At 40.8% G+C, this 72,089-nt stretch overlaps 2 protein-coding genes across 3 annotated transcripts; both read right to left on the minus strand.

Moving 5' to 3' along the window:
• Positions 1 to 22,798: 22,798 nt before the first annotated feature.
• On the minus strand, positions 22,799 to 25,866 carry LOC100768137 (zinc finger protein 844). Its single transcript, XM_035443224.1, has 3 exons — positions 25,789 to 25,866; positions 25,529 to 25,589; positions 22,799 to 24,383 (listed from the first exon to the last, which is right to left on the minus strand). Exons 2-3 carry the CDS (start codon positions 25,533 to 25,535, stop codon positions 22,930 to 22,932), a joined length of 1,461 nt encoding a protein of 486 aa, XP_035299115.1. The 5' UTR covers positions 25,536 to 25,589; positions 25,789 to 25,866; the 3' UTR covers positions 22,799 to 22,929.
• A 9,191-nt stretch (positions 25,867 to 35,057) lies between these two features.
• Znf26 (zinc finger protein 26) lies at positions 35,058 to 56,906 on the minus strand. Of its 2 annotated transcripts, XR_004769487.1 has the most exons (5): positions 56,666 to 56,906; positions 53,727 to 53,853; positions 53,390 to 53,485; positions 42,118 to 43,692; positions 35,058 to 40,561 (listed from the first exon to the last, which is right to left on the minus strand). XR_004769487.1 is itself a non-coding variant. In XM_027415843.2 (4 exons), exons 1-4 carry the CDS (start codon positions 56,696 to 56,698, stop codon positions 42,326 to 42,328), a joined length of 1,623 nt encoding a protein of 540 aa, XP_027271644.1. In that variant the 5' UTR covers positions 56,699 to 56,906; the 3' UTR covers positions 35,058 to 42,325. The 2 variants fall into 2 exon arrangements, 1 of the variants encoding a protein (XP_027271644.1); XM_027415843.2 differs by having other exon boundaries at positions 35,058 to 43,692.
• Between the last annotated feature and the right edge of the window lie 15,183 nt (positions 56,907 to 72,089).

The following is a 72,089-nucleotide window of genomic DNA, read 5'->3' on the forward strand; positions in this document are numbered from 1 at the left end:
CGGCTGGATCTGTTTTTGTTAGTTGGATGTATATGGTTTAAGGCTGACCACACTGGACTGGATAAACAATTAGGGAGCTCATCCTTGCCTGAGAGGTATTCTCTCAACTGAAGAATTCTACGTTTAATCAGCATCAGGTTTCTGACCCTGACTAGGCTGCCTTAGACAGTGTTGGGATCCAGCATAACCACAGGTACCTCCTGTTTTCCTGACCTCACCCCACTAGTATCAATATCCTGTTGTGAACCCTTCACCTGGGGTTTTTGTAAGTTTGTATATAAGGGTGCTCCTCAATAAAGGTGGGAGACATTCTCTCAGAAAGTGGACCGGGCGTCTTGTTGTTCATCCAAATCTCCAGGCTTTCCCCCAATACTCTGACTTAGTTGTGGTGCAAGCAGCCACAGGACAGGGAATATAATCAAGAACAGAAAACTTGGGTTGGAAAATACCTTCGCATTTAAGAGTACTGAGGATTCTTCCAGAGCACCCAGATTCTATTTCTGCTACACATAGAAGCTCACTACTATCTGTAACTCCAGTTACAGAAGTTCTGAAACCATCTTCTGGTCACCAGACATGAACGGATTACAAAGACATTCAGACAGTAAAAACACTCATACACTTAAAATAATGAGTGAAATTAGATTTCTAAAAAATAAATAAATAAATAAATAAAAATAAAACAACAACATGAGATCACTTACACCATAAAACTCCTTTTCAAACTGTATTTGGTAGTGCATTCTTTTAATATCAGCACTCTGGACACAAAAACAGAAAGATCAGTGTGAGTTTTAAAGCATGTGACACATAATCAATGCCAACACACACACACACACACACACACACACACAGGAAAAGAAGAACAAAACATTACAAGAAATGTAGCACTGTAATTTGGGGACAATACAATACCTCTTAAAGTCATTTCAGGTGTCACTTGTGCCTGTACAATGATTTCCAAAAATAAATCTTGTCATGCATAGTAGCACATGCATTAATCCCAGCTATAGAAAGGCAAAGGCAGACTGATATCTATGAATTTGAAGATATGCTCATTGACATAGTCACTTCCAAAGAAATGCCCATTTTGAAAAAAATAATAATTTTGATTTGTTTTCCTGGTTTGAGACAGGGTCTTATTTGGAACCCCAGTTGACCTTGGTTTAAAGTATACTACACTGGATAATACATATTATGTCCTTGATAAATACTAATATATATTTAATTCTTAAATGTGGTATCCCTCATAAGACCACACTTCCCCAAAGTCCTTTCTTTCTACTAATATTTATGTTAAATCCATGTTTTTAGCCAGGTGTGGTGGCAGTGGCACACACTTTTATTCCAAGAATTAGAGAGGCAGATGAATCTCTATAAATTCCAGGCCTAGTGTATCTACTTCATAGTGAGTTCTAGACCATACAGGGTTAGAAAGTAAGACTAGGGGGCTGGAGAGATGGCGGTTAAGAGAACTGACTGTACTTTCCAGAGGTCCTGAGTTCAATTCCCAGCAACCACATGGTGGCTCACAATCACCTTGAATGAGATCTGGTGCCCTCTGCTGGCATGCAAGCAGAAGACATAATAATAAATAAAATCTTTATTAAAAAAAAAAAAGTGAGACTATATCCCAAAACATACTCTATCTGGGTTAGCAGATAGAGTACTCACCTTGCAACTAAGAACCAGTTATTATCCCTTTACATTTGCATTATAAAGCCAATTGCAACTGTGTGTGCCTATAATTCAAGACTTTTAAGGCAAGATAGAAGACAGACAGAAGAAAGCCTGCAAGCATACGGGTATGTGATAGAAAACTAGAGACCCTGTATCAAACACAATGAAGGAAAAGGACCAAGATCCAAGGTTGTTCTCTGACTTTTACTCCCATACTGTAACACACATGAACACGTTTGCACACATAAATGAGCACACAATACAGTCATAAGTAAATAATGAAATTACAAGTTAGATGGGGTGTCATGTTCCTTTTAGTCTAATACTTGGGAAGCAGAAGTAGGCAGATTTCTGTGAGTTTGAGGCCAGCCTCATCTACATTGAGTTCCAGGATAGCCAAAGATATAGAGAGAGACTCTGTCTCGAAGAAAAATAAAATTCCAACTGTGATTTGTATTGACTCATGCTGATTATGCCTGACTGGGGAAAAGCATAATTGAGGAAACCTTCCTAGGAAAGGTAAGGAATCTCTTCTGATACTAAGAAACTGAGTTTTCTCTCAACAGTTTTGAGGAGGTGGTGGAGCACTGGCTGTGGATCTGGCCTACAGCAGAGCCCACATGATTTAGTGGAGACTGTGCCTGTGCAGGCCTTGGATGAGAGAGAGGACATGAGAGTAGAGACTAATGCTTTGCTCTTTTTCCATCTCAGCTCTTATACTATACTGAGGAAGAGTTTCTTCCCGATGACTGCATTATTCTTGCCCACTTCCCCCTGGAACAGATCCGACTTCCCAGATTGGAGGTGAGTCAGAGAGTAAATATTTTGAGGAAGTGACACCATGGGTCCCGAGACAGATAGTAACAAACCAGAGCTTTCTATAGCTCAGCAGCCAGAGAAGCAGGGTAGAAGTTTTAGTTGGTCTTTATTGTTGAACATCCCACTGAACTGACACCTCCTTCTGCATTGGCTCTAAGGTAGACAAGATATGGCCCTCTGTAGATGCACAAGAAACTGAGAGTCAGTGAGATCTAAGTTAGTCAGTTTATCATCCTATGGTCTTAGAATATTTTATCTTTTTTGTCTATCTTTTTATCCTGTGGATGGAGACTACACCAGTTTTGCCTTACTCACCTGTGGGTCCTGAGCACAGTGCTTGGGTGGTTTGTAATGTTTTCAATCAGAAGGTTACCTAGACCTCTCATATTGATCATGGTGGAGGTAGATAATAGCTGACTGATAACCATGTTTCTGTAGGTCAACTGAGGTGGATAGAGATTACAGAGTGATAGTTGCCATCTTCTCCTTGCCCTTTGCTACTTAAGCCCCTCTTAGCCTTGAAAAAGTCCTGAAAGCCCCCCTCAAGTGCCACAATCTTAAGGTTCCCCAATGACAGTCATGTCTGTCTTGCTGTATGCCTTGTGATTCTAGTGGTAGAATTGACTTACAGGTCTGACATATAACTTGGAATTGAGTAATTGTCTTGTTGTGTATAAGGTCTTTGGTTTTATCTTAGAACCAAAAAAGGGGGGTGGAGATGAAGAATCCAATTATATCTGGGGTGTAGCACATAAGCAACAAACTTTTCAGGCCTCTTGGCCTCTGGTCCTCAGACATTGCTGAACTTTCTCTACAGACTCTGTTGCCATGAGTTGAGTGTGAATTTCCAGTGAGACAAACGGTCATACTTTCTGTGAAGAGTCTATTTCTGAATAAAGCACAGATTTTGAACATAAATATGTAATATATCAAAATTTTGAGGGTCTGGAGAGATGACTCAGAAGTTTAGAGTTCTGTAACTGCAGTTCCAACGAATCCAACATCTTATTTGAGTACAGTGGGAAAGGTCTGTGGTGTGCAAGGCTGGAAACCTGAACTCAGTCACCATATTAAGAAGACCAAAAGTAGATACCACAAAGCTATCTTCTGGTATCCACATATCTACCATGGGCCTACAAACTCATAATCACATTACACACACCACACAAATAAATACAAAATAAATCTTAGTGCCATTACATTATCTGGCAGCTTTGGATAATTCCCTTAGAAGGCAGGACTTCAAGATGAAATGCCAAATGGTTAACTAATGGGGACAGGGCAAAGCATGGAACAAGTATGAGCTGCTTGATGATTATCCTACTTTATTACATCTTTACCAGATAAATGAAAATGATGCTTTCAATATACATATGAGGTATTTAATGCTTTTTTAATTATCTTCTATTCAGCCTGTTAACATTAACTTGGTTAAACTGCATTGACAAAACAGCACACATTGGGAGTGCATCATCTACCCTTGGACTTGTACTCAGGAGGCGGATACATGAAGATCATGAGTTCAAATGTAGCAATGAATCATTACTGGCATCCAAGACAGGCTGAATAACAATAAAATCTCAAGGGAATTTGTGAAAATATGAAAAACAAAACCATGAAACAACAACCCACCACCATTTCACAGCCACCCTTACTTGATACCTATCACTAAGTAAAAGTACAATAGAAGATGAACAAAAGTCATAGAAGGAATATGAGGGCCACAAAAATAAACTACACTAAATGGATTTGCCACACATGTAGCACATTTTAGTATGTATCTCAAATGTTTCAAAATAGAAATCAAAATGCAGTGATCCCCACCATCAGTCTTGAGTAAACATGGTAAGTAATTCACTTCCTTCAAGGCTACCATGTAAAAGAAATGGAACAAGTTTTTGGCTTTTTTTTTATTTGAAGCAGAAGACAACTGTGATGTCTAAAGTCTTTACCAAATCATTTACATTAATAGGGTTTTTCTCTTGTTTGTTCCTATTTCCTGACTTCAAAATTATCTAAATAGGCTTTAAAATATTTACAGCACTAGAAACATGGTTAGGTAGTTAAATGTCCATTTCCGGTAACAAGATCTGATTTTTGACAACTTCCTATAATTCCTGCCACAAGAAAATCCAAGAGTCTAATGTTCTCAGGAACCAGCATGCACATTCACATGCACACACAAACACACACTGACATTACATAATTACAAGTTTTTCTGTTGTAAGCATTCATTCCTGTGACACAGGTGTTGAGACATCTAAATGCTTACTTACATAGTTTTGCTTCACATAGGCTTCAAGTCACAGAACTCAATCCTTCTCAGTTGTTGGAATCATTTGGGAAGATACAGCAAATGCTGCCCAGCTGGAGGAAATATGTCACTGGGGGCATACTTTCAGAACTTACATCCTCACACCATTTCCAGTGTACCCCCTGCTTCATGCTGCAGGCTGAGGAAGTGAGATCTTAGTCTCCTGCATTAGCTGCTATTTCTAACACTTGTTGCCATGCAACTTGCATGGTGATCCTGTACCACTCTGGAACCAAGGGCCAAATAAAATCTTTTTGTAATTGATATAGACATTATGTTTTACCATAACAGAAAAGTCACTGATACACATACATAGTTGTATACCTGAATTAGTTATTTCATGTCATTGAAGAGAAGTATGAAATCTAAAAGAGTTACTTTATTAATTAAATTTTCAGGGATTTGTCCATATGAGTTTGCAAGGGCAAACAAAATAAGGATGGGCATTTTGAACAAATTTTGAATAAAATTGAACAAATTGTTAACATTGTCAGACTTTATTGTGGTGACATATTATTTATCCTTTATCAAAGCTTCAGGCTGAAGATCAAAAAAGCAAAGCAGCCGACCACTAGCTCTTTCCTCTAGCTCAGGCTGAAAGGTGATCCTGGTTCCACCAAACTCAGACTGAAAACCCAGACTGCTATCCTCTCAATATGGCTGGAGAATCCTGAGACTCAAATGTCTCCCTATCCTCAGTGTGGCTGGAGAATGAATGCCAGCTCTGAGACCCTGTTAAATAACTCTCATGAGTCCTGGGATCAAAGGCATGAGCTCTGTTTCTCTTTTAGACTGATTCAAACTTGTATAGCCCTGGGTGGCCCTGAAATCAGAGAGATTCATCTGCCTCTTAATCCTGAGTCCTGGGATTGAAAATGTGCAACACCACTGCCTAGGTTCTATAGCTAGTGTGGCTGGCTTTGCATCCTGAACCCTCAGGCGAGCTTTATTAAATCATAAATAGTATATCACCACCATTCCCCATTTTTATCTAATACAAAAAAGAAGACAACTAACATAAGAAAAACTATATACAAAAAGTACAATAAGTATATACAATATTTACAGGCAATAAGTACATTAATAATGTCTAGTCCATTTGCATTTGACAAATACAGAGAATACATAGTCCATTTGCATTTGACAAATTCGGAGAAAATATCTAGCCCATGTGCATTGTTAAACTCAGAAAAAATACTTCATTATCTATCCTATATTGGTGAGTCCAAAGTATTGTACATAATTTATTTTCTATTCAAATTTGTATTATCAAATTATCTTTTAATATCTCTCAGACTTTTATACTTTATACCTCTTTATTGAGTTTCTTTTCAAAGTCTGGCAAATGAGGAAAACTAAAACTATCATTATCTAGTCCCCAACTCCCTCAGAGACCCGAAAAAGAAATAATATTAACTGAGTAAACAGGAAATGCAAGCAAGCAACTTCCAAAACATGCAAGAAATGACAAAAACAGCTGGCTTCCTGGACAGTCACAGGTCCTCTGCAACACTGTGACATCCTTCTTCAGCCTACAGGCCTTGGATACCTGACAGACATTTTGTGAAGCAGGATTTTCTGAAGGGCTGTCCACCTTGTCTTGGCAATGTTTGCAGTCACTCACTTTTGTGTCCTGTTTGTTTTGGACAGCATACTATCAGCAGTCAAGGCAAGGACACTTTCTTGCCTGGTGGCTTGCTTCTACCTCAAACACTGTAAACTCCATGTGAGTTTCTTCGATGCCCATCATCTTCTCTGAAGTAGACATATCTCATTTATTATATCACATAGTTAATATCTTTCAAGGACTAGAAATTTGCATTACATTGTTAACTAAGGTACAATACCTTGAACAGTTAGAAATATATGTACACTATATTTTAACAAAATTAATCTCAAATTTGTATCTATATACATTTATATGCCATATACAGAAGTCTAATCCATGTAAAATGTTGGAACCCAGCCCCCACAAGGTCTCTGTGAGTTGTTTTCCAGCATAATCACAGGCACGTCCTGTTTTCCTGGCCTTGCCCCACTAGCATCACATCCTGTTGTGAACCCTTATACTAGGGATTTTTGTAGGTCTGTATATAAGGCTGCTCCCTGACTACAATAAAGGAGACACACATTCTCATAGCAAACAACCAGACATCTTGTTATTCATCTAAATCTCCAGGCTTTCTCCCGATACACTGGACTTGCTCAAGGCATGGACACCACAATTGGAGGTCCCACCAAGATTGGGAAAGAAAGGCAACCCTGAGAGATCACCCTCAGAAGGCTAGCCAGCAAGTAAGGATTTATGAGGGTGGGTTAGAAAGGTACTGGAAAATGGGTACCTCAACTCCTAAGAGAGTTGGATTGAAAACGTACTAGAAAATGAGTACCTCAACTCCTAAGAGAGCTGAATTGGACCAAGAAACTTCAGTAAGTTAAATTGTTAAAGAAACAAAGTACTGGTAAGATTTCATTTTAACTTTGGAAAAGACAAGTCCAAGGTTTCTATTACATGATAATACTAAGAAAATTATTAAAGAAATTCGGGGAATCCAATTCTGAAGAACCCCTCCCCCTAGAGCTGCACACCAACAGCCAGCTGACCCAGCAGACTGCACCCTTGTCTGTTCAAGCCACTCTAACCTGCAGAGGGCTGCAGTCAGCTGGCGACATGAGCAGTGGCAATGATACGGTGTGTACCGTCTGGCTAAGGAAATTGCCTCCCAAGAAAAAGTTGGGGCACTGTGCTTGGAAGAAATGCTGGTTTATCCTGCAGAGCACCAGATGAGTGGTGACCCAGATGTTCTGGAACACTACAAGAATGAACACTCCAATAAACCCCTGTGGATCACCAACCTAAACTTCTGTGAGCAGGTGGATGTAGGCCTGACCTTCAGCAAGAAAGAGCTCCAAAAGAGTTTTATGTTAGATATCAAGACCTGGTGGCTGAGACAGAGGCTAACATGAATAAGTGGGTCCAGAGCATCTGCCAGATCTATGGCTTCAATCATGTTGAGGAGAGCATGACTCCCTGAGAAACGTTTCTTCAGTCAATCATAGCTCTTCTCCAGCTGAGTTCAGCAGCTCCAGTCAGCACCTGTTCTGAGCAAGGAAGTCCTCAGCACCATCACACTCTAGTAGACATGTGAGCCCCTGTGTCAAGTCACATCCAGCCTGCCTTGTCCACCAGTGCACCTCAGGAGTATCAACACTTGCACCAGTATATAAGCCAAAGGACAGAAAATGCAAGGAGTGCCAGCTTCTCTCAGGGCACCCAAAAGGAGAGTGATACAAAAATTTACAAAAACTTGCCCCTGGCAATAATACATCAGCAGAGTCAGCAGTCAAGTCCAAGGATTCTATAGCCTTCCAAAGTCAAGCTGACACAATACAGAATTCAAAGACAGTTCTTTTGACCTCCCCCATAGCCAGGCTTCACACAGCCACACCGAGGGCATCCTCACAGGGTCTGAGACAGATATGAAGATGTGTGCACCTTCAAGGCACCCAGAAACACCCTGTGTTGGGAGTTTGGATACCTCCTAGTGGACTCAGCCATAACTCGCCCACCCCGGCCCCCCAAGCCAAGTCAGGCAAAGACACCTCAGTGGGACAGCCCTCAACAAAGACCTCAAGTCAGCAACTACAAGTACCTAACATGAGGTGGAGAAACTGCATGCTGGTTTGCCAAATCTCCAAAGAAGACTATGGTGGGTTGATCAGACAGTACCAGCTCTGATGATAACTATGTGCCCATAAACCCAGGTTCTTCTACCTCTAGAACGAGCATGGGACAATACCCAAAGTGTCTACATCCCCATGAGCACAGGGCCCCATCACTTTGACCCACTAGGCTACCCATCCACAGCCCTTCCTATTCATAGAGGCTCCAGCCAAGAAAGTGAGATTCAGCCACCCCTAGTCAATCACAACCTCAAGCCTGGCTGAAAAGTAAAGCCAGCACCCCTTGACCCGAGAAACAATGAGCTCCCTTTCAAGTCACCTGTCACCAAGTCTTGGTCCACAGTCAACCACACCTTTAACTTCAGCTCCTCCCAGTATTGCCATCCCATCCCCAGACAAAGCATCATCAACACAGACTCCAGAGACAGCGGGGAGAACTATGTCCCTATGCAAAACCCCTGTCCCCAGTGGCACCAACAGCCCAGCTCTGAAAAAGAGTAGTGGCAATGTGGATTACCTAGCCCTGGACTTCCAGACGGGCTCCCTGAGCCCTCACTGCAACCCATCCACATCATCTGCCATGTCGGATGAGGAAGTACATTATGTCCAAGTGGATAAAGAAAAGACCCAGGCCCTACAGAACACCATACAGGAATAGACAGATATGTGGCAGTCCTCAAGACCTCCCAGAGATGCCAAGCTATGATAAAGAGGGCCATTCCTACCCCCACCTCCTCTCCTCTGTGAGTTTTGTTCATATGGTTCATCCCATGGGCTGGCAGTGATTGTGTCCCTTTCTGTCATTAAGAAAGTAAGTTTATCTCAATACAGTTTCCTTAAGGTTTCATGATAAAATTAAAAAGAGATTTCAATTAAGAAAGTTTCATTTCAACAAACTAATCATGGCCTAGGGAAAAAAGGATGACAAAAGATGTATGTATGCTCTGTATGTATGTTGTGGCCATACATGTGTATGAAATGTGATTGTAAAAGCATGAATATTAACAAAAGGAAATACTTAAGTTGCTTTGGATATAGTTAAAAAGAGCATCAAATCAGTCCTGGTCTTAAAAAGAAAGGTTGGTGATTTAAGCCATCAGAGCCAGTTGAAAAAAAAAAGACAAAAAATAAAAAAATAGCAGAAGCCTACAACATGGCCTAAGAGCAAAGGGAATCTGTATGGATGATTCTATAGAGTTTAGCAGAGGAGAGGATACAGAGATCCTCCTAAATTTTTAGGGTTAAAAAAGAAAATCTACAAAATAAAAAAGTTGGTACAATGGCTACCCTGTTAAATCCCCACCTGGGAAGGAGGCAAAATAGATACAAATTAGGCCATGTCAGCTAAGATACAAATGAGCCATTGGCAGCTAATGAGAGCTTAACATGTTGGATTAAAAAAGACTATTCACAAACTTCAAGTAATTTTCAAGAGTTGTTTGGAACATATGTTATAGCTGAAAGAAATTAAGCCTCAGAAATTAGAGATTAGAAAGGATAGTTTGCAATCTTTGAATGATTTTCAAAAGTTATTGGAAAATATTGAATAGTTACGTCCTTTTTTAAGAGCATCTACTGGTGATTTAAAACCCTTAAATAAGACTCTAATTCAATTCACCTAGACAGTTAACTAAAGAGGGTAAACAAGTTCTTCTACAGTTAGACAGTATAATCCAGCATCAACAGATATGTTATATTAATGATATATAATACAGAAATGTCATAAGGAATCTAGAAGAAAATTGGGCAAAGAACCAAGTCTGATACATGTTCCTTATACCAAGCAACAAGTTGATTGGTTGTTTCAGAACAGTGATTCATGAGCAATTGCTTTTGCTCAAATTTCAGGGAAAATTAATAATCAGTTTATAATTTACACTAATGCATCCTTTTATATTCCCAAAAATTGTAAGGAACAGTCCTGTAAAAAACTGCTATGTTAGTTTTTTTCTGATGGTTCCTCTAATAAAAGAGCAGCTTATGTTATAGACGACAAACTGACAATCAACATATTTTTAAAGCTCTTCAAGTGGTAGAGATGATTCAATACATAGGATCTAATAATCATCAGGTTAGAACATTGTTTGAGCAAATTCAAAATGCAATTCATCTAAGAAATTGCCATATTTTTTGGGTATCATAAGAGCTCATTCAAACCTTTCCAGCCCAAAGGCTGAAAAGAACAAGTCAACAGATACATTAACAAAATTGGTCACTTTATCTCAGGTAAAGAGAGCTCTGCAGTCTCATAACTTTCATCATCAAAATACCAGAAGTCTAACAAAGCAATTTAGTTTAACTAGAAAGACTGTTTGTCAAAATTGTCAAAAAGTGAGATGTGCCCACAATATTTATCTGTAACTAATTTAGGAGTGAACCCTCATAAATGACTTCCTAGTCATTTATGCCAAATGGATGTTACTCATATTGCAATATTTGACAAGTTAAAATATGTACACATGCCATTTGATACATATTCCAGTTTCTTAATGGCCATGTGAGAACTAGAGAGGCCACTAAACATGTGATAAGCCATTGTTTGAAAAATGTTTTGCTTACATGGGAGTTCTAAAAATGATAAACAGACAGTGGATCTGGATATTTTAAAAAGGCATTTCAGCTATTTTGTACTCAATATAAAATTGATCACAAAACAGGTATGCCATATAATCCTCAAGACAAGGAAATATAAACTGTGCTCATAGCTCCTCAAAAATTCAACTCCAAAAAATTAAGAGAGGGGAATGAGGTCCCTAGTCTCCACATGATGCATTAAATTATGCACTCTTCATTTTTTTTTTTGGGTTTTTCAAGACAGGGTTTCTCTGTGTGGCTTTGGAGCCTATTCTGGCACTCACTCTGGAGACCTTGAACTCACAGAGATCCACCTGCCTCTGCCTCCAAAGTGCTGGGATTAAAGGCATGCACCACCAACGCCCAGCTATGCACTCTTCATTTTAAAATTTTTAAATGGTTAAAAATGGTAATGATCAGGGGCCAAGACCGGAAGGCCCACCCTGAGTCTGGACACACCTCACCCCTGTCTACAGTCTGCCCTCTGTCCTGCACCAGGTGTCCGAGCCTCAGGTAAGTCTCAGTGTTGCTCTGTCCCACCCAACTTCGCCAATCAACCCCTGCTCACTTCTGCCTGAGCCCACCCGGACAAGAGTGGACCTTCCAAAATGGGGAAAGCCCACCCTGAGTCCGGTCACACCCCACCCTTGTCCAGCCACCACCCTCTGCCATCCAGCTGCTATCAGAGGCTGAGCCCTCCACCTGCCACCAGAGAGAGGGAGAGACCCCACCTCCACTCACTGGAAGAAGGATTGGGAAGAAGACAGAGTAAGAACACACTCAACAACAGAAAACCAATATGACACCACCAGAATCTAGGGACTCCACACCAGCAAGATCTGAAAAGCCCAACACAGAGCATGAAGAAGAGATGGACCTCAAATATTAACTTAAGAAGATGATAGAGACCTTTACAGAGGAAACAAGAAAATCCCTTAAATAGAAGAAAAAGCAAGCAAAAAATTACATGAAATGGAGGAAAAGACAAACCAAAATTTCAAGAAGCAAACGAATATCTTAAAGAATCTAAAGAAAGCCAAGAAAAAACAACCAAACAAGTGAAGGAAGCACTTGAAACAGTGCAAGGCATGAAAGCTGAAATAGACACAATAAAGAAAACACAGAATGAGGGGATGCTGGAAATAGAAAGGCTGGATAAATGATCAGGAACTAAAGATGTGAGTATAACCAATAGAATTCAAGAGATGGAAGAGAGAATCTCAGTTGCTGAAGACTCATTAGAGGATATACAGTCATCAGCCAAAGAAAATCTCAAGTCCAACAAATCCCTAACACAAAGTATCCAAGAAATATGGGACACCGTGAAAAGTCCGAAACAAAGAATAATAGGTATAAAAGAAGGTGAAGAAATACAGCTCAAAGGTACAGAAAACATATTCAACAAAATCATAGAAGAAAACTTCCCCAACCTACAGAAGGATATGCCTATGAAAGTACAAGAAGCTTACAGAACACCAAACAGACTGGACCAAAAAAAGAAGTCCCCCCAACATATAATATTCAAAACACCAAATCTACAGAATAAAGAGAAAATATTAAGAGCAGCAAAGGAAAAAGGACAAGTAACATATAAAGGCAAACCAATCAGAATCACACCCGACTTCTCAATGGAAACTGAAAGCCAAAAGGTCTTGGATAAGATACCCTACAAGCACTAAGGGAACATGGATGTCAACCCAGACTACTGTACCCAGCAAAACTTTGAATAACTATAGATGGAGAAAACAAGATATTCCATGACAAAAACAGATTTAAACAATACATATACACAAATCCAGCACTACAGAAGGTTCTGGAACAAAAACTCCAACCCAATGAATATAAATACACTCACAAAAACACAGGCAATAGATAATCTAATTTTACCAAACACAAAAAAGAAACAGGAGGGCAAAATCCACACACAATGACACCACCAACAATAAATCCAAAACAAACAAGAACCAACAATCAATGCACATTAATATCTCTCAATGTCAATGGTCTTAACCTGCCCATAAAAAGATACAGGCTAACAGAATGGATACGAAGACAGAATCCATCCTTCTGTTATATACAAGAAACACACCTCAATTTCAAAGACAGGCGTTACCTCAGAGTAAAGGGTTGGTAAAAGATTTTCCAATCAAATGGGCCCAAGAAACAAGCTGGTGTAGCAATCCTAATATCTAACAAATTAGACTTCAAACTAAAATCAATCAAAAGAGATGAAGAAGGGCATTTCATACTCATCACAGGAAAACTCCATCAAGATGAAGTCTCAATCCTGAACATCTATGCCCCAAATACAAAGGCACCCACATTTGTAAAAGAAACATTGCTAAAGCTCATTCGACACATTAAACCACACACACTTATTGTGAAGTAGGAGACTTCAACACCACCCTTACACCACTAGACAAGACCACCAGACAGAAACTTAACAAAGAAACAAAGGATCTAACAGACGTTTTATCCCAAATGGCCTTAACAGATATCTATAGAACATTCCATCCAAACACAAAAGAATATACCTTCTTCTCAGTGCCACATGGAACCTTCTCTAAAACTGACCACATAGTTGGTAACAAAGCAAACCTCCACAGATACAAAAGAATTGAAATAACCTCCTGTATCTTATCAGATCACCATGCTTGAAAGTTAGAATTCAACAGCAATATAAATTGCAGAAAACCTACAAACTCGTGGAAATTGAAGAACACACAATTGCACAATTCCTGGGTTGAGGAAGAAATAAAAAAAAAAGAAATTAAAGACTTCCTAGAATTTAATGAGAATATAGACACAACATACCCAAACTTATGGGACACTCTGAAAGCAGTACTAAGAGGAAAGTTCATAGCACTAAGTGCCCACATGAAGAAACTGGAGAAAAGTCACACTAGAGAATGGACAGAACAACTGAAAGCTTTAGAGCAAAAAGAAGCAAACTCACCACAAAGGAGTAGATGCCAGGAAGTAATCAAACTGAGGGCTGAAACCAATAAAATAGAAATTAGGAAAACATTAGAAAGAATCAATGAAACAAAGAGTTGGTTCTTTGAGAAGTTCAACAAGGAAAACAAACCTCTAGCCAAACTAACCAAAAGGCAGAGAGAGAGCATGCTAATTAACAAAATCAGAAACCAAAAGGGGGATATAACAATGGACACTGAGGAAATCCAGAGAATCTTTAGGTCATACTTTGAAAACCTGTACTCCACAAAATTCGAAAATCTAAAGGAAATGGACAATTTTCTGAATAGGTATCACTTACGAAAATTGAACCAAGAACAGATAAGCAGTGTAAATCGACCTATAACCCCGAATGAAATAGAAGCAGTCATCAAAAGCCTCCCAACCAAAAAAACATCCAGGGGCAGATGGCTTCACTGCAGAATTCTACCAGAAATTCAAACAAGAGCTAAAACCAGTACTCCAAAAATTGTTCCACAATAGAAGCAGAAGGGACATTGCCAAACTCTTTTTATGAGGCTACAATCACTTTGATACCCAAGCCACACAAAGATACAACTAAAAGAGAGAACTACAGACCAATATCTCTCATGAACATTGATGCAAAAATACTCAACAAAATATTGGTGAATCAAATCCAAGAACACATCAGAAAAATCATCCACTATGATCAAGTAGGCTTCATCCCAGGGATTCAAGGATGGTTCAACATGCCAAAAATCCATCAATGTAATCCACCATATAAACAAACTGAAAAAGAAAAACCACATGACCATCTCACTAGATGCTGAAAAAGCCTTTGACAAAATCCAACATCCCTTCATGATAAAGATCTTGGAGAGAACAGAAATAACAGGAATATATCTAAACATGATAAACACAATATACACCAAACCAACAGCCAACATCAAACTAAATGGAGAGAAACTCAAAGTGATTCCTCTAAAATCAGGAACAAGGTAAGGCTGTCCACTCTCTCCATCTCTTCAATATTTTACTTGAAGTTCTAGCAAGAGCAATAAGACAACAAAAGGAGAACAAAGGGATACAAATTGGAAAGGAAGAAGTCAAACTTTCACTATTTGCAGATGATATGATAGTCTACATAAGTGACCCGAAAAACTCTACCAGGGAACTCCTACAGCTGATAAACACCTTCAGCAAAGTAGCAGGATACAAAATTAACTCAAAAAAATCAGTAGCCCTACTATATACAGATGATAAATCCAATGAGAAAGAAATCAGAGAAACATCACCTTCACAATATCCACAAGCAACATAAAATATCTTGGGGTAACACTAACCAAAAAAGTGAAAGACCTGTACAATAAGAACTTTGAGTCTTTAAAGAAAGAAATTAAAGAAGATACCAGAAAATGCAAAGATCTCCCATTTCCTGGATGGGTAGAATCAACATTGTAAAAATGGCAATCTTGCCAAAAGTAATCTACAGATTCAAAGCAATCCCCATCAAAATCCCAACACAGTTCTTCACATAAAAGAACAATACTCAACCTATATGGAAAAACAAAAAAACCCAGGATAGCCAAAACAACTCTGTACAAAAAGGATATTCTGGAGGCATCACCATCCATGACTTCAGGCTCTATTATAGAGCCATAGTTCTGAGAACAGCTTGGTATTGGCACAAAAATAGACATATAGACCAATGGTATCAAATTGAAAACCCTGATATTAACCCACACACCTATGAACACCTTATTTTTGACAAAGATGCTAAATCTATACAATGAAAGATAGCCTCTTCAACAAATGGTGCTGGCACAACTGGATTCGGACATGCAGGAGATTGCAGATAGATCCATATCTGTCACCATGCACAAACCTTAAGTGCAAATGGATCAAAGATGTCAACATAAATCCAGCCACACTGAATCTTCTAGAAGAGAAAGCGGGAGATACACTGGAACGAATTGGCACAGGAGACCACTTCCTGAACATTACACCAGTAGCACAGACATTGAGATCCACAATTAATAAATGGGACCTCCTGAAACTGAGAACCATCTGTAAGGCAAAGGACACAGTCTGTAAGACAAAACGACAGCCCACAGAATGGGGAAAGATCTTCACAAACCCCACATCTGATAGAGGGCTGATTTCCAAAATATACAAAGAACTCAAGAAGCTAGCCACCAAAACACAAAACAATGAAATTAAAAAGTGGGGTGCAGAACTAAATAGAGAATTCTCAACAGAGGAATGCGAAATGGCTGAAAGACACTTAAAGTGTTCAAAATCTTGGCCATCAAAGAAATGCAACTCAAAACAACTCTGAGATACCACCTCACACCTGTCAGAATGGCTAAAATCAAAAACACCAATGACAATCTATGCTGGAGAAGATGTGGAGAAAAAGGAACACTCCTCCATGGCTGGTGGGAGTGCTAACTTGTAAGACCACTTTGGAAATCAGTTTGGCGGTTGCTCAGAAAAATGGGAATCTGTCTACCTCAAGATCCAGCAATTCCTCTCTTGGGCATATACCCAAATAATGCATGTCCATACAACAAGGACATATGTTCAATTATGTTCATAGCAGCATTGTTTGTAATAGCCAGAACCTGGAAGCAACCTAGGTGCCCCTCAAATGAAGAATGGATAGAGAAAATGTGGTACATTTATACAATGGAGTACTCAGCAGAAAAAAGCAATGGAATCTTGAAATTCACAGGCAAATGGATGGAACTAGAAGAAACCATCCTGAGTGAGGTAACCCAGTCACAAAAAGACAAACATGGTATTCATATATGAATTTTAGACATAAGCAAAGAATTACCAGCCTATAATCCTCCTCACCAAAGAAACTAGGAAATAAGAAGGACTCTAAGGGGAAAATGCATGGACCCCAGAAATGGGAAGGGGCAGGAACTCCTGAGCTAATTGGGAGCATGAGGGTAGGGGAGAGGGAGCTGCCAGAATGAGAGGAGGAGAAGAGGAGAGGAGAGGAGGAAATGGAGGAGCTGAAATATTGAGTTGGGGGAAGAATAGAGGAGAGCAGGATGAGAGATACCATATTAGAGGGAGCCATTATAGGTCTGAGGAGAGATCTGGCACTAGGGAGATTTCCAGAGACCTACAAGGATGACACGAACTGACAATATAGGCAATGGTGGAGAGGATAACCTAAATGCCCTTCACCTATAATGAGACTGATGACTACTTTTTATGTCATCCTAGAGCCCTCATCCAGTGGCTGATGGAAGTAGAGGCAGACACCCACAGATATACACTGAACTGAACTCTGAAACTTAGTTGCAGAGAGGGAGGAATGAAGATCAAAGGGGTTGGTACCAGGCTGGAGAAACCCACAGAAACAGCTGGCCTGAATAAGGGGGAGCACATGAACCCCAGACTGCTGTCTGGGAGGCCAGTACAGGACTGATCCAGACAACTGAACATGGATGTCAATTAGGAGGCCTCTGCACTCTAGGGGGCCCCTGATAGTGAACTAGTATTTTTCCCTAGTTTTAGAAGGGACTTTGAGAGCCCATCCCACGTGAAGGGATGCACTCTCAGCCTGGACACATGGGGGGGGCGGGCCTAGGGCCGGCTCAGGATGATGTGGTGGACTTTGGGGAGCCCCCATCAAGGGCCCTACCCTGCCTGGGGAGGGGAGGGTAGATGGGATGGGGGTACATCAGGGGTAGGGGTAGGAGTGGGGGTAGGGGAGGGAGAAGGAGAAGGGATTGACATGCGAAACAAGCTTGTTCCTAATTTGAACTAATAAAAAAAAATACAAAAAAAAATGGTAATGCTCACAGTCAATCTCTTTTTAAAGGAAAAAGGAGGAATATTATATAGAAATGAATACTTTGTGTTGGAATGAATCTTCATTTGTTGGTACAAATTTAAGGTCAGTTTTGTGATATGTATATTTCTCCTCTGATTTAGGTACAGATCTTTTAAAACGTGATACATAATTAAGTACAGATTGTATATAGTCACTTATAATAGTCAAAACAAGGTTTTCTAGATATATAGAGATGTATTTGAAATGTATAGATACTCTTCAAAACTTTCAAAGATCTACAGAATATATGGCATTTAAATGATTTAGGGTTTTTCTTGACAGTAAGACACAACTACAACTGCTCCTGGCACACCAATTATATCTGAGAGGAAGATGGGCATCGAAGAAATAAAGATTGCCTTTGACATGGCAAGTCTAGACATTTGGGCAAGAAGCTGTTCTTGCCTGAACTGTTTGACTGTTGCTTTATAAACTGGACATGCAGGACCCACAGGAAAGTGACTGTTGAAACAAATGGACAGTCCTAAAGGGTTTCTGCTTCATGGAAGAGTCTGCCAGACATTCTGCAGGACACAGAGGAAAGTGGTGGACAAACTGCCAATGTAGGTGGACAGTTTAGAATTTCCTGCTTTGCTGAGAAGTTTGCCAGACACATTGTGGCCTGTAGGCTGAAGATGGATGCCCCAACGTTACTGAGAAACTTTGAGTGACTGTCTGGGCAGCAAGATGTCTCTGTCAGTTCTAGAGCTTATATATTATCCTTTTATGGTCTTCAATGGAGTTGAAAACAGATAGTTATAGTTTTCCTTAGGTACGATAATGCACAAAGATAGGATAGTTGATAGAATATTTTCTTTAAATCTTATAGTTCTTACTTGATATAAAGAAGTGGGAGATGTTGGGACCCAACTCCCACGGGGTCTCTGTGTGTTGTTTTCCAGAATAACCACAGGTACATCCTGTTTTTCCAGCCTTGCCCCACTAGCATCAACATCCTATTGTGAATCCTTATACCTGGGGGTTTTGTAGGCCTGTATGTAAGGCTGCTCCCTCTCTACAACAAAGGAAACACACATTCTCATAGCAAATGACCAGACGTCTTACCATTCATCTAAATCTCCAGGCTTTTGCTGGATACATTGGACTTGCTTGTGGTGTGGGCACCAGAGTAAAATTTTTTGTTGTTTTTGTTTTTGTTTTTGTTTTCGAGACAGGGTTTCCCTGTGGCTTTGGAAGCTGTCCTGGAACTAGCTCTGGTAGATCAGGCTGGTCTCGAACTCACAGAGATCCGCCTGCCTCTGACTCCCGAGTGCTGAGATTAAAGGCGTGACTAGTAGTTGCATTTTAAAAGTAGATTCAGTAATCTACCTTTTACCTTATCATATCTATATCCTCTCTTTTTTCTTTTCAGAGTAGATTCAATAATCAATCCTTTTATCCTATCATATCTGTATTCCTTTTTTTTTAAACAATAACAACTTGTAACCAATCCTCCTAAACAATGACAAATATACATAACCCAATGAGTGACCCAAAACAACCCACCCCACATTGGGAATGTGGATAATGTGTTCTTAAGTTTCCTTCCTGCTATCTGGGGGCAACAGCATCTTTAAGGAATCCTGAAAAGAAATATTGGGTTAATTGTCAAGCTATATCATTTATGGCCAGTCTCTGTATAATGGGAAAGTGCAAGGCTTGTCTAAAGTTCTGGCTAGAGTAATGAGTCTGTGAGGCTGGATCATCTCAGCTAGCCATCTCAAAATTGTTCTGAACAGTTTGTATTCCAAAGTCAAGCATAAGTTGGTATTGTCCAGCTTAATGGTGTTATCATAGTACTGGTGAATTGTTATGGGGTTACTTCCTTTGTTGTTGTTGTTGTTGTTGTTGTTGTGTGAGATAGGTTTTCTCTGTGTTAACAGTCCTGGCTGTCCTGAAACTCACTCTGTAGACCTTGGCTCTCCTGGAAATCACTCTGTAGACCAGGCTGGCCTTGAATTCACTGTAATCTGCCTGCTTCTGCCTCCCAAGTAGTAGGATTAAGGACAGTGCCTCCACCACCCAGCTGGGATTCCATCTTTGTAGACTTCAGAGATTGCATTAGATCAGATTACTTCTTTTCTTGTTAATTTTCCCCAGGTACTTTTTCCCTTCTACTTTGGATGCTTATTTGTCCAAAGTTCTTTATCTTCCAGAACAATATGCTTTCTTTCAATAGGCATTAGTTATTTAATTGTTCTGGGAAGGAGTTTCATCCATGGTGACAGAAAACAAATGAACTGGTTTTGGCATAGGGGCTTTGGCCTGCAAAAGGCTCTAGACAGTTTCTGAAGGCAAAGGATTACTTTGATGTTCTCTTTTTGAACTATATTCCTTTGTCCAATGCCTGCCTTTACCACACCTTCTGCATAATCCAGAAGTGGGGGTGTTCTGTTGGGATTACACTTACAAAACATTTCTAGAAACACCCTATTTACAGTCCCTTTCAGGTGACCTTACCTGCCACAATTGAAACATGTGTCATTTCCATTTTTCAACCTGCTGAAATCACCTCTCCTATCTATGTATCATCATGGCCATGAGCTTCAATATTAATTGCACCTCAGATCCAATCCTCTAAAGATGCTGATCTTGCTTTTAAAGGCCTAATTATCCTTTTGCATTGAGCATTAGCACTTTCAAAAGCCACTGTTTCAATTATTATTTTTCTAGTTTCTGAGTCTGATATCATCTATTTACTGCTTATGACTGCCTTTGTATAACTTTTGTAAATGACTCAGTTTTTTCCTGCTTCTCCAATTCTGTCCAAAAATTTAATGCTGCTGCACAGCATAAACCCAAAATTGTTCAATATTCTTAGACTCTTCTCTGAACCAAGGAGTCCATTGTAATTGTGGTCCAGGCTCTAAGACATCTTTAATCAAATCTATCTAATCTATAGGGATAACCCTATTACAAACAGACCATGTGTTTATCATCTGCTTCACAAATGGTGAATGGATGCCATATGCAACTACAGCCTCCTTGAATTTCCCTAAATCTAGCATTGTCACAGGCTCCCAGATAGCTCTTACTGATCCTCCATCATTTGGTGATTCTCTGATGACCTTAGTGTGTCCCTTTATAAGATGAAAGTGCAATGCTGAACTTATTTCTCCATGTAATTTCTCAGTCTGGATTTCGATATCTCTATAATCTGCTTTAACAAATTTTCCAAGGCTTACATCTTAGCATTCATATTAACCAACTTTCTTAGAGATAAACCAAGAATTATCCAAAAAAAGACAACTAAGATTATCAAAATAATAATTAACAGTATGTCAATCTCAGTTAAGTTGATTATTCCTTCATTTAATTGTTCCATTTTTAAACCATCCAAAATGCAATCATAAGGAGACCTAATTCTCTCCATTTTAATCATGTTCTCCATTTTTTAGTATGGGAAAAAACTCTTTTAACTAATTCCTTCCTTTAAGAATTTACAATTGGCTTAAAAAAAATCTGCCAGCAATGCCAGTGAACTGTGAGACATAGCATGTCTGAATCAGAGAACTAGCTTGTGGCCATGAGCTGAGAGTGTCAGCCCAAGGAAAGGAGCTCTAGGAAAAGTCCAAAAGCTTCCCAAGTTTTGGTGGCAGTTGAGGACTTTAGAAAAGCTACAACCCAAAATCCCAAACTTGCTCAAAATTTTTAGAAGAAAACCTAGCTGATTGAGCAGGGACTCAGGAAGGAGAGACTCAGCCAGGAGTCCCACATGCAGCACAGGCTTGGGGCTGGGCCAGTGGCCTCAAAGCAGCCCTTTTGTGAATTAGTACTTTTAACATTGGGCACCAATTGTAACACAATAAATAAAAGACCCAGAGACAGGTATTGGGGTTCAAGCTTCAAGCTGAAGATCAGAGAAGCAAAGCAGCCAGTCACTAGCTTTTATCTCTACCTCAGCTCACACCAAAGAGGTGATCCTCAGACTGCTCCTGACTTCACTACTCCTTGGATTAACTCAGACTGCTATGTTCGCCTCAACATGGCTGGAGACTCACTCTCAGACTGAATACTGCCCTATCCTCAAAGTGGCTGGAGAATGAATGCTAGATCTGAGACCCTGTTCCTGTCTTAAATAACTCTCATGAGTCCTAAGATTAAAGGTATGAGCCGTTACTATTTTAAAATGATTCAATCTTTAAAATAAATAAATAAAAATAAAAATAAAATTCAATCTTGTGTAGCCCTAGGTGGCCCTGAACTCAGATCCATCTACCTCTTAATCCTGAGTCCTGGGGTTAAAGGTGTGTACCACTACCTAGCTTCTATAGCTAACTAGTAAGGCTGGCTTTGCATCCTGAACCCTCAGGCAAGCTTTATTAAATCATAAATAATATATCACCACATAAATAACCCAATGTAACTGAATGTAAGTGTGTTGGCCAAAGATCTTACCAAATCCTTTATAAGCAGATTCCATTTGGTATGAGTTTTCAGGTCCTCAAAGACTACCATAATATGCAATGAGTTTAACAGATAGATTGTACACTAAGAGTTTTACTCTTGTATAAAGACCAACATGAAGTACAAAAACATTACCACACTGACTACATTTATAGAGATTCTCTGCAGTGTATTTTCTCATGATTTCAAAGATTCTGATAGATGCAAAGGAGTTATCACATTGATTACATTCATAGGATTTCTCTCCAGTATGTATTATTTTAGAAAGTTGGAGACAACTATAACATGCAAAGGCTTTATCACATTAATTACATTCACAGGGTTTCTTTTTCACTATGCGTTCTTTTATGCCTTTGAAGATTACTGTGACATGCAAAAGCTTTACCACACTGATTACATTCACAAGGTTTCTCTCCAGTATGTATTCTTTTATGTATTTGGAAATAACTGTGACTTGCAAAGGTTTTACCACACTGATTACATTCATAGGGTTTCTGGCCAAAATTTATTCTTTCGTGCCTTTGAAGATAACGGTGATGTGAAAAGTCTTTGCCATATTGAATATATTCATAGGGTTTCTGGCCAAAATGTGTTCTTTCATGTATTTGAAGATAACTGTGATGTGCAAAGGCTTTACCACATTGATTACATCCATAGGGTTTCAGGTCAAAATGTGTGATATTATGTTTTTTAAGATGACTGGGTTGTGAAAAGGCTTTACCACATTGATTACATTCATAGGGTTTCTCTCCAGTATGTATTCTTTTATGTATATGGAGATTACTTTGACATACAAAGGCTTTTCCACACTGATTACATTCATAGGGTTTCTCTCCAGTATGTATTCTTTCATGCAACTGAAGATAACTGTGATGTGCAAAGGCTTTACCACACTGATTACATCCATAGGGTTTCTCTCCAGTGTGTGTTCTTTTATGTTTTTGAAGACTACTTTGACATACAAAGGCTTTACCACATTGATTACATTCGTAAGGTTTTTCTCCAGAATGTGTTCTTTTATGTATTTGGAGACTACTTGGACATACAAAGGCTTTACCACACTGATTACATTCATAGGGTTTCTCTCCAGTATGTCTTCTTTCATGTATTTGGAGTCTACGTTGACATACAAAGCCTTTACCACATTGATTACATTCATAGGGTTTCTCTCCAGTATGTGTTTTTTCATGCATTTGAAGATGACTGTGACGTGTAAAGCCTTTACCACATTGATTACATTCATAGGGTTTCTCTCCAGTATGTGTTCTTTCATGTGTTTGAAGATGATTATAACGTGTAAAGCCTTTACCACACTGATTACATTCATAAGGTTTCTCTCCAGTATGTATTCTTTTATGTGTTTGGAGTTGACTGTGGCATGCAAAGGCTTTACCGCACTGATTACATTCATAGGGTTTCTCTCCTGTATGTATTCTTTCATGTATTTGAAGATGACTGTGATATAGAAAGCCTTTACCACACTGATTACATTCATAGGGTTTCTCTCCATTATGTGTTCTTTCATGCATTTGAAGATAACTGTGATGTGGAAAGCCTTTACCACACTGATTACATTCATAGGGTTTCTCTCCAGTATGTGTACTTTTATGTACTTTAAGATGACTGTGTTGTGAAAAGGCTTTACCACATTGATTACATTCATAAGGTTTCTCTCCAGTATGTGTTCTTTTATGTTTGTTAAGATGACCATGTTGTGAAAAGGCTTTACCACATTGATTACATTCATAAGGTTTTTCTCCAGTGTGTGTTCTTTTATGTATTTGGAGACTACTTGGACATACAAAGGCTTTACCACATTGTTTACATTCATAGGGTTTCTCTCCAGTATGTCTTCTTTCATGTATTTGGAGTCTACTTTGACATACAAAGGCTTTACCACATTGTTTACATTCATAGGGTTTCTCTCCAGTATATGCTTCTTTATGTACTTGGAGACTACTATGACATGAAAAGGCATCACCACATTGAATACCTTCATAGGGTTTCTGTCCAATATAAATTCTTTCACGCCTCTGAAGATGAATGTGATATGCAAAGGCTTTAACACACTGATCATAGTCAGAAGGTTTCTCTCCAGTATGACTTCTTTCATGCCTGCAAGGATAATTGGCATATGTAAAACCTTTACCATAACACTGTTGAATCTTTATATCTGTATGAAGTAATCTTACAATTTGTTCTAATAGTAAAGAGTAATCATATCATAAGCATTTATCGCTTTATTTATACCCTTCATTATGGATTGTTTTGCATATTTGAAGATGCCTGTGATGTTAAGAGCCTTTATTACCTGGCTCACATTTATAACAACTTTTTTCTCTATGAGAGTTTTCACATATTTGAAGAGAACTGGAAGAACTCAACCTTTACCCCACTTATTCCATTGATAAATTTTCCTATACTATGAGTCATACTACATTTGCAAAGAAAACCAGGACAAACATAATTATTTACACATTCCTAGTACTCATAGGGCTTTTCTGCACTATGGGTTTTTTGATATATTACCAGTGAAGCTGGAAAACTAATGACTTGTAAACTTGAATCACATTCAACAAGTTTACTCAACATAAGGACTACTATATATCTTCTACTTGTTCTAAGATGGAGATACATTGCTTCTTTCCATATCCCTATATTTGTATGGCTTGTATCCAGAAGACACATGATATACCTACTAAAGGAAGAATAACAAATCAAAGGTTTCACATTGCATTCACAGTTTAACTTTCTATTCCTCATATACTTATGGTAGAGGGATTGAAGTTTCTCCACAACACTCCCCCCTAACTGCTCATCTCACTTAGCTTAACAAAGTCAGAACAACTATATTAGTAACACTAGCTTTACTGTGGACTATTTGGACATAAACTTATCACCTATTATTTATATATTTATATATATATACATATATATATAATATATATATAGACACACCTTTTGTAATATGAGTAGTATGAAACTAAATGAATTGGCAATTCTACAGTATAGCTCTGATGGAGCTATGATTCAAATGGTGGTATCTGTTAAGGCATTGATTCCTTGTCTTCCTTCTTAAAAGAATGATTTGCAAACACAATTCACTTACCTGCCATTGATGTTTACAGTTTTGTGAGAATTTAATGATCGTCAAAGCACTTAAGCTGTGATTATTTACACTGTTGCTTTTCTTTAAAACTTCTAGATACATTAAAATATCTTCAGAGGCACATTTGTATCAGCATACACATGAAAATTACCTTCCATGTCTTCGAGAACTTTGACAATGTTCTTCAATATTATGATCTTCCCATTTGTAGCCTAAAAATACCAGGAAATATATGACATATTATTTGAAATTGTGTAAAATTTAAGTTATTTTCTTCAGTGATCCTTAGAACCATGCCTAATTTATTCATATCATTCTTCCTCATTCTCATCCAGATTATAGAAGTGCATCAATAACCAAGAAATAGTTGTCCCCTTATTTTAAAAGATAAAGGAAAACTCACGATATTACCTATAGCAGTGAGGTTCGTATAGGTCTCCAGCATCACATCTTTGTAGAGATTCTTCTGGGAAGGATCCAGCAAAGCCCATTCTTCCCGAGTGAAGTTGACATGCACATCATTATAGGTCACTACATCCTAAAATATGCCATACATATATACAACAAAAATCACAATACTGACAACATTGTAAATGTATACTTCTTTGACAATATAGTCATATAATTCTGGTACTTCCCACACTTATTCTAGGACACTGACATTATAACATAACCATGAAATCACTTTAGAAGGAAACTGGATAGGAGGTTTGCCAATATCCTTTCTGAATTCTTTGAAAGAATTATCACCTTGACAGAGAAATGCCTATTAGCAGACACAGAGAGACAGATCAACAGTACTGATTACACATCTGAGAAATTTTGTGAACAATTACTAACTACAGAGAAATATAAGCAAGGTGGATATATTGACTCATACCTTTACACTAAGCACTCAGAAGGCAGAAGCAGGTATATCATCCTTTGAATTAAATACTAGCCTGGTATATGCAATCAGTTCCAGGGCACCAAGAAGCAAATATTAAGAACCTGTCTCCCCCATAAAAATCAATCAATCAAACAAAAAACATAGGAAGAACTCAGATTTTTTTAAAGATTTATTTGTTATATATACAGTATTCTGCCTGCATGCCAGAAGAGGGAACCAGATCTCATTATAGAAGGTTGTGATCCATCATGTGGTTGCTGGGAACTGAACTCAAGACCTCTGGAATAGCTGCCAGTGTTATTAACCTCTGAGCCACCACCTCTCCTGCCCCAAACTCAGATTTTTTTACTGAAGTTTATAGTAGGAAATTACCAATACAGAGTCAGGTAGAAATATAAGGGTATTTAATAGGGAAACGCCTTACTTACAGAGCGAACCAGCCAGCCGGTGGTAGTCTGTACACCAGATATAGTAGGAAATTACCAATACGGAGTCAGGTAGAAATATAAGGGTATTTAAAAGGGAAAAGCCTTACTTACAGAGCGAATCAGCCAGCCGGTGGTAGTCTGTACAGCAAGAAGCAAAGAGAAACCGAAACCGAAAACGCAGTCCCCCTACTCACTCTGACCATGCCCTCACAAGCCTGCTCAGGTACCCCTGTAGCCAGCCCCTAAGAAGGCGTGGCTACAGCTTCCCCTACAGAAGTTTCTATAAAGAGTTATGCATTCACTTCAGTTCTGTATACATCTTCCAGAAAGCTGAAGTTTAAATTGTAACTTTAATAAAGATTACTAAAAGGAATAATGCATTTAAGCAGTTACAAATCAAAATTCAAGATGGGGGGTGAAGCTGAGCAAAACAGGATATGCTTAACATATACAAAAACTATATTCTAGGCCCATCACCCAATAATACACATTGGAAAAAAACAGGAATCTTGGCCTACCCTTAATCCCAGCATTTGGGAGCAAGAGTCAAGTGAATCTCTGAGTTCAAGACCAACCTGGTCTACAGATCAACTTTCAGGACAGCCAGGGCTATTCAGACAAACCTTGTTTTCAGAAACAAAAATAAAAACAATTTTTTTAAAAAATCAGACTGTCAAAATGACTTAACATTTAATAGCAATTATTCCAATTGTATATTATGTGATTTAGTAATACCATCTACAATTGTGGTGAAGTCCAGGACATCACAAGATGGAAACTGGCTGATTAATTTCAACCACAACATAGTAGAAAGAACAGGAAATGAGTTGAGGCTATTTGTCAAATACCATACCCAATGAGGAATTTCATCCAGAAAGGTTATTCCTAATAAAGGTTCCACAAGCATGCCAAAGAAAGCTGCCACGGAGAGACACGTGTGCAAATACATATTCCTATGTGGGAGCTTTTCATTCAGTAAACTAGATTCTGACCCAGGTCACTATAGGCTCAGAGTCATGAAGAAACTGTGTTTAGTCACTTCAGTGATCCTCATAGCCTGCAACAGCCCCTACACTGTTCAAATGTCCAAAGTCTCTTCTGACACTCAAGACAATTTCTTGACTGTGTCATCTTGTAAAATCAGAAAACAAGTTAAATCTTTCCAACATACAATGGCACAGAATAACCATTCCCATTCCACAGGAGAGGAACTGAAACGTGGTGAGGTAAGACTGGAACAAGACAAGCCTGAAATTCAGCAGTGTAACCATCAAATCCAGTAGCTCTGTGTCAGACGCAAGGGGATTCACTTTCAAAGGGCTTAGATGTCGCTATCCCCACAACTTCCCAAACATCTCTCTTTGGTTACATCCACTCCATATATGCAGTTCTCCATGGAAAATGTCTCATGGCTTAAGTATCTGAAAGTCTTGTGCTCTCAAAATACAACCCATGCAATGAACTCTCACAATCACCTCACTGGAGCTCTGACTCTACCAAACACAGATGCCTATAACAGTGCTAAACAGAATGCATGGCCTTAAATTTTGCATCTTTCTTGTTTCCAGAACCAATATAACATAAGTGATTCCCCCAAATTTGGTTTCTAAGTTGTGATGCCATGTTTGAACCAGAGTCTGAGTAGGCTTTGTATGAAGTTGTTTCCTGGGACTAGAAATCACTGTAGTAAACCTTCCATTAACTGAGGGCATAAAAGAATAGATTCTTACCCTTTGGGCATCTTGCTAGGCGTTCAATGTAGTGCAAGGGCCTTTTCTTTAATGGTGATAATCTCCCTGAAAATTCTTACATCTCTTCAGCACTTAACTGCCATCTGAAACTACCTAGTTCTTTTTTTCTCTACACCCCACAGACTTTTCATTCATTTATGACCCACTTGTTGCTTTTTAAACGGTAGTCCTGAATGAGTCATCAGTAATAGATATTCAAAGGATTCAATATTCCATCTAAGAAATCATCCCATTACTTTTCAGTTTTGCCTTACTCAATTTTCTTGGGGGCATGGGCATAATAAGAAATGTTAGAAGCCAAAATGTCACACAAATGACCTCTAGCTTAATTTATCATGGAGTCTATTTCCCACTGAAATCATATGACCTGGACCTCCACTGTCTGCCATTACTCTCAACACTCCCATCTTCCATGTCCTTCAAGAACAGCTATGTGTAGAGGTTTCTATGACTTTTTCCATCCAAAGTCCTGATATCTTCCACATTCTTCCAAAAGATAACATTCCCAGGTTCTGCCCAACAACAAAATCACATTTGGTGTACCATTTTTGTTCTAACTTGCTTCTCTAATACTGAGATTAAATTCTCTAACCAAAAGCATCTCAGGTAATGAATGAGTTTATATGGCCAATTCTGTCAGATCACAACCCATCATTTTGTGTGCTTAGGATAGAAATTCATGCTAATGACTGAAGGCAAAAATAATGAGGAATATTTGTTTCCTGGCTTTTTCATTTACTTTGTCATTGTCTCATGCTAAGTTAGTTGTCTTATACAGCCCATACCTATTTTCTTAGGGAACTGCATTCTCAGTGGAAGGGCCATCACACATCAACCATCAATCAACAAATCCCTCAAAGACATAGCAACCAGCCATTCTGATGGAGCCACATCCTCAACTGATGTTCCCACAGATGACTACAGGCTGTAATATGCTGACAGCTGGAAGTAACTAGGACACAGATAAAATAATATGAGAGGGTTTTAAAAACCAAAAACCAATATATCAACCACATCAGTATCTGAAATAGAAAAAATGCAAAAATTGATGGTGGTAACACAGATATGCCAAGAAATGAGGAGAGACAAGATCAAGAAAAGAAAACTAAAACTGTTTCTCCACAGAAAGTCTCCAAACCAATATACTCAAGTAACTCATAATATAATATAGTAATTTTTCAGAAAATCAAATAGGTGAAGGTCTATAATTTTCCAGAGAAACAATATAATTAGATTATAACTAATAAAAAATCACACAATGTAGATAGTACCACTAATAAAAGGAGACACAAAGACAGACCTACAAATTTGACATAGTCCCTTGAACAAGAATGATAAGATTCTAACTAAAATCAAAATCAAAGAAATCACTGATTGCCACTCACTCACCCTGTGCTCTCTAGTTCTATCTTTTGCAAATAATAGAAAATGGGTTGGGTGAGGAGAGCTGTTCCACCAAAACTGAATAGATTTGCTTGAAGCCTTCTGATGTTTCTACATTGTAAAATATAGTTTTGACTACTAAAACTATCTCATTCTATTTTGATAAAGAAAAGGATGTCTGTTAGGATCATTTAGAAACCATTTTGTTTATTATGATTAATGATTGGATATAAGTCTGCATCAAAGTGAGGGAATGAAATATTTTCAAACCAAATGCAAGATAACAGATTTTTAAAGAAATATTGTATGATCTATATTATATACCTAGAACAATCTGTTTTCTTCTAATTGCTTTATAAGTCATAAGCACTTTTGAAAACAAGTCTATCCCCATCTTTATGAGTATGTTTGAAAGTGTGAGAGAGAATGTTTTCCATGTGTGTACAGGTGACATACCAAAGAGTGTGTCAGATCCTCTGTATCTGGAATAGCAGGCGGTTATGAGCCTCCAAACTTGGGTGTTGGTATATGAACTCAGGTCAACCCCAAGAAGAATACTTTCTGATTGACATGCGCAGCCCACATAGTACTTTAACAACAATAAAAATCTAAATAAAGAAAGAAGTTAAATAAGTGATCCCTTAATACTGATTAATCAGTATTAAGATGTTGGGTATGATATCAAATAGGCTGCCCAAAGTCCTTCCCCACTCTCTGTTATCCAAGACCCAATACTCAGGGTTGCCCTTAGGGCTGCAACAAAACTCCAGCTGCAACTTCTCCTTCCATATCCATGTCTCCTGTGGATTTCAAAGACCATCCCCACATGCCTTTCCCTTCTCACCTCATATCTGTGTCCTAGCATCCAATTGGGGCAGATACCCACTGCTCAACTATTTGCCACATCTGCCAGAAGACCAGTTAGGCTGTCCACATATCTAACACATTATCTCTTACCCTAGACCTGATTTTCACAGTTAGTTGCCCCTATCATTGAAGTAGAAGACAAGAGGTAGCTTCCCCTCCAACCTCTCCATGACTCCTGTGGATCCCTAAGATCATCCGCTGGCCTCACTGTCCCCTAGTTTCAGCAAGCATTCTCCCTTGAACACACCAGCCAAGAAGGCCAGGAAAAAGGCAACACTCACCAAACATGTGCTCTGAAACTCCAGAGAACAGACACCGAGGAACAAAACTCCCATCCAACCAAGATCCAGTCAGAAACCAACACCTAGACCTATAATCACACCAACCCCAGATGCCTAGCCTAGGAATATAATCAGTAACAGCCAGGGCAATATGTCATTGCCAGAGCCCAGCTAGCCTACCACAGCAAACCCTGAATATTCTAACACAGCTGAAATACAAGTAAAAGGCCTTAAAAACAACTATATGTGGGCAAAAAATAAACATCCACCTACAGTTAAAAATCTAAATAATCCAAATTAAAAAAAATGGGATATGGATCTAAGGAGAGAATTCTCAACAGAGGAATCTCAGATAGCTGAGAAACACTTAAAGAAATGTTCAACATTATTGGCCACCAGCAAAATCCAAATCAGAACTACTTCTAGATTCCATCTTATGCCTGTCAGAATGGCTCTATCAAAAACCCAAGTGACAACTCATGCTGGTGGGGATATGGAGCAAGGGAAAAACACCTCCATTGCCGGTAGGAGTGCAAACTAATGCAGTCACTATGGAAATCAGTATCACGGTTCCTCAGTAAACCAGGACTCTATCTACCTCAAGACCCAGCTATACCACTCTTGGACATATACCCAAAGGATGTTCCATCCTACCACACAGACTCTTGCTCAGCTATGTTAATTGAAGCTTTATTCATAATAGCAAGAAACTGGAAATAGCCAAGATGTCCCAAAACTGAAGAATGGATTTTTAAAAAGTGTTACATTTACACAATGTAATATTACTCAACTGTTAAAGCAATAACATCATGAAAAACCTGATTACCTCACTACTCATTGCTAATGTCAACTACTGTCAAAGCAGAAAAGTGAAACTCCTTCCTGTCCCTCCCTTTCTGTGCTGTGACTATATCTGTCTTACAGTTGATTAGTGAACTTGATTCTTACACAGATCCCTTTTCATTTCTAAGTTCCCAATAAAATCAGAGAGATTGGAGGACACTTATTCACTGTTATATTCTTCATGCTCACAGGCCAGTCAAGGCCCAGCCTGGAAGCAGTTGCAGGACTGTCTTCCCAAGACTACACAGCAGAGTCAGGATTAAATTTTCTAAGCAATTCTCAATTACATAAGTGTGAGGCAAGCCTCAGCTGCACAAGACATTAATCTAAACCAATGGTTCTCAAGTTTCCTAATGTTGTGACTCATTAATACAGTTCTTCACATTCTGGTGATACCCCCCACTATAAAATTATTTTACCTCATAACTATAATTTTGCTGTTATGAATCATAATATAAATATCTGTGTTTTCTAATTGTACATATCTGTGTAGGAGACTTCCTTAATAGGAAACTTAATACTGAGTAGCCAAACTACCCTCCCTAAACTGTACACCCACCAAAATTCTGTCTTTCTTTATTCACATAGAAGGAATTAATATATGCTGGGGAAATTACAAAGAAAGCCACTCACCATGCCCCACCAAGTCATTCTTTGTAATAGAGACCCCTGCAGCTCACTGCTTTCAAACAAATTAAATCTTTCCAACAGAACAATGGATAGATATAGTTATAGATATCTGTCCAACTCAGACAGATATCCCATGCTCATGTGCAGGCCACACTAGCCAGAAGTACAGGTAGGCCACCAGCCCATGGAACTTCCCCATTCCTTCAGTTCCCACAGATACAATTCCCCCACCAACCCTCCAGCCACCACCCCTAGAGCCAAGTCCCTGCCCCCAGCTCAGTGGAAAAAGCCTGAGCCACTGACCAAACATTTGTAACTAATATTAAGCCTCTGAGTGATTATTTTATAAGCAACTGTGGGACCAGGTGGGATACATAAAAGCTTCCACTTTCTTTCTACTAATATCTGTGCTAAATCCCTGATAAACATCTCCTTTTACCCATGGGTGGTCATGTGAGACAGAGGCAAATGGATCTCTTCAAATTCCAGGCCTAGCCTATCTAGGCTAGACAGGGTTAGAAAGTGAGACTGTGTCTCAAAAGAGGCTTACTTCAAAAATCTCTACTTAATAAACTTTAGGGTTGTGAAAATGGTTTAACAGATAAAGTACTTACTGACCTTGCTCCTATCCCTTTACTGCTGCATTACAGAGACAGTTGCAACTGTGCATGCCTAAATCCAATACTTTTAAGGCAAAATAAAAGGCAGACAGAAGAAATCCTGCTAGCCTATTTACACATGATAGCAAACCTTTCCACATAAATGAGCACATACATACAAACAGTCATAAGTAAATAAAAAAATAAAATTACAATTGAATGATGTGGAACACACCTTTTATTCCAATACCTGGGTGGCAGAGACAGGCAGAGTTCTGAGAGTTTGGGGCCAACCTAGTCTACATTCTGAGTTCAAGGACAGCCAGAGATACAGAGACCCTGTCTCAAAATAAAATTCCAACTCTGACTTGTATTGACTCATCCTGAAATCCTTTTCCAAATTCATTGAAGTGTCCCAGCTTAACCTCAGCAGAGGTCACGAAGTGCAAGACAGTAACTCTTAAGATCATTTCAGGTGTCAGACACTGGTGCACAGCCAAGTATGGTAGCAGAGCCAGGCAGATCTTAAATAAATTCAAGCTAATTTGATCTTCATAATGAATAGGATAGTAAGACATTACTCAATAACTCATAACAGACACACACTCACAAATATAGTTTAATATAATTTTCCTTTGTTGCTTGACACAAGATCTCATTAGAAAGCTCTAGCTAGGGAGCTGGAGAGATGGCTCAGTGGTTAGAGCACTGGCTGCTCTTCTGGAGGACCTGAATCCAATTCCCAGCTCCCACATGGTGGCTCATAACCATCTATAACTCTAGTCTCAGGGAATCCAATGTCCTCTGCTCGCCTCTGAGGGGACCAGCATACATGTGGTGCACAAAAATGCATCCTGGCAAAACACTCATACACATAACATAAAAATAAAGGGAAAAATTAAAAAAAGAAAGCTCTAGCTAGCCTAACACTCACAGTGTATAATTTAATGAATAATTTATAGTGAATATTTTAAAACAAATTCCAGTAAACATATACCACTGGCTCAATGTTGAAAGCATGACAGTTTTCTATACAAGACACAATTTCAAACAATTGTCTTTATATTTACTTAAATTTCAAAGAACTAAAAGTGAGAGAAATTTTATACTATTTACATTCCTAGGTTGTTTTCCTCCATCCAACCATTCTATGAAATCAATAATCTTTTCTTGAGTTTTTTTCTAATTTAGAAACATTTTAAGTAGTTTATTTGCAAACTGGGGTATTTTCACACTTTGTTTTAATGCTAAGACTTCAACTGTGGAAGCTGAAACAATACCTATTAAAGTAAATATTACAGCTACCAGTAACCCAATGAATTTTTAAGAATGTTTTTCCAGAATAGTTAGAAAATTTCCAAGTATTGTATTGAAATTTTTGGAATATCACTCTAACTTTACTGGGATCAAAAAATAAAAGGAGGCCAGGCAGTGGTGGTGTGCGCCTTTAATCCCAGCACTTGGGAGGCAGAGGCAGTTGGATCTCTGTGCGTTTGAGGCCAGTTGGGACTACAAAGCAAGTTCCAGGACAGCTACACATAGAAACCCTGTCTCAAAAACCTAAAATAGACAAATAAACAAACAAACAAAGGTAGTTGGTATACAATTATGCTATTATTTGTTATGCTATCAACACATTGAGTTAAACAGCTGTTATTTTATGTTTCATGAAATAAAAGTATGACTATAGTTGATCACAAGGATTTTTACTAATAATACATGAGGAGAAATTACATAAGACTATACATAATATGATTCTATCAAAAGTAAATTACAGTGTTTCTCACATTTCCTCTCTAAAGGGTAATAAATCATGTACTGCTTCCGTTAGGGTTTCTATTGCTGTGAAGAGACATCATGACCATGGAAACTTTTATAAAGGAAAAACATTTAATTGGGGTGGTTTACATTTTCAGAAATTTAGTCCATTTAGTCATGGTGTGACATGGTGGCGTGCAGGCAGACATGGTGCTAGAGAAGGAGCTGGGCATTGTACATCTTGGCTCACTGGCAACAGGAAGTGGTTTGGGACAGTGGACATGGCTTGAACATATATGAAAACTCAAATCCCACCCCTGCAGTGACACACTTCTTCCAATAAAGCCATATCTACTGTAACAAAGTCAAACCTCCTAATAGTGCCACTCCCTATGAGCTTATGGGGGTCAATTACATTCAGACAATACCATAGGTACTAAGTATTAATTTTCACAAGGAAGTATGATATGTCCTCTTGGATGAGGAAAAAATGAACCCATACTATTAAGAAAGACTAAACGGATAAATTTATTTCCACACCATAATTTATTAGACCATGAAATTTTTGGTGGGACCCACCTAAAGCCCCATAATAGATTACATGAAGTATTCTGCTTACATTAACCCAATGTGGAAATAATAACAAGGTTGCTCCTTGTCCTTGAATTGGAAAGGGAGACTAGTGAGGCACTTCTTTAATACCAGTTATGTTTTCTGAGATGCCTGTTTTAATCACTTTGCTTCCAATAACTTATACAGGTTAAACATTTATTTGTCCCATCCTTTCCAGTGCTATGAAAAGCTGTAACATTATTAACTCCAAGGCATCCTGGTGTATTACTTGTTATTCATGGTCAAACATATACATGAATCAGAAGCCTAATTGTACTGAGCATAGTAAAAAAAAAAAATGTCTTTTAGACATGTAAAAATAGCTTAGTAACACCACTACACCCAAGGCTGTACCTGACAAGCAGAACCCAGTGACATCACTCACTCAAGACAAGCAGACAGTCTCCATGACAGCCACTGGACAGTCTATAAGCAGAAATCAAGAGTAATGTTCTGCTCTGTACATCTTGAGAGACACCACCTTGACTTACCCTGCATCTAGAAAGTCTCCCCAAGGATTCTGACCCTCAAAACAGATGTCTGTTAGAGACTGAACCTGACCTTCAGCTAACATACTTAGCACAGGTGATCAGCCTTGGGGAAAGAGACTTAGGACCTTAGTTAGGAATTGAGGGTATGAATCTTGTGTGATGACCATCAGCATAATAATATATAACTTTTGTTACACTAACTACACGTATCTACCTTTGCATACAACATTACTCTCTTCCCACACCTCCCCTTCAGAATTTGTTGTCAGTTGCTTGGTGGGTCTTTGCCATACTGACTGCAATTACCACAACTCTTACCAATAGACCAAAACCACTATCTATAGAAATAGTAATAATTTATGATATCAACAAGCTCCATAATTCTGATAATAGCCAATATAACTAGTATTTTTAATACAAAATAGCAAATGCCTCAAAATAACAGTTATGAGTTTGTTTGCCTTATAACATTTCCAGTTTTACCAATGAACTCACCTATGAGGATCACACATGCTGTCCCAGGAACATCCCAAGACTCTAGCAGTTTCTGAAGTCTCAGAAGACAATGGGAGGGGTCCATGGAAATCTCTGTAAAGCAGCTGAGCACCAGGTATTTGGAAGGCATCTGGGCTCAAAGAAGGGTCTGGAGAGTGTCTTAGAGACTAAAAATTCAGAGGGCAACCTGATGACAGAAAGGTCCTTAAAAAGTGTAGGTGGACACCTGCATCACTTTCCCTGTATCAGGTTCTCACCTATATGACCATGGCAAGCTGTTCCTGGTCTATTCCTAGCATCCTGCCACGCCTAACAGCTACAACAGCAGCACTATGACCTCCACCTCTCTGGGTTTCATCATCAGCCCTGGTTGACTCCTTGACAAGCTCAATATAGGTCCTGAGGATCTCCGGGGACTAATCCCAGGGCTGCAAGTGATCAGGTGAGGTGGCACTCCATCTAACACCTCCTTCAGCTCCACAGATAATTGAGTCAGGCAAGACAAGAGCTGGGTTGTTGCATATGGCCTTGGACTCTCTGAGCCAAGCCTCTCTAACTCCTACTAAGCACAGCCTCTTCCTGAGGCAAATCCAGGAGAAAACTGTGCCACTCATCTGCTCACGAGCACAGCAATCTCAAGATGCACCCCAGGCAAGTCCCTCACAAACACCCATACAACATGACCACAAACATTTCCCCCTCCCTAAAAATGCCCTTCCAGACATTCTTTTAGACTGCCTCAGAGAACCTGGGAATCCTCAGGAGAATCAGAATGAAGAGTTCATGGCAGCTAAACTAGAGAGCTGCTCTAACATCAAGGCCAGTGGAGACAGCAGCCCTTCTACTGCAACCACAGGGCCCAGGAAACTGAATATCCAAGCTATCCTTCCTAAACTGTACACCCAACAATTCTGTCTGTCTTCATTCACATGGAAGGAATTAATACATGCAGGGAAACTACACAGAAAGTCACTCACCCTGCCCCAGCAGGTCCTTCTCTATAATTGAGACCCCTCTTGCAGCTCACTGCCTTCAACTTCAGTCTGTGACTTAGCTATTGTCTGGTCTGTTTCCTCCTGCAGTGTACACAGAGCATTATTCCTCCTCTTCGGGTCTGAAGGGAGAAGTCACGCGCCACACACAAATCCTTCCCCTGTTCTGCAATGGGCAGTCCACTATATGACTCAAACTGGTCACTTTAGAACTCTGCGGTGCTGGAGATGTGAAATCCAACATTTAGGGTGGTTAGTCAGGAGGATAACAAGGGCAACGCCCTGTGGGGCTACAGATAGTGTTCAAGTCCACCTCCATCAACATAGGAAAACTTGACTCAAAACTGCTTTTCAAAAAGACTGGAGATACAGCTTTTCTAGAATTAATATAACTTTATGGCACAATTGGTCCCTTGAGCAGCATTTAGAATAGGTTTTTCAATGGAGGGATGGGCCTTTCTGCTGGGTGTAAATCAGGGTTGTCTCCTTTGTTATAGGAATGTAGCTGGTTAATACCCTGAATATTTACATCTTATCATACTAACCACTAACGGGCAGGGTTAGCAAGCATACTACTTATCTTTGGGGTATTGGGGATGCAGTCCTCCCTTATCTAAATTCTGCTTTGTGACTATGTCTCGTAAGAACTGGTAAGTCTTTATACTATTTATTCTATTATCACAGTTTAACAGTGGATGCTACTCTACACAGGAAATACTGTTTACAGGCTCCACAGAATTAATTCCAGATGGATCCTAAGCCTAAACGATAAATGTTCAAAGTGCAGAACTTCTGGAAGATATTACAGGGACCAGGGCTCTCTGAGTTTGGCAAATCTGTGTTCCATAGAGACAGCAAAAACACTGTTACGATAAGGCATGAGAGGGGCCTTAGCAGGTCCCATGGCAGGTGAGAGACAGACACGCCACACAAACGGTGTTCATGTGGAGGCTTTTATTGAGAGAAAGGGAATGGAAATGTGAGGAGAGGAGGGGGAAGACCAGCCTCTGGGAACAGGAGCAGCATCGGAAGAGAAAGAGGAGGCACAGAGATGGGGGGGGGGGCAGGAAAGAAAGAAAGAACGGCTGAAGCTTGTCTCTTAAAGGGGCCATTTGCACCTGCATACAGGCTTACGTAGCCATGCAGCATATGACATACTGAAGCACGCCTGAGTATTTGCCTGAATGCTGACAAGTAGGGGCGGGCCAGCATAATGCCTGAATCCTAACATTAAGGGTGCTGGCATTTCACAATGATGTCAACAACAAGGGTATTTCAAAGCACAGTCCTCCTGGTGCTGTGCATAGATGCAACCGGCAGAATGAAATTATTCAGAGGCTGCCAGCCAGCCCCAGAAACTGCAAAGACCATGCTGAACTCTGCATCTGGGATCTGGCTCCCACCACACTGGCTCCCATGGCTCAACTGGCCGCTCCTCCCAGTCTGGGGATAGCAGTCCCTGGCTCACCATGTCCTGGTTTCCCAGCTCGCCCATGCTCTTCGCTCAGCTCCCAGCAGCAGCACTCTCAGCACAGCATACAAATCCACTGGCACCAGCCTCCCTTCAAAGCCAAGCCTGAAGCCGGTGGAGGAAGGGCCCTGCAACCACTTCTAACTGGCAGGTCGTCTGGAGGGCCTGATTGGCTAATCAGGCCTGAGTGACAAGAGCACCTCCCTTAGGATTACACAGTACTTAAAGACACAGTACAATGGTCCCTGACCCTGACTTCAACCACAAAGACCTTTTCTAGATCAGCAGAGACAATGTATTTCAATATCACTTGCCCCTGGCTCCAATAGCAGACCCTGCTTGCTTCCTGCACTCCATAGGCACTTCCCCTTCTTCCTCCTGGACACAATTTGACTAGCTAACTTGTACAATCCACTATACTATGTGGTGTGGAGTGATTGCTATCACAGGGGTGCAACAGTGCCCAGAATATTAACAACTAAAGAGAGATTTAAAGGCACAAAATGAGATGTTTGTTCTGTGACTTCACACTGAGGTCAGGTGAACTTAAGGTACTTTTTACCTGATTGTCATAGGGTCTTCAGACAACCAGGAAAGAAAATCAGGAACCAGATCACAAACAAGATAATAGGTCGTTCTCCCATCCCAAGGCTGGATGTTAGATAGCTCCATAGCTCCATTGCTTTAGGAGTTTTTGGTTTTTTTGAGGATTTTTGGTTTTTGGTTCTTTTTGTTTGTTTTTTGTTTTTTGTAGCTGTTGTTTTGTTTCGTTTGAGACAGGGTTTCTCTGTGTAACAGACCTGGCTGTCCTGGAACTGGCTTTGTAGACCAGGCTGACCTCTAACTCACAGAGATCCACCTGCCTCTGCCACCACAGCCTGGCTTGTTTTAGGAGTTTTATTCTTGAAATTCAGAGCAAACTGCTGGCAAATGAATAATAATAATAAGTAGTCTTCACAGAAAGTTGAATATTTGGGCTGTAGAGATGGCTTACTGGTTAATACTAGCTGATCTCCCAGAGTTCAATTCCCAGAAACCTCATGATGGCTCACAATCATCTGTAATGACATTAGGTGCCCTCTTCTGGCCTGCAGGGATACATGCAGTCAGAACACTGTATGCGTAATAAATAAATCTTGAAAGAAAAAAAAAAAGAGCTGGGCAATGGTTGAACACACCTTTTTGCTTCTACCAAAACCAACATCAATGGATTTACAGAATGTCTTATCAACTGACATGATATTCCACCTATGGTGATATATTATTTATGATTTATTAAAGCTTGCCTGAGGATTCAGAAAACAAAGTCATCCTCAAGCTACAGAGGTCAGGCAAATTAGTTCTCGAATTTTGCTCTGGTTCATGTGAGACTGAATTACAGACTTAGAATCTTGGAGAAGAGTGTTACTATTATCCAATTATAGGAATAAATGGTCAATTTGTGACACAAGGAAAAGACACTACCATAAGAAAACAGAGCAGAAGAGGTCTTTATCCATAGAAAACAGGGAACTTTAATCAGCTGTACAGAACGCTAACAAGGCAAGTGTTCACAACACCTACTGGACAGTAGCAAAACAGCCTACTGGAATGTCCAACTTGCCCATGGAGACAGACTATTAGGTAAGTAAACTTACTTGGGAGTGAGAACTGCATTCCTCCTCTTATGAGCCTCATTGTTTTCAGTAAGATTGCTAAAAAAAAAAAAAATAGATAGTCCTGATATAATAATTAGCATTTAAAATGAAAGATACTAAGTCTTGTTATATAAAACTGGGACCAGTGAGATGGCTCAACAGATAAAAATGCTTGCTGCCAGGCCTGATGACTTCAGTTTAGTCACCAGGACTAATATACTGGAAATAGAAACCAACTCTTGCAAGATGCTCTCTGACCTACACTCACAAATAAATAAATGTGTGGTGGTTTGAAAGAAAATGGATTCCAAGGAAGTGGCACTATTGGGAAGAGTGGCTTTGTTGGAGTAGGTATAGCCTTGTTGGAGGAAGCAAGTCACTGTGGAGGCCGGTTTTGACGTCTCGTGTATGCTCAAGCTTCGTTTAGTACGATACTCAGTCCACTTCCTGTTGCCTGCAAGAAGTAGGACTCTCAGCTACTTCTCCAGCACATTGTCTGCCTGCATTCCACCATGCTCCCTGCCACAATAATGGAATAAACCTCTGAAACTGTAAGCCCCCACCTCAATTAGATGTTTTCCTTTATAAGAGTAGTTATCGTCATCATGGCAATAGAAACACTAAGACAAAATCTAATTGTAAAAAAAAATCATTAGGGCTGAAGAAATGAGATGGCTCAAGGTTAAAAATGGCAAGTCTTCTTAGTCCTCTTTTAGAGGACCCAAGTTCAGTTCCCAGCACCTACATCAGATGGCTAACAACTTCTACTAATTTCAGCTGAAGGGGATCTAACATCCTCCACAGGCACCTGAACACACACTGCGTGCGCATATTGCACGCACACACTCACTCTCTTTTTCTCTCTTCAAAAAATAATCAAGGAAGGGCTGAAGAAATGGCTCAGAGGTTAGAGGTTAAGAGCATTGGGTGCTCTTACAGAGACTGAGTTCAATTCCCAGCACTCACATAGCGGCTTACAACCAGCTATAACTGCAGTCCCATGGAATCTGATGCCCTCTTCTGGGATATATATCTTTAAAAGTGCAAATCAGTGGTAACTATGGAAAGCCACACAAAATATTCCTGAAGTGTCAGGATAAGTTCCTGAAATGGTCTTGTATTACTTACCTACATAAAACAAAACAAAACCCAGGCACAGTAACACACACCTGTGATCCTAGCACTTGGGAGGCAGAGGCAGGAAGATTGGGAATTCAAGGCCAGCTACAAGTACAAATTCAATTTGAGGCCAGCCTAAGCTACATGAGAGCCTGCCTCCTCCCCACAAGCAAAATATATATATCCTACAACTTTGTACTCTACATTGTAAAATTTTATTATTTATGAGGAAGGAGGCCTCTATTTTGTATATTAAAAAAGCTTCAAATCTGGAATGTAACTTTACATGTAACCTTTTCTCTGGGAAAATGATACCTTTATTTTTATTTATTTATTTTTGGCTTTTTGAGACAGGGTCTCTCTATTGTAGCCCTGGATATCCTCACTATATAGACCAGGTAAGCCTCAGATCAAGACCCACCTGCTTCTGCCTCCAGAGACTGGAATTAAAGGTAAGCCACCACACCCGGCCTTCCATGATTCATTAAACTTACAGGGAATACAAATCTCCATGACAGGACCAAGCATACTTGGTATGTTTATTATTCCTCATTCTTTCAACTTTTCTCTTCTCAGCTAAGATTTATGTAACTGACTTGTTTTTGCAGCCTCATTACGAATATAACTGTTCTCCAATAAATTATGTCTGGAATATCATCTGAGGTCTCTGGTACACCAGCACCTGTGAATAGAGGCTAGCATTCACTTCATCACTTGGATGTCTGCCTTGTGAGTTTTCCGGTGTATACGAAGCCCTGAATTCCAACAAAAGGACTTCCCACATTCAGAGCATTTCCAGGGTTTCTCTCGTGTATGAACTCTCTGGTGTTCACCGAGAGAGGACTTCTGAGTAAAAGCTTTCCCACATTCATTACACTTAAAAGGTTTCTCTCCAGAATGAATTTTCTGGTGTATCTGAAGAGATGCCTTCCGGGAATAAGCTTTTCCACACTCGTTGCATTCATATGGCTTCTCTGTTGAATGAGTTCTCTGGTGTATAATCAACTGTGATTTTCCACAGAAGGCTCGCTCACATAAGCTACATCCATAGGGTCTCTCTCCTGTGTGTGTTCTTCTGTGTATAACAAGGTATGACTTGCTGCTGAAAGACTTTCCACATTCGCTGCAACCATAGGGTTTCTCCCCTGCATGAGCTCGCAAATGAGCAGTGAGCTGCTCCTTCCGACCAAAGGCTTTGCCACACTGACTGCAGTCGTAAGGATTTTTTCCAGTGTGGACTCCCTGGTGCACAATGAACTGTGTTTTCACATTGAAGGTTTTCCCACAATCACTGCACTGATAAGGTTTCTCCCCTGTGTGCATTCTGGTGTGAACAAGGAGGTAGAACTTACTCCTAAATGCCTTCCCACAATCATTGCATTTATGAGGTTTCACTTGCGTGTGAGTTCTCTGATGTACAATGAATGGGGACTTCAAACTAAATGTTTTCCCACATTCGTTGCATTCGTAAGGTTTTACTCCTGTGTGACTTCTCTGGTGTAAAACAAGCTGAGATTTCCAACTGTAGGCTTTCCCACACTCACTGCAACAAAAGGGCTTCTCTCCTGTGTGAACTTCTTGGTGCACAATGAGCTGTGACCTAAAAGAAAACACTTTCCCACACTCACTACATAAGTAGGGCTTTTCTCCTGTGTGCACTCTCTGATGGGCATTAAGGTTTGACTTGGCACTGAAGGCTCGTTCACATTTTGTGCATTTGTAGGGTCTCTCCCCTGTATGAATTCTGAAATGTACAACAAGCTGCGATTTACAACGAAAAGCTTTCCCACATTCATTACATATACAATTTTTTTCTAAGCTACTGTGTCTTTGATGTTTAAAAAAATAAGATTCCTTGTAACTATGAAATCGATCAGGATTCTTTCTTACAAAAATTCTGCTTGAACTCGAGTTTTGTACCACATGTGTCCCACATGTGTTATGCTTATGAAGTCTCTGCCTTGGAGAAACATGGGTTCTGGTCATAGAAAGTTTCCCAAATACATTACGATTATAGCTTCTCTGAACATTTTCATCTTGACTTTTCCGGTACCATTCTTTCCAGTCTTCTAGAAAGAAAAAACAAAACAAAATAGTTCTGATTTTTAATTCTGATACAGAATTAAGGAGATTTGAAAAAGCATGCAGGGGCTGAGGCACATGGGAAGGAGTCATTTAGGGTACATGAAGGCCTGGATTACAACACCAGTACAGCTGAGGGTGGGGTAAATCCTTTCCCTTTGGAAAGAGGCCTATAACACTGCTTTAAAACAAATATGGGCAAAGCATGGGGGTGATGGAAGTAACTAAAACCAAACAAAAACAACTATGTGCCCGTAAACCCAAGTTCTGACATCCCCATGAGCACAGAGCACCATCACTTTGACCCACAAAGCTACCCATCCACAGCCCTTCCTATCATAGAGGCTCCAGCCAAGGGACCAAGATCCAGCGACCCCCAGTCAATCCCAACCTCAAGCCTGGTCGAGAAGCAAAGCCAGCACCCCTTGCTGTCATCAATGAGCTTCCTTTCAAGTCACCTGTCACCAAGTCTTGGTCCTCCCAGTATTACCATTAACAGAAATGGACAAAGATGATACAGTCCTCAAGACCCTCCAAAGATGCCAAGCTACGCTAAGGACCTTCTGTATGTATAGTATGGCCACACATATGTGTATGAAGTGTGATCATAAATGTGTGACTGTTAACAAAAGAATGCCATTGTGTTGTCTTTAAATTGTTTAATTGCTGGGGAAGGAGCAACAGTTGTTAAAGTACAGTTTACTTGGGAGGGAAATTTATGCTTTTGTTTCCATGGAGGGTGAAGAGCTGTGGATTCCTTCCAGACTGGTGTGATTTCATGGGGCAGGACTCCCTGAAGCAGTGGCCCAGGTGATCCAAATATTTGTTTTCATTTAAATTTGGTTGGTTAGAAATGGTAGTGGTCACAGTCAATCACTTTTTAAAGGAAAAAGGAGGAATATGGTATAGAAATGATACTTTGTATTGGATCCTCATTTGTTGATACTTTTTTTAATACTTTATTTATTATGTATACAGTTTATGCAGTCTGCCTGCATGCTAGCAGAGGACACCAGATCTCATTCAAGGTGGTTGTGAGCCACCATGTGGTTGCTGGGAATTGAACTCAGGACCTCTGGAAGAACAGTCAGTGCTCTTAACCACTGAGCCATCTCTCCAGCCCCCTTGTTGATATTTGTATTGGAATGGATCTTCATTTGTTGATGTTAGCTAGGCTTTCAAGATATATATTCTTCAAACCTTTCAAAGACCTACCTAATAAATGGCATTTAAATGGTTTAGGGTTTTTCTTGACAGTAAGACACAACTGCTCGTGGCACACCAATTACATCTGAGAGGAAGATGGGCATCCAAGAAACTCATTACAGAGTTTGCCTTTGACGTGGCAAGACTAGCCATTTGGGCGAGATGCTGCTCTTGCCTGAACTGTTTGACTGTTGCTTTATAAACTGGACATGCAGGACCTACAGGAAAGTGACTCCTGAAACAGGATGGACAGCCCTAAAAAGTTTCCTGCTTCATGGAAGAGTCTGCCAGATATTCTACAAGACACAGAAAAAAAGTGACAGACAAACTGCCAATGCAGGTGGACAGTTTAGAATTTCCCGCTTTTCTGAGAAGTCTGCCAGACACATTGTGGCCTGTAGGCTAAAGATGGATGCCCCAACGTTACCAAGAAACTTTGGGTGACTATCTAGGAAGCAATGTCCTTGTCAGTTCTAGAGTTAATCTTTCTATGGTCTTTGATGGAGTTGAAGATAGATAGTTATAGTAACATACTAAGATAGAATGGTTGAAATCTTATAGTTCTTACATGATAACTGTTTTGTTATATATAAAGAAGTGGGAGATGTTGGGACCCAGCCCCCATGGGGTCTCTAAGAGTTGTTTTCCAGAATAACCCACAGGAATCTCCTGTTTTCCTGACCTCACCCCACTAGCATCAATATCCTGTTGTGAACCCTTTGACCTGGGGTTTTTGTAAGTTTGTACATATGGCTGCTTCACAATAAAGGTGAGAGACATTATCTCAGAAAGCAACCAGGCATCTTGTCATTCATCCAAATCTCTAGGCATTTGCTGGATACTCAGACTTAGTGGTGGCCAAGAACAGCCACACTGGTAGTGAATTGGTCATGATGAAAACCATTTTAAAAAGGGGTTTTAACAAATATACTTGCTGGACAAGATAACACATGCATTTAATCCCAGCACTTGGGAGGCAGACGCAGGAAAATCTCTGTGAGTTCTGGGACACCCTTGCTACATAGTGAAAGCCTGTCTCAAAAATAATACTCCCTGCCCCCAAATAAAAGAACTAAAAAAATATACTTGCTGGGCTGGAAAGATGGCACAATGAGCAAAGGTCTAATAACCCACTTTAATCCCCAGGACTCACATAATAGAAGGAAAGAACTGACTTCTAGAAATTGTCTTCTGAATTCTGCACATGTGCAGTGGTGCATATAGCACCCCCAACCCAAAAAATGTTTTTTAAAACATACATACAAAGCTGGGCATTGGTGGTGCACACCTTTTATCCCAGCACTCGAGAGGCAGAGGCAGACGGATCTCTGTGAGTTCGAAGCCAGCCTGGTCTACAACAGCGAGTTCCAGGACAGGCTCCAAAGCTATACAGAGAAACCCTGTCTTGAAAAACCAAAAAGATAAAATAAAATAAATAAAACTGTTTACATCTGAATTTTACTGCCATAAGATTCTATATAGTTAAAGCATGAACTACATCATGCAGAGTAAGTGTTAAGACATTTACATCTGCTGACAATGAGACATTAAAAAAGAATGAACTAAAACTGGGCATGGTGGTGTGTTGATAAATTATCTTTTTTAACACTATGAAGATGTCTCTCTCTGATTGGTTTAATAAAAAGCTGAATGGCCAATAGCTAGATAGGATTTTGGGGTCCAAGAGGACTCTGGGAAGAAGAAAGGGGTCACCAGCCAGAGAGCAAGCAGTATGGGCACTGTAGAGATGAGGAAATGAAACCACAAGGCAGAAAATAAATTAATAGAAATAGATTAATTTAAGCTATAAGAGCTAGTTAAGGCCGGGCGTTGGTGGCGCACGCCTTTAATCCCTGCACTCGGGAGGCAGAGGCAGGCGGATCTCTGTGAGTTCCAGGCCAGCCTGGTCTCCAGAGCGATTGCCAGGATAGGCTCCAAAGCTACACAGAGAAACCCTGTCTCAACCCCCCCCCAAAAAAGAGCTAGTTAAAAACAAGCCTAAGCTATCAACCAAGCTTTCATAATTAATAATAAGTCTCCATGTCATTACTAAGGGAGCCAATGGTCCTGACAAAAAATCCACCTACATTGTTGCATGTCTATAATCCCAGTATGAGAGAGACAGAGAGAGAGACAGACAGACAGACAGACAGAGAGACAGACAAACAGAGAGAGATATTCTTCTCAAACCTTTCATCATCCTCATCAGGACTAGAGAGATGGTTATGCAGTTAAGAATACTTGTGCTCTGCACGCCAGAAGAGGACACCAGATCTCATTACAGATGGTTGTGAGCCACCATGTGGTTGCTGGGAATTGAACTCAGGACCACTGGAAGAGCAGCCAGTGCTCTTAACCACTGAGCCATCTCTCCAGCCCAACCATTTGTATTTTCATGGTCTTCATTAGTTATTTATTCATATTGTCTTTAAGGTCCTTGAACACATCCATAATTCCTATTTTGAAGTCCTGGGTTTGTGATTCAGCTAAATTGCTCTTAACATCTGAGCCATCTCTCCAGCTCCAGCAGACATACATGGAAGCAGGATGTTCATAATAAATAATCTTAAAAAAAAAATACTTGTGCTCTTATAGAGGACCAAAGTTTAGTTCCCAGCAACCACAGTGGCTCACATTCATCCTTAGCTCCAGTTTCTGGGCATTTGACTCCCTGTTCTGATCTCTGAAGGCACTAGGCACATGCACACGTACATGTAGGCAAAATATTGATACACAAACAAACACACACACACACACACACACACACACATACACACACACACAAAATCTAAAAAAAAATTTTTGAAAGAGTAAAAAATCAAAGTGCAGTGCCTGAAGCCATAACACTAACAAAGGAAGCTGCTATCAATACCAATGAAGAGAGAGGTACCCGACATTGTTCTAAGGGGGCTTTATCTGACCAAAGATAATTGTTATCTTCTTCCCTCTATAAGAAGTTTCTCTTACAACTTTCTAGTTTTAGTTTCATAGCTATACACTGAATCACAAGCCTATAATTCCAGTGCTCTAGAGGTAAAGGCAGGAATATCTCAGCATGGTCTACATAGAAAGCTCTAAGCCAACAAGGGCTACAGTTAGACTCTGTCTCAAAAGGCAAAAAAAACAAATTCAAGCACCTTTACAATCCTTGGCATGCTTGAAACAGACATCTTAGCCCTTAACTATATTCACTCAGATGGTGAGAACTTCACCCATACTTGTCAGATGGGAGCACAAATATACAAAGAGATCCTGGACTTGAATCTGAATTATGGCCCCAAATATGTACTGACTAAAGGGATGCGCTCATATTTCATATCAACAAGAACATTTTTGTACACAAGCATATGAAAAGGCACTCTATCCTTAATACCCAAAAGTCTACCCCAAAGCTACGTCCCCACCCTCTGCACAGCAGCCCTGAATAGAAAAGATATCCATCCTTCTCCTATTCACATTGTCTAGTCAGGAAGGCAGGTCATGATTCATAGAAGCCAATCCATCCCTTTTACTACGGCTGGTTTGAACAGCAGATATGAATTTTTTTTAAAAAAATGGGCATGATAACACAGGTCTGTAATCCCACCACTCAAGGGTAGAGATAGGAGTGCTAGAATTCTTGACCACATGAGAACCAAAAGAGAGAGGGGCAGAGGGTGGGTAGGAGGGAGAGAGGGAAGAAGACAGGAAATGAATACATGGTCAGATTACTAGTTTCAAAAGAACCCAGACACCACTGAATGGGAGCTTGCAAAAAGAAAAATGACTTGGAGCTTGAGAGATGGCTCAGCAACTTAGAATACTTGCTGCTCTTGCAGAGGACCCAGGTTCATTCCCAGTACCTACAAGGCAGCTAATGACTGTTAACTCTACTTACAGGGAATCCAATTCCTCTTCTGAGCTCTACAGGCACTGCATGCCTACAGTACTCAAATGGGCAAAATTCCCATATACATAAAATAAAAATAAATAGCCATGAGAGGTGACATATACCTTTAATCCCAGCATGCAGTAGGCATAGGCAGGAGGATCTTTTGAATTTGAGACCAGCTTGGTCTTCAGAGCAAGCTCCAGGCCAGCCAGGGCTATACATCAAAATCCTGTCTCAAAAATAAATAATAGGGCTCAAGAGATGGTTCAGTGATTAAGAGAACTCTTTGCTCTTGCAGAAGATCCAAGTTTGATTCCCAGTACCCACATGGTAGCTCATAACCATCTGTAATTGCAATCCCAGGGGATCCAATGCTCTCTTCTGATCTCCTCAGGCACCAGGCATGCACATACAAACATGCAGGTAAAATACCATGCAATCAAAACAATTATCCACATAAAATTATAAAAGTAAATCTAAAAAGCTATTCTAAAAATAATAAAACTAAAAAGAAAGAAAAATGACTTGATTCAGAAGTTCCTGCCATGTCTGTATGTGGTATCTGACACTGGGGATCCTGCTAGGCTACTGAAGGTGTAAGGGAAGAATATAACATCTTAGGACAACAAGAGGGTACCAGATGGAAACCTACTTCTGATATCAGCAAAGTTCTGAAGTAGTCACTTTGTAGAACTGCTCTATGCAGACTACTGGTCATTTGAGACTATATACTCTTACTATTTTACTTAGATTGAATCAGATAATTAAAATACCAGTGTATTTTCCCAGACTACTCATAAGATGATTTCAAAAACAAATCTAGTACAACAGTAAAAAAGAAACCAAGAGATCCCAGATATGGTTAAGAATGTGAACTAAGGGCTGGAGAGATGGTTCAAAGATTAGGAGCATTGGCTGCTCTTCCAGAGGTCCTGGGTTCAGTTCCCAGCAACCACATGGTGTCTTAAAACCATCTGAAATAAGATCTGGAGTCCACTTCTGGCCTGCAGGCATACATGCAGATAAAACACTGTAAATAAATAAATGAATCTTTTATAAAAAAAAAAGTGAAGAAAAAAAGAATGTGAACTAAGTATGCACCAATACTGTTCTAGACTGGGTGACAAAAGAAGACAAGTGTTAAAAGATAATCTTCAGGAGTTCACATCCGGACTTCGGAGGTGGAGGTTACTGAGTTCTCAGGTCGGTGGTGACGGTAAACCCAGCTGCCTCTGGAGCCAGGTCTGAGAGGAGGGTGTCCACTAGGCTTTTCTCTCGCCCGTGCGAGCACGTCATCGGTTTAAGACGCCGTTGTGCTTGCGGAAGGAGCCCGATTCTGAGAAGAAGGAGGTCATGTCCTCGGCCGCCACGTCTAAGTACTTAAACCACATGTGGCAGGCTTTCTGCAGGAGAAAGTGTCGCCATCCACGTTGGGCTCAAGCCGCTCCAGCCGCCTGTTGTTGTGCTCCCGCAGCTCTCCCCCGACTCGCGCAGCACCAGCTGCTCGTTGTAGAGCAGGCGGTCCCGGTCCTGATCCTGGTCCTAGTCCCGACCCCGGTCCTGTTCCCGCATGCACCACCAGAGCAAGTACAGGCGCTACTCGCTCGTATTCACGCAGTCGCTTCCGGTCCCAGTCCCAAGGCCGCCACTACCACTGAGATAACTTTTGTGGGCCGTTGCAGAGGTCCCGGAGCAGGTCGCACTCCCGCGAGAGGTCGTATCACCGGAGGTCGTATCACCGGAGGTCGTACTATGCTATCACGAGCAGGCTGCTACTACTTACTACTACGGTTTCGGCCGAGGATCGCCCCCGGTGGAGGGAAAGATCCAGAAACAGGTCTACCAGTCGCCCTACTGGTCCCGGAGCAGGTCGCACTCCCGCGGGAGGTCCTATCACCGGAGGTCATACTACGGGATCATGCGCACCGGCGGCGCTACTACAGTTTCGGCCGCTACTACAGTTTCGGCCGCAAGGTGTACCCCGAGGATCGCCCATGGTGGAGGATAAGATCCAGAACCAGGTCACGCAGCAGGAGCAGAACTCCCTTTCGCTTAAGTGAGAAAGATCGAATGGAGCTGCTGGAAATAGCAAAAGCCAATGCACCAAAAGCTCCAAGAACAGCCAACTTTGATTTGCCGACAAGTCTCCGGACTGCAGCCAAGGAAACAAGCCAGAGAGCAGCTGTTTTGAGCAGTGGCTCAAAGATGGAGCACTCAGAAAATCAAGCTGAAGATGAAACTAAAAATCACAGTGAGAAATCTTCCACACAAAGAAACATAGCCTTCAGTTCTAATAACTCCATAGCAAAGCCGATACAGAAAACCGCTAAAGCTGCTGAAGAGACATCATCAGGATCACCAAAAATAGATCAGAAAAAAAAGTCCTTATGGACTATGGATACCCGTGTAAAGGAAAACTAAGGGCTGGGTTCCCTAAAACTGCACTTTACTGAGCGTTCCTGTCCTCCAGCATTAGCCTACCTGCCTGAGTATCATGGCAGTAAATGTTGTAATTAAACTCCATTACAGAAAGATGCTTAATGGTGACATGTTCACAGTTGAGGTTTCTCTTGAAATTATAGAACACAGATGGGCCAGAAAATTGCACACAGTTGGAAATCTTGTATATACTTGTAAGTATTGTATAGTGTTGCATATGTATATGGGTGAATTTTGTAAGGCACAGTTGAATACTGTGTATTTTGTATATTTGTTAATAAACTTTTTATTATTTGTCTTTAAAAAAAAGATAATCTTCAGGGGCTGGAGAGATAGCTCAGCAGTTAAGAGCACTGACTGCTCTTCCAGAGGACCACGGTTCAATTCCAGGTACCCACATGCCAGCTTACAACTGTCTGTAACTCCAAGATCTGACACCCTCACACAGGCATACATTAGGCAAAATATCAATGCAAATTTTAAAAAAATATATAATCTTCAAAGACCAAAATACCAACAGAAACAGAAGTAGTGGAAACATTCATTCACAAAGGAAAAGATACAAATACAAAACAAGCCTACAGAGTCCAGGATAGTGGATTAGCTATTCAACCACAGTAGTCATATTAAAAAATGAAAAACCTGAAAGAACGATATCCTGGTTACTCTTAATTGTTAGCTTGACAACATGCAAACTCATCTAAGAGAAGCCTCGAACTGAGAAACTGCCTTTATCTTGTTGGTCTATGGGCATGTCTGTGAGGTTTTTTCTGATTATTAATTAATATAGAAGGGTCCACCCCACTGTAGACAGTACTATTTATTCCTTGTGCAGGTGATTCTGGACTATATAAGAAAGCTTATAAGCAAGCCAGAAAGCAGCAGTTTCTTATGGGTTCTGCTTTGAGTCTATATCAATATTCCTGCCCTGGTTTTCCTCAATGACAGACTGTGTCCTGGAAGTGTAAACCAAATAAACCCTCTCCTTCTAGACCTGTTTTTGGCCAGTATTTTATCACAACAGAATGAAACTAGAGCAAATGGTGGCTTTAAACATAAGATTTTTCCCATTCCTGAAACCAGAGTGAAGTCTTGAAAAATAGACAACTAGCCGGGCGTTGGTGGCGCACGCCTTTAATCCCAGCACTCGGGAGGCAGAGGCAGGCAGATCTCTGTGAGTTCGAGGCCAGCCTGGTCTCCAGAGTGCCAGGATAGGCTCCAAAGCTACACAGAGAAACCCTGTCTCGAAAAACCAAAAAAAAAGAAAGAAAGAAAGAAAGAAAGAAAGAAAGAAAGAAAGAAAGGAAGGAAGGAAGAAATATAGACAACTTTCCTATAGATAAATAAAACCCAGGATCAAATGCAGGAGAAAAAGGAGGAATATGTGAATTTTAGCTTTCTAACAACAGGAAACACATTTTCAGAATGCAAGAGCTTTTCCATGTCTACACTGCAGAGGGAGACAGCTAAATCTGGGGAGTAACCCTCAGTAGATAACCAGCAAGAGGGAACATCGTTCAATGATACACATGAGGAAGATCTGGACCCACAGGTAAGGTCTTAAATAATTTAACTGTCAAAAGCAGACAAGACCCACGTGAAGGGATACACTCTGGCCCTGGACACATGGGGAAGGGCCCAGGCCCAGCACAGGAAGATTTGGTGGACTTTGCAGAGCCCCCATTGAGGGCCCTACCTTGCCTGGGGAGTGGTAGGTGGGTGGGGTGGGGGTAGGTTGGGGTGGGGAGGAGGGATGGGGGTGAGGGGAGGGAGAGGGAGAAGGGACTTACATGTGAAACAAGCTTGTTCCCTAACTTGAACTAATTAAAAAAAAGAAAGAAAGAAAAAATGAAAAAGAAAGGAAGAAATTCTCTCAGGGCCCAACTGCCCCCTGAAAGGAAGGAGATTAATCCAGAAGGCAGACTCTGGACAGAGTTCAGGGAAGAGGTACACGCCCACTTCTCAGAGCTGAAAGGGGAAAGAGAACCCAACATTCAAGGTGACAATTGAGTGCCTGACTTAAGAAATTCATAGTCTCATCCCAAGTCAGTTCCATCAGTTTGAGACTTTCAGGAGTTTCTAGGAACACCACCACACCAGTATCAAGTCCCTAAGTGACAGCCAATTTACCTCCATACCTACCATCTTCCTGGTCCTCAATCACCTACCTGGACAGATCTGTGTGGATATTTTGGCATTTATTATCCATGGTTCCTTTCCTTGCTCCAACTTGAAGATTAAATCAGGTTTGGACCCAAGATATCCTGTGTTAATATAAAAAAAACACAAAGGATGCAGACCAAAACTGCTAAGGGTAAACTACAAAACAAAATTGCTAATTTGCACTTGAGAATAATAATTTAAAAAAGGAAGACCAAATAATCACCAAGAACAATTACCTTTTTAAAGTTCAAATTCATAATCATCAATTACTTCAGAGGTCTCAAGTTAGATCAACAAAAGGTTATGACTTCCGGGTGAGTTAAACAGAGATGTTGGACTCACCCACTGACAACAGGTTGCTATAGTTCTCCAGAATCACCTCTCTATACAGGTGCTGTTGTGCAGAGTCCAGTAGCTGCCATTCTTCACACGATAACTCCACAGATACATCCTTGAATGACAATAACCCCTGTAAGAATACATACTCTGTTAACTAGATGTACTCACAGCAGTTAGCATGGGGAGAATGCAAAAAACTTAAAAAGAAAAACTATTCCTCTCCAGATGGTCTGTTCTGCTAGGTCCATCATCTACTTTTTAAAAGAGTAGAAAATTGAGCCTAAAGAGATGGCTCAGTGTTTTTTTGTTTTGTTTTGTTTTGTTTTTTCAGTTTTAACTTTATTTTATGTGCATTGGTGTGACAACGTCAGATCCCCAGGAACTGTAGTTTACAGACAGTTGTGAACTACCATGTGGGTGCTAGGAATTAAACTTTGGTCTTCTGGAAGAGCAGACAGTACTCTTAACCACTGAGGAAATGGCTCAATATTTGAGAACATTGGCTGCTCAATCTCAAAGATTGAAGTTTGGATCATAGTAACCAAATAACAAATAATGCATCCCCAAATGTCTGTAACTCCAGCTGTGAGGGATCCAACACCCTCTTCAGGTCTCTGTTAACACCAAGCACACACATGGTACACAGACATATACACAAGCAAAACATCTGTACACAAAAAAAAAAATTAAATTAAAAAAAAAATCAACCAGTCAATCATAAAAGTACCAGGCACTCTTTCTCTGAGAAGTTTTCAGTCTTGAAGGGGGAAACAAGCATATAAACAAATACACAAAAGCAGGCCCAAGGTAAATGTTGTACCAAATGGACAGAACAATTCTCAGTAAGCACCCAGACCCAGCTCCACTGAGAGTCATCTAAGTGGTTCCCCCCAAAGTAATGGGATGGAAAGAGAATTTAGGAAGTGATCAGGATGAGGTTCACCTGGAAACAATGAGGGGAAGCACCAGTGAAAAACTAGAGTTCAGCCTCCTCCTTCAGGAGCCTGAAGGCAACTGGAGTGTACAGAAACCCCGTCTACACTGGAGTAAGACAGAAAATGGCTTTCTGTCTTCTGCTATCCTGTGTGTCTTCCATGCCCCAGTAATCCAAGTCCAAGAGAACAACAGTCATGATATACAGGACATGGGTGCTGGCAGGGGACAACAGAGAAACCCAGAAATGTCTATTTCTTTTTCAAAATGTAAAAAGGTGTTGTCAATTATGGAAGAAAAAAATGTATACAGAGGACAACCTGTATTCACTATACTGAGATACAGCAAACACCACTTACAATACTGAGCAGAACCTGGTATATTCAGGGACTGTGGCATCCCAGAAACAGAGAGGAAGGTTCTTATGATACACAGAAAAGGAAGGAGAGGGGGGATGGAAAAAATGAAGAAATTAAGTACATATCAAGTAAACACTAAGTAATGAACACTGATAATCAGAATTTACACATGATAATTACAGTTTTTATGCCAGTGTAACACTGAGAAACTAAACTAAATGCATTTCATATGCAACCCATTTTACATGAATGTCACTAACATAAGAGAACCCCAGTGCTGCCACCCAGTTCCCCATTCCTGGGTCACTAAAACTTGCCAACTCCATAGAGAACCAGCTAATGTTCTACTGTGCTATCTGGCCGGTTAATATTGCCATCGACAAAAATCCAGAATAGTCGAAGACACAAACTTCTGGGCCTACATGTGAGGAATTATTTCAATTAGGTTGAGACAGGAAGACCCCCTTAACTATGGATGGAACCATAGGCTGACGTCCTGGGCTGAAGAAAAAGGGGGGAATGAGCTGAGCTTTTTGAACACAAATGCAATGTATGCCCAACTGATTCAAGTTCCCACCACCATGGAAGCCACCATAACGGACCACATGTCCAAACTGTGAGCCAAAACAAACTCATCCTTTCTTAAGTTTCTTCTTGTCGGGCATTTTGTCACAGCAATGACTCAAGTAATTAATACACAGGCTTCCCACAATATATAACTTCAAAAATCAAACACTGACAAAATTATAAGATTTAATTCCATTAAGTAGCTCGGTGCATGCATGAGCTCTACCTCACCTCTCTGGCTTCTTCCAGGTAAATGGAAACAGTTCAGGACCAAGGAGGAGTCAAGCCAGAGCAGTAGAGGTAATAAGATCCTCATAGACCTTAGGGTTAGTACATAAAAAGGAGGGGGGAGTCACTTTGATTTAGCATGGTGTGGATAATAATCAATTACTTCATCCGGTGCCCATCACAGAAGCAGCAAGCTATCCTGATCCTGAGAAAAGTGAATGATTAGAAACCTGTTGAGAGGCTATATGGCTTGCCAAGCATGGTGGTGTATACCTTTAGTCCCAGCACTCGGGAAGCTGAGGCAGGCAACTCTCCGTGAGCTCATCTATATAGAAAGTTCAGGTCAACTCAAATATATAAAAGAAATGTGAAGCCAGGCATGCTGGTGCACACCTTTAATCCCGGCATTCGGAAGGCAGAGGTAGATAGAGCTTTGTGAGTTCGAGGCCAGCCATAGCGTTCCATGCCAGCCAGAGCTCTGTGGTATGGCCCTGTCTCAAAAAACAACAACAACAACAACAACAACAACAACAAAAACATAAAATGTATCATCCTGTTGATAGCGCCCGCTTCAGGGCTTGGCAGGCAAAAGACATTGAATGAATATGCATTTCCAAAACAAGCGAAAAGGGGCGTGGTGGTGATTTACCCGACGAGGTCCTAAGAGTCTGCATAAAGTCAGCCGCTGGTTGACAAGAATTTCCTTCAGACCACCTGCACCTGACAACAGAGTCCAAGTACACCGAGGCGCGCTTCTGCAGAGCCCGGAGAGCGTGCAGGCCTAGATACGACTTACGGAGTAAAGACGACTACCGACTGTAACCGGTCAGCTTGTTAAAAAGCGACCCAACGTACCCTGAACGAAGCGGACCGTGGTTCGGCTTCCATGGGTTCGAGTACAGCCTCGGGGCTCCTATCAACAGAAAGAACACAAGAGGTCGGACGAAGAGTTCTAGTCTGTCAGTAATCCTGAAGAGCCGAGTTGCCGGACAGCGGGCTCCGGCCGGGATTCCGGGCTCCGGAGCGGGCTGGCTGCGGATCCAGAGCCGCCGCAGCTGCCAGCAGCTCCGGGTCCCCGCTGCGAGGCAAGCGGCCCCACCAGCGCACTCGGAAGGGAGAAGGGCGGAGGGAAGGGGAGCGGCGCACAAAGAAGCGCGTCATTCGCTCGCTGGACATGCGCCTGGAAGGAAGGAAGCTCTTTTTCTCCGAACGCGCTGCGGAGAGACTAGTTCACAGAGGCAGGACGAGAGCCAGCCAGTTTCCGCGCTCACGCCTTTAAGTCCCAGCACTCGGGAGACAGAAACTGGAGGATTTCTGTGAGTTACAGGCCAGCCAGGACTACATAAAGAGATCCTGTCTCAAAAATACCAAAAGAAACAAACAAAAACAAAACCCACGCTGGAGACGCCTCTCAGACCAGTAAAGAGACTTGGCCGCTTCACTGAGCACAGACATGATACAATACACAGTTGAAGATGGCTTAAAGAACTGGCTGCGCATCCAAAGGACCCGGGTTTAGTTCCCAGCACCCACAGGCCGGCTCACAGTCAACTCCAGTCCCAAGGAAGCTGACCCAGACATACGCGCATTCAAAAACACCATAGACTGGGGGTTAAGGGGAAGGACAGGACGCTTTACGATTCACTAGGTGACATACGGTTGTGAGTATTAGTGCATCAAATAAAAAGTCATTAAAGGAAAAACTATTGTGGATGTGAAGAAAAATAAAAACACATGGAAAGGTGAAGTCTGTCCAAAATGAATCTAAGTATGCAGATACTACAAAGGAGCGCAATCTAAGGTCTTCTGTCTTAAAAAGTTTTCATCCTGCCACTTGGCCTCCATTGGGATTGTATTCAAGAACCAGAAGGTGAGCTGGATCCCAGCGCTCAGGAGATCGAGGCAGGCAGATCTCTGTGAATTCCAGGCCAGCCTGCTCTACAGAGTTAGTTCCAGAACAGCTAAGGCTATTACATAGAGAAATCCTGTGTCAAAAAAAAGGGGGGGGCTCTTCTTGAGATATTTAAGTTAATGAATTCTTCCTTTAAATCATCTTCTTTGGGTGCTGGAGAGATGGCTCAGTGGTGCACTTCAAGAGAACACAAGTTTAATTCCCAGCACTCTGGCAACTCACAGCTGTCTCCGGGGATCCAATATCCTCTTCTGGCCACTGAAGGCACTAAGCATGTACATGGTTCACAGACAAAAATGCAGGCAGAACACTGATACACGTAAAATAAATAAATTTAAAAATAAAAACATTCTAAAAAAAAAATCTGCTCCCCTGGGGGCAGACAGGACTTTTCCTGTCTCCCTCTTCTCTTCTGTCCTCTCTCTGTCCCATGTCTCTGTTTCTTTACCCCTTTCCCCTTTCCTCTCCCCTCTTTCCATTCTAATAAAACTTCTCACTTAAAAAAAAAAAATCTACTTCAGGCCAATGAGACAGCTCAATGGGTGAAGGACCTTCTGATGAACTGAGTTCTATCTCAGAACCAGAGTTTATGTCCCAGGTAGGAATACAGAATCAACTCCACAAAATTGTCTGCTAACCATATTGCACTATGGCAGACACCCTATTCCCCTCATCATACATACACACGCTAATAAATAAATAGATAAGTATGTTAATTATCTGTGTCACTGAGAGACAGGATAGAAAGAAAAATTATGAGGACATGAAAAAGAAAAGGAGCTCTTCAGCCTGGAGTCTGGTTGAAGTCTCACCAGCTAAATATCAAGGATTCCAATGCATTTACTTAGGGTCCTTTCCTCATTTAAAAACCCATGGTTTTCTAGTAATCTCATGGAAAAACCTTATTTATGGTGAAAGACATGTCCTAAATTCCTTGTGTAACTCTAGTGGTTCTCAGTTTTATTTTCTCATATTGTAATCCCACCCAAGGTACCTCTTGGAGCCAATTTATAATCTCAGTTATCCTAAAAGGGAACAGAGATAGAGGAAGGGAAGTTTCCTAGTTTGACATCCTGAGTTTGTCATTTCCAGTTTTATTTCATTTTGGTTTTTGTTTTGTTTTGCTTTGCTTTTTGAAATGGGGTTTCTCTGTGTAGCTTTGGAGCCTGATCTGGAACTCGCTCTGTAGACCAAGCTGGCATAGAACTCATAGAGATCATCCTGTCTCCGCCTCCTAAGTGCTAGGATTAACGGTGTGCACCACCACTGCCAGGTTTTGGATTTTCTTTAGTGATTCTGTTAAATTGATAAATTCTACGTTCATGTCTTGAATTGTTTTTTATTATTATTTCATCAACTGTTTGTATTTTCTTTTTTAAGATTTATTTGTTATGTATACAGTGTTCTGCCTTCATGTATGCCTACATGACAGAAGAGGGCACCAGATCTCATTACACATGGTTGTGAGGCACCATGTAGTTACTGGGAACTGAACTCAAGACCTGTGGAAGAGCAGGCAGTGCTCTTAACCACTGAGCCATCTCTCCAGCCCAACCATTTGTATTTTCATGGTCTTCATTAGTTATTTATTCATATCCTCTTTAAGGTCCTTGAACACATCCATAATTTCTATTTTGAAATCCTGGGTTTGTGATTCAGCTAAATTGCTTTTCTGGTCACCTATTACAATAGAATTGTTGACTTCTGTAGGAGGTATATTGCATTAGCTATTCAAGTTTGTGTTTTTGCACTGGGGTCTAGGCATCTGGAGCTATGATGTCTGAAGTGTTTCTTGGTGAAGATCTCTGATCCAATCTTTGTTGGATGGATGTTCCATTCTTCAGTTGCTGTTGCCTACTCTGGTTCCTATCCAAGTATGGTGGCTTTGGGGTTCTTGGTAGAGAGTGTTTCTGTGAATCAATAGGTGTCACAAAGGGATGGAGATAGGCTACAAGGAAAAGCCAAAAGGGGCATCGGGAAAGAACTAGGGTAACCCTGGGTCTGTACCAAGAGGTGGAGTCCCTAGGGAATGGAGGTAAGCTGAAAGAAGGGGCTCTGGAAGGTTCCTTGGGAACCCAATGAACAATGAACAATGAAATGACAAAAGCTTCCAAAATCCTATACACAGGGTGGGTAAGATGACTCATCAAATAAAGGACCATTGCCAAGAAGCCTAATGATCTGAGTCATCTCTGTGCACATGTGTGCTATAGCACATGCATGCATGCACATATACAGTTATATATAGTTACTACCAGGACCTTGAAAAGAGTGTCTTGGAGAAGCCCATACCTGTACTTCTGGTGTATATTTCTTTCCTTCTCTTATGCATCATTCTTAAAATCTCTATTAAAAATGTATTTTTACCAACAGTCAATTGTGGACCCTGTGTGCAAAACTACCAACTTGCAAGGTTGTGCATGTTGTAATTTCTTTTAAAATGCCTTGAAGAAAAGTCACACCATACTTCACAGGGCTCACATGGGAGGTTTATTGGAAGAGGAGAGAGAAGTGGCAGGGGGAGGGTGTTCAGAGACTGGTCTCTGGGGACAAGAGTTGCAGGGGAGAGAGGGAGAGAGAGAGAAAGAGAGAGAGGGAGAGAGGGAGAGAGACAGAGAGAGAGAGAGAGAGAGGAGAGGGAAGAAGGAGGGAGAGGGGGAGAGAGGGCAGAGGGGAGAAGAGAGAGAGGAGAGATGGAGAGAGGGGAGAAGGAGAGGAGGAGAGGTGGAGAAGGGGTGGTCAAGGCCCACCTTTTAAAAGGGAAGTAGCAAATATGCACAGGTGGGGCTCTTAGTGGCTACAGCTGAGGAAGTATCCTGTTAGGACCCCAAGGGCAGGCCAGTAATGCTAACAGTGCACACTGGGTAATAGTGGAAAGCCTTCCACAGGAATAACAACTTCCTTCTTATTGGATTCTAGGCCTGCCTCAAGAGAGAGAATTCAGGCTGGTAGTGTAACCCTGATCAAAAGTCTGTGGCTTAGGCTGGTGAGATGTTCAGCAGTAAAGACGTTTATCATGCAAACCTGATGACCTGAGTTTGATCCCTGGAACTCAAGTAAAGGTGGAAAGAAACCAATTCCACAAAGTTATTCTCTGACCTCACACATGCTCCACAGCATGTGTGTATGAGGAGAAAGTTTATTGGAGATATGAGGGAGAGCATAGCCAGAAGCAGAGGCATCTGGGACAATCCAGAGTGAACACAGCCCTGAGCCAGGCCATGTGAGGAGAGAGGGAAAGGGAGAGAGGAGAGCCAGCAGACCAAGAGGCCAAAAGGGAAAAGGGGTAAAAAGGACCAGCAGAGCCAAAATGGATGGATTACCTAGGGAAGAGTCTCTGAGGGAAGGGCAGCTCAGTCCCTGGGCTGGAGAGTTTAGTGTGCCAGCCATACCCTGTAACAGGTAGGAACTGAAGCATGCTGGGAGAACCTGACAGCCAGGTCTACTTTGACATTTAGCTGTTTGTCTGGGGTTTGAGACCTAACAGGGACTGCCTCCACAAGCTCTGCACAACATTAGGTTCACCAAACCTATCACAGATGTGGGAAGGACAAATAAGGCCCCACTCCTCTCTGAGGATTTGTGTATAATTCATGGTTGATACAAGAGAGACTGGTAAAGTGCCCATGCTCCAGTGAACAACCCTTCACCCATGATCCTGTAACCAACTCTTAAAAAATGGCATTGGGTCATCAAAAAAATTACATGGGAGGGGACTAGTTAAGAAGGAAGGGGGTCAATGGGAGTGAGGGACAAGAGTCGGCAAGGGAGGAATATGGTCAAAATACATGTATGAAAACATTAAACCCATTATGCATAGGCAATAAGATCTTTTTTTGTAAAACCTCACTCTGCTTCATACTGGCTAATCATGAAATTAGAAACCAGGGGTTAAATTTTACCAGGGATAAAGGAACTCCTCAGACCGCAATTGCAGCTGTATCTCTGTCCCTATTGCTGCTGATAATTAGGCTTCAAACGCATTAGCATGCCCAGATGCTGGTATCCCAGTACTCAGAAGGCAGAGGCAGGTGGATCTCTGTGAGTTTGAGGCCACCCAGGTCTACAGAGCTAATTCCAGGACAGCCAGAGCTGTTACACAGAGAAACCCTGTCTTGAAAAGTCAAACAAACAAAAAGACATTAACATAAAGTTGAGTAAAATATTACTCCACTAACGTTTGTCTTCTATGTGCTCTTCCATTTCTTCATGATTGTGTATTTTTTCCACTTTTCCATGTCTTTTGGTAAAAACAACTTACCGAAGGACCAAAAATTAAAATTAATAAAAGTTTAAAAACTTAGGCCCTGAAAAGGGACCTTCTAATGACTGGGAATGCCATGGCTGGCACCCGAGCCCTGGTCTCAGAGATGGGGAAGTGACCCTCCACCCCTTGGGTCAAAATTACTATGTCTGATAATTGCAGGTCCTAAAGTTGTAAAGATTCCTTGGCCCAGGGGATAACTGACAGACCCTGTGACCCTGTAACCCTGCAACCCTGTGCCCTGTCTTATCTTACTCTAATGTATCTTGCTTAAAATATATAGTTACTGCCTTACTCTGTACTTTGTATGATCTTAAGTAACCATGGAAACTGAAATTTGTGGCCTTCAACCTGATGGTCTGCACCTTTGGCTGGTTGGTATCTCATTTCTCCGCCATGGGTTGAGATCCAAGCTAACCAGCTTGAATAAAAAGAAACCTTTGTGTTTGCATCAGAAAGTGTTGGCTCCTAGGGTTGGTCTCAGGCTCTGTGAACCTAGCATAACATTTTGGTTCCCTGACCAAGAGCCCTAAGACCTCCCCAGGACTCACAACTCTGAAGGTTTCAATCCCAACTGGTTGGGTAAATGAATGTTCTGTGTCTGTTAAATATATATTCCTTTCTGTCTCTCTGTCTGCTAAGGGGCGTTTGCTCCCTGTCTGTGAATCTGGTGCTTGCAAGACTCTGAGATGGGCCCTGTCTTTGTCTAAACACTGAGTTTGTTTGTCTGTGTGTCTTGTCTTGAGGGACGCTGCAGGACAGAATCTAACGGGACAGACTCCTTCCTCCCCCAAAACAGAGACTTTCCTGCTGCAGGAGCTCCAGGCTGGGAGGTTACAGCCTGGCGGCAAGAGCGCAGTGGCACAGCTGTGCGAGCTGTGATCCGCTGAGACCTGCCTCTGCTGCTGGCCTCCTGAGGGAGCCATGTCAAGCAGCCAGAGCGCGCCAAGCAGGGCAAAAAGAGCCTGCAAGAGCAGTGAGTGGGTGGAATCCCAAGTGGCTGGTAGCCAAAGTCGGTCGTCCCTGCCCTCCTTCCTCTCCACAGGTTGCAGCTGCTGCTACCCAGGGACCATGCGGACGCAGCGAAGGTACAGGGAAAGGGGGGCGGGGGGGCTTTGGTAAAGGTTTTTATGTTAACTAAAAAAAATAAGAGCTGTGTAAGATTTTCCTGTCCGGGCAGGGAGTGCAGTGCCAACACTGTGGTTGCTGCTAAGACTGAGGTAGAGAAGTGAGGCTAAAAAAAAATAAATGGTGTGAAGACCTGATGGCTATGTGCAGACTTGGTACAATCAGTCTGATGCAAAGAAGAGCAAATGTGATAAAACAGTGGATGTGTAGGACAGGTCAAGTCGGGGTGCAAATTCGGATGTCCACAGAATACACCAAAGCAGGACAGAGAGCATCAAAAAGAGCTTCCGGTATTAAGAGTATGTCTCTACATCTCTGAGCAATAAAAGGTAGAACAGGAGAAAGGATTGGCCCAACCCAAGACAGCTGTAAAGAGATGATAAATTATAATTATAAAAAACATAAAAGGAGATCTGGTAAACCCCACATGAACAATAAAAGGAACAAACAGTTGAGAGAGCGGAGGGTGCAGAGAGGCTCAGGGGAAGGCACCATACTAAGAAGGTCTACTCAGGATTTAGAGGAAAAATGAGAAGATAAGGCGTTCACTTCAGCCATGCACCCCTGAGTAAGAGTCATTGATAAGAGGGAAAAAGAAAAAGACAAAGAGAAAAGGAGAGATTTGTCTAAGATGGGGATGTCTGAGGGAATCAGAGAAAGAGACAAAAGGTAATGTAAAAAGTTAGAGAGGGTCAAAGAAAAGTTTTAAAAATGGTCAGAGGAGGATGTAAACTTTGCTGTGGGCTCTCATATCTGCAAATACTAAATTTAAAATTAATAATAAGGGTTAAAAATTTTGACCATACCAGGTTAATTCTGTTTAAAAGTTCTGTTTATTTCTCAAAAGAAATTACGTATACTTGTTAAAAAGTCCTAGCTGTGTTTTCTGGTATAAACATAAGTTTTGTTACAAGCATAGAGCTGAAACAAAAATGGTTTGGATATTTTTGCTGTCTAATGCTGACAGCATCCAGTCATTTATAGACATAGCTCAAAATTTATCTCTGAGCTCTGGTCATTAAATTCTGATTATCAGAAATTCGGATGTCTTTTTGATGTAGATGACATTAAAACTGTTTTATGGTTAAATCTGTTAAAAATTAAAACTAATTAAAAGGTTAAAACTAGTAACACTGGGAATTGGTAGAATAAATTTAACAGTCACCCAGGTGATAATGGTTTTAAAGACATAAGGGGTGCTTTATTTTGGATATTGCAAAAAGACATTTAAAGGATTTTTAATTGTTTTTAAAAACAGTTTTTAAAATGTTTAAGTTTATAAGGTTATAAGATATTTGTACTTATGTTATATTGTTAATGTTTGTACTTAAATCAAAAAGCTAAAATTTAAGATCACAGCCATAAGCTCCATATACTAACCAGAAGTTAAGATGTTTATCTCTTATGGTACAGTAAGACAATGACCTAAGTTTAACAAAGGGCTTAAAATAGCTTCTAAGCCCATGGGTCTCAATTCTTTGGGGGTTTAAAAAAAAAAACCCTTTTATAAGGGTAGCCTAGGACCACCTCCATGTCAGATGTTTACATTGATAACAACAGAAAATTTTTGTAATAGAGATTACTACAACATGGGAAACTTCTTTAAAAGGTCAAAGCATTAAATTTTTAAAAGTAAACCTGACAATATAAAGTCCTAGTTTTATAAAAGCTGCTAACCTATTGTAAGATATCAAGAAATAGCCATCCTTGTAAATAAACAAGTTTGTTGATTATAGTCAAAATAAGTACTAATGATTAATAACAGGGATAAACCTTACTCATTCCCCTGTATATGTTTTCAAAGGTTAAGCTTAAAACAAGTAACTGAAAACAAAGTTGTCTATTCAAATTTACCAGGCAGACTTCTAATACTACAGAGCTCTGCAGAATATGGCATTTGAAATATTGACTAAAAAGTTTATAATATCAGACAGAGAATCCCATATCCTGATAGTGACCCAAGGTCTCTAAAGAAGATTATGGGGCAGGGGTGGGGGGTGACTGGAGAGATGGCTCAGCAGTTAAGAGTAATGACTGCTCTTCCAGAGGACCCAGGTTCAATTTCCAGCACCCACATGGCAGCTCACAACTGTCTGTAACTCCAGTTCCAGGGGATCTTATGCCTTCACACCAATGTACATAAAATAAAGTTAAATAAATTATAAAAAATGAAGGTTATGGGTCACCACAGATTGTGACAACAATGACCAGTGAGCAAGATGCTCAAATGCAATGCCTGTTGACAGGCAGGACCAGGCTCAGACTGTTGAACAGGCTGCAGGGCACTGGAAAATTGATTGCACCACCTTTGCCTAGACAAAGTAAGGTCAGTCTTTTCCATGTCCCTCTTCCACAGAGAAAAAGAAAACTCTCAGTTTATGGACCTGGCAAATATTTACTTCTGCCCCCAATATTATGCAGACTTGTGTATGGCTAACTGTATATGGACTGAACTGTCATTTTTTAATAGATTAAAAGTTACATAGAATTTATCATTCTCAAATTTCTGATAGTATTAATGGTTGGACTAGCTATAACTTTGTCAGCTTGGCAGCATCAGGCAGACTTGATACAGCTCCTAAAAAAGGATCTGAGGATACAAAGATATATAAGTCTTAAGGGTATAAAATAATTTAAAATATAAAAATTTGGAGCTTAATAGTTAATAAAGTTCTGATAAGCTGGTAGAGCAGTGGCTACCAACTGTTCAGTCACAAGCTCAAGGTTTTAAGATTTATTTTGGTTGTTATCTAAGTATAAATGTAAAGGGATTTTCATTGGGCCTACAGTACCTCTGTCAAATCTCTACCTGGATTTCTCTGTTTTCTCTGAACAAAAGAAAAATGTACAAGCTTCTAACCCAAATCTGTAGGGTTTTTTTTTTTTGTCTTTGTTTTTGGGTTTTTGTTTGTTTTTTAAGATTTTATTATGTATACAACATTCTGCCTGCATGTATGCCTGCAGGCCAGAAGAGAGCACCAGATGTCATTATAGATGGTTGTGAGCCACCATGTGGCTGCTGGGATTTGAACTCAGGACCTCTGGAAGAGCAGCCAGTGCTCTTAACCTCTGAGCCATCTCTCCAGCCCCCTCAAATCTGTAGTTTTTAATAGGACTAAAAGGTATAAGTGTATTTCTGCTGTTTTACAGATACCCAATATCTGCTTTTTCTACAATGTGGATTTCAGTACAGATTGCTAATGATAATATGTCTAAAACTTTTATGTCCTTCTTATGGAATAAAGTTCATATAGGATCAAAAGTCATAAAGCTTTGACCCACTTCTCACAGGTCAAAAGGACTCCAGATAAGTACAACTTTTGTTATCCCACCTGTCTGTTCCTGAGGATGGGATTTTCTCCCTGGTCTTGGGACACCTGTCCTTCTGGATCACTAAAACCATGGCCCTAAGAGTTCCAATTAAGTATATAAGTTGTAACTTCGGTTCCCAGTTTAAACAAGTCTCAACGAATTTCTGCTTCTGGCAGATAAGCATTAATTGCTGACTACAGCCTGCTCCTAAAGGCGGCTAGCCCTAGACTTCCTGTGGATGTGAACCAGCCCAGCCAATGTGAACACTCCCAGTATCTTCAACAGAGTCTTCGAACTAGATTCCTCTGATAAATGCCCAATTTCCTAAGTCCCCTTTTTTGCTTTTGACTAGCATTTCAGCTTTCTCGGGGCCCCTGACAACAACACCCCAAAAGTCAGCAGGAAGTAGAATATGTTGCCCCTTTTCCCTGGTTGAGAAGCTAAGTCAAAAGGAAACTCCCATACATAGGGGACAAGATGACAATAGGTACAAATTTACTAACCTGTACCCCAAACTTTCCCAGAGTTTTTAAATTGTCCACTGGTAACCCACGAATGGGTTACCTGAAAGAAAAGAGGGGAAACAAAGTACCAAATATTAAAATGAATAAAAATTTAAAAACTGAGGCCCTGAAAAGGGAACTTCTAATGATTGGGAATGCTGTGCCTGAGCCCAGCTCTCAGAGAAGGGGAGGTAACCCTCCACCACTTGGGTCAAAATTCCTATGTCTCCTAATTGCTGGTCCTAAGGTTGTAAAGATTCCTTGGCCCAGGGGATAACTGACAGACCCTGTGACCCTGTAACCCTGCAACCTTGGTGCCCTGTCTTATCTTACTCAACTGTATCTTGCTTAAAATATATTGAAGGAACCAGCCCCCTGTTTTAGCAGCCATGACAGGCTAACATGTGCTCACCTGAACTTGCTGGGCCTGCCCTGGTCACTAGGAGGTCAGATGCCCTCCTCCTGGAAAGGAACCAATCAGAAGTCAGCTAGTGGGGCTGTGCTTTACAGACAAGTGCACAACAGTGATGTGCAGACCATAGCAACCACCCTGGGAGTGCCTATGGGCCATAACAACCAGTTGACCAATCAACACAGGGCAGATCGCCCAAGCCTGGAAGTGCAGCAATCCTGAGACTGTTGCGTACCCCTAGACACTCCCCTTACACTGCACTATAAAATCCCTGCCTTGTGGTTTCTTGGGGTCTTTCTCTAGCCATCTGAGTGGTGCATGAATAAAGGGCTCAAGCTGATGTGGTTAACTCATTAAACAACTGCAATAAAAGACTCTCTGCTTTTGCATCGAAATGGTCTCTTGGTAACTTTGGGGTTCAGAATTTGGGCACAAAATTTGGGGGCTTGTCTGAGATCCCCAAGATATACCATAAACCCCCCTTTTGTCAAGTCACGTGATGCCACACAAGGTAACTTTCTGTTTTCCCCAGGCAAGTTTTCTGTGTTTGGCTGCTGAAGCTTTGGTCTTTGTTTCTGGTGTTTGAGCTCTGTTTTCTGTGAAGCCTGGTGGGTCGGACCCGGCTGTGTGTGTTTCCTCTCCAGCTGGTTGAGTGACTGGCCAGTTAGCAAGGTTTATGTTATCTTATCTATTGCTATCCTCAGCCTGCTTGCCTGCTTCAGTGCTGGCTTGGCAGGTTGGCAGACCCAGAGTTCTGTGTTCTGTGCCAGTTTTGTGATTTGTGTTTCTGTGGGTATGCTAGCCAAATCTGTAGATAGGGCAGGTCAATAGACCCCTAACAAATGTGTAATAGGGGTGGGCCTATGGGGGATTGAGAGGACGCTTCAATCCCTCATTTGGGGCTGCGGTTCCAGTGGCAGCCAAAGATATAGCTAAGTGGTAGGGTTTGGTGAGCCTGATAAGGCTGTCCCTCTACTCCAACAATAGAGGAACAAGGAGTGGTGGGTCTCCAGAATTTCATCAGGACTGAAAAGTTGGCCCCGGTGTCCAGAAGGAAGGAGATGAACCTGATACTGTGATAACTACCTGAGGCTCCCTGTCAGAGATGGTGGTGGTCAGGCCAAGGGATCCCAGGCCCCCTCAGTCATTAATGGCCAGACCAAGGAGGTCAGATGAAAGGTGATCTGGAGCTGATGTCATCATGCCACAAGGGACATGGGGGCAATCAACATTCCAGTGGCCTTTTGATGGCCCTTTGGACATGGTGGAAGGTTCAGGCAGATACCTAGGCAGCTCAAAGGGACCTGTGATTTGTGGCCAAGTCATGGCTATGTCATTTGTTACAGGGCCATGTAGGGATTCTGCACATGGGCAAGCTCCCCCTTTTAAGCCTGGGGACCTCATCCCTCTGTTCTCTCTGTTCCCAGTGGTCACCCACTAATTCTTTTCTCCTCACTTCTCTCTCTCTCACCTTCCTCGCTCTCTTTGCTCTCTTCTCTCTTACTCTTTTGCCTTCCTCTCTCTTTGCGCTCTCTCTCTCTCTCTCTCTCTCTCTCTCTCTCTCTCTCTCTCTCTCTCTCTTCTTACCCCACCTTCGGCATACACCATCTGTATTTGCTTTTTGCTGCCTATCTGACTGCTGAGTTCTCTTTTTCGGGCCCTACCTTGGTAATCCTCTTGGGCTGATGAGCATCCAGAGAGTTAATTTTGCCATGTTTTGTTTGCTTCATCCATGGGAAATACATATGGGACCTTTCTGGTTGCAGCCAGCAGACGGGTAAATAGACGAAAAGCCGAAGGGACCAGCTCCCCATTTCGGCAGCCATAACAGCCTAACATGTGCTTGCCTGAACTTGCCTTGTTCACTAAGAGATCAGATGCCCAACTTGTGGCAAAGAATCAATCAGAGGTTAGCTAGCAGGGCTGTGCTTGACGGCTCTGGGTGTGCTTTACCGACAAGTGCAGAGCAATGATGTGCAGAGCATAGCAACTGCCCTGGGAGGGCCTATGGACCATAACAACCAGTTGATCAATCAACACAGGGCAAGTCCTCCAAGCCAGGAGGCACACCAATCCTGAGCCTGTGCGTACCCCTAGACACTCCCCTTATGCTGCCCTACAAGATCTCTGTCCTATGGTTTCTCAGGGTCTTTCCCCAGCCATCCACCATGGTGGATGGATGAAAGGCCCAAGCTAATGGGATTAGCTCGTTAAACAACTGCAATAAAAGACTCTGCTTTTGCATCGAAATGGGCCTCTTGGTGATCTGGGGGTTCAGAATTTGGGCACAACAAAGCCACTTATGGTGGCCATGATCTTGGCCATGTGTCCTAACCTGGGGGCTGCCATCTTGGGCATGCAGTCTAGCCCAGGGGCCGCCATCTTGACCATGTAACCTAGCTGTAGGCATGCCCACTCAGTCCAGTGGCTTGTGCTGGCAAACCCAACTGCCAGATACAATTTATTTCCTTTTTGCTTTTTATTTTTTCACTGATTTCTTCTTTCACTGGCCCTATTGCACATGATGCATTTATAGAATACTGTGTCTTTCCAGGGCCCCCTGTTTAAGTCTGCTCTGTCCCTTTAAATCTCCTGTCTGTTTGCTACAACGTAGGGATCAGAGATTGCACTCTGGCTCCCCCTTTTACTCTTATCCAGTCCTGTTCGATATATCTGCTTGTCTCCATATGTGTGATTTAAATTTAACTTTGTACTTAGCTAACTCTATATGCAACTTAAATTTAACTGTGCTAAGTCTCATATTTCTAAATTGTTATGCATCTTTAAATGACGGTAAACGTTTAAAGTCACAAAAGTCTAATTTAACTTTATATTTAAAATATAAGCTAACTATACAACTTAAATTTAACTGATGTATCTTTAAATAATGATGAATATTTAAAATTATAAAATTAACAAAATATCTATACCACTAAGTTCATCTTGTGAGCTGTTAACAAAGGTAAAGCTTCTATTTCAAAAGGGGATTTTTCTCTAACTAAAGGCTAATTTTTGACTGCTGAGTACTAAACAGACAGACAGCCCTCAAACGCTCAGAGATCTAGGGAACATGGCACTTAAAATGTTTTATTAAAAAGCTTTTTATAACAGAGAGACAGGCCAGATGCTGACCCCACCCCATTTCCTCCAAGAAGACTGGTGGGCACTGAAGAAACTGCAGTCACAAAAATGGCAATGCTAGTCACTAACCAACCCTGCTTTTCACCTCAACTGCTACAAAGGACTCTTCAGACCATGGACAAGAGGACAGTGGAATCTACTTTCCCCACATTGCTTGAGTCAACATGGTAGGCAAGTCTTCCTAAAGTCCCTTATCCACAGGTCACATGCTATCAACAAGAAGGTAGCTGTCCACGAAGCCTGCTGGCACATCTCTGTTACTCTTTAATCATTAACTCAGATAAAATTTTATCCTTCTCGAGAACTCTGATGCTTTTGACAACTAGTAGTCTTTTCAGCTTAAAGCAGAACTGTTACAATAAATCTTTCCTCCACCCGCTTGAATTCCACTCGCTGCATCAGGGCCCCAAATAATACACAGAGACTTCTATTAGGTACAAATGCTGCTTGGCCAATGACTAGGATTTCTCATCTGCTAGCTCAGTCTTAATTATCATAAATCTATAAGACTTATCTTATCGGATGCCTTCCACTGGTATCCTCATCCCCAGGATCACATGGTGGCTCTGAGCAGAGAGCAGGAGGAAGAGCAAGGGGGAAAGTGACCACTTCCTGCTTGTCCTTGCTTAAATATGAGTCTCCTTGCTATTCCTGCCTGGATCACCACTTCTTTACTACATTTCCCAGAATCCTCCTTGACTCCTAGTCCTGTCTAACTTGCTGCCTCATTGGCCAAACCGTACTTTATTCAACAATCAATAAGATGAGCACACACAGAAGTACATTCCCCATTATCTCCTCTTTTCTGTCTAAATAAAAAGGATAACTTATTTTTTTAATAATTGAAGAAAACTATGAACATAACTATCTGTCTTCAACTCTATCAAAGACCACAGAAGGATAATATATAAATTCTAGAATTGACAGAGACATCTTGCAACCTGGACAGTCACCCAAATTCCTCTGTAATGTTGGGGCATCCATCTTCAGCCCATAGGCCATAGTATGTCTGGCACACTTCTCCATTTCAACAGGAACCCTTTAGTACTGTCTTGTTTTGTAAGTTCAGCAGTCACTTTCTTGTGGATCCTGCATGTCCAGTTTATATAGCAACAAACAGTCTAGGCAAGAGCAGTTTCTTGCTCAAATGACTAATCTTGTCATGTTGAAAGCAAACTTCATAACCAGTTTCTTCGATGCCCATCCTCCTTTCTGACATAATTGGTGTGCCAGGAGCAGTTGTGTCTCACTGCCAAGAAAAACCCTAAACCATTTAAATGCCATATTTTCTGTAGGTCTTTGAAATGTTTGAAGAATACCTATCCATCTCAAATACATCTCTGTATATCTAGAAAACCTAACTAACCTAATTATAAGTTCTGACTATTATAGGTAACTATATAACCTGTATTTAATTATGTATATCATTTTAAAAGATCTGTATAAACACAATACCTAAACAAAAGGAGACATATACATATCATAAGATTGACCTTAAAGTTGTATCAATAAATGAAAATCTATACCAATGCAAGGTATTCATTCCTATATCCTATTCCCCTTTTTTTCCTTTAAAAAGAGATTGACTATGCTCATTATCATTTATA

The sequence above is a fragment of the Cricetulus griseus genome, chromosome 4 (assembly GCF_003668045.3).
Source record: "Cricetulus griseus strain 17A/GY chromosome 4, alternate assembly CriGri-PICRH-1.0, whole genome shotgun sequence".
In the NCBI taxonomy this organism is placed as follows: domain Eukaryota; kingdom Metazoa; phylum Chordata; class Mammalia; order Rodentia; family Cricetidae; genus Cricetulus; species Cricetulus griseus.

Excerpts from the sequence above, each read along its gene's own strand:
- Znf26 (XM_027415843.2), bottom strand. The coding sequence starts at position 56,698 with ATGGAAGCCGAACCACGGTCCGCTTCGTTCAGG. Across the intron at positions 53,486-53,726 it reads TAGCAACCTGTTGTCAGTGG|GATATCTTGGGTCCAAACCT; the intron begins GTGAGTCCAACA and ends ATATTAACACAG. Across the intron at positions 43,693-53,389 it reads ATCCACACAGATCTGTCCAG|AAGACTGGAAAGAATGGTAC; the intron begins GTAGGTGATTGA and ends TTTTCTTTCTAG.